Source organism: Lacerta agilis, chromosome 16 (genome assembly GCF_009819535.1).
Source record: "Lacerta agilis isolate rLacAgi1 chromosome 16, rLacAgi1.pri, whole genome shotgun sequence".
NCBI lineage: Eukaryota > Metazoa > Chordata > Lepidosauria > Squamata > Lacertidae > Lacerta > Lacerta agilis.
Genome location: NC_046327.1, coordinates 25,376,146 through 25,437,161, shown reverse-complemented (window position 1 = coordinate 25,437,161; position 61,016 = coordinate 25,376,146). Strand labels below are relative to the sequence as shown.

General features: G+C 46.5%; 2 protein-coding genes across 3 annotated transcripts; both read right to left on the bottom strand.

Moving 5' to 3' along the window:
• Positions 1–24,191: 24,191 nt before the first annotated feature.
• On the bottom strand, positions 24,192–49,734 carry ENO2 (enolase 2). 2 transcript variants are annotated; one of them, XM_033173104.1, is made up of 12 exons: positions 49,505–49,734; positions 40,462–40,563; positions 37,564–37,659; positions 37,278–37,336; positions 34,599–34,668; positions 33,645–33,778; positions 32,126–32,348; positions 29,627–29,824; positions 28,585–28,786; positions 28,362–28,470; positions 27,617–27,675; positions 24,192–25,188 (listed from the first exon to the last, which is right to left on the bottom strand). In XM_033173104.1, the coding sequence occupies exons 2-12, from the start codon at positions 40,544–40,546 to the stop codon at positions 25,119–25,121; spliced, it is 1,305 nt and encodes a 434-aa protein (XP_033028995.1). In that variant the 5' UTR covers positions 40,547–40,563; positions 49,505–49,734; the 3' UTR covers positions 24,192–25,118. The 2 variants fall into 2 exon arrangements, with proteins under 2 accessions (XP_033028995.1, XP_033028996.1); XM_033173105.1 differs by lacking the exons at positions 37,278–37,336; positions 40,462–40,563; positions 49,505–49,734.
• Positions 49,735–49,827: 93 nt separating this feature from the next.
• Positions 49,828–56,937, bottom strand: LRRC23 (leucine rich repeat containing 23). Its single transcript, XM_033173106.1, has 7 exons — positions 56,806–56,937; positions 55,660–55,772; positions 55,220–55,473; positions 54,718–54,848; positions 53,718–53,854; positions 52,603–52,870; positions 49,828–50,154 (listed from the first exon to the last, which is right to left on the bottom strand). The coding sequence occupies exons 1-7, from the start codon at positions 56,929–56,931 to the stop codon at positions 50,113–50,115; spliced, it is 1,071 nt and encodes a 356-aa protein (XP_033028997.1). The 5' UTR covers positions 56,932–56,937; the 3' UTR covers positions 49,828–50,112.
• Positions 56,938–61,016: the final 4,079 nt, after the last annotated feature.

Below are 61,016 nucleotides of genomic sequence, written 5' to 3'. Positions count from 1 at the left end.
GGGACAACAGGGACTTTTGGTGGGGAGGAATTGCACTTTCCTTCAAATATTTACCCAATTGCACTCTTAGGGACTCCACTCTGGATTTGTGTGGGGTTAAGCCAGGCTTCCTCAACCTCGGCCCTCCAGATGTTTTGGACCTACAACTCCCATGATCCCTAGCTAGCAGGACCAGTGGTCAGGGATGATGGGAATTGTAGTCTCAAAACATGTGGAGGGCCAAGGTTGAGGAAGCCTGTTCTTGAGCATTGGACCCACTATTCGTCTTGTCCGCTAAATCCACCAGAGCCTGTCTTTGCATGCAGGGGAAGTCCCTAACTCACCAAGGGTTTGAGATCCATCAGGTAACCTCACCTGGTTTAGCTGGCCAGTTGAAGTTGTTTCCCGGGGTGTGGCCACAGGTGAGAGCTGAGTGCAGGGTGGGACCAAAGTGGACAAACAACCAGGAGGAACACAGTGTGTCCTCCATCAGAGGTACTGTTGTTTGTTGTTCAGTCGTGACCCCATGGATCAGAGCACGCCAGGCACCCCTATCCTCCACTGCCTCCCGCAGTTTGGCCAAACTCATGCCAGTCACTTCGAGAACACTGTCCAACCATCTCATCCTCTGTCGTCCCCTTCTCCTTGTGCCCTCCATCTTTCCCAACATCAGGGTCTTTTCTAGGGAGTCTTCTCTTCTCATGAGGTGGCCAAAGTACTGGAGCCTCAACTTCAGGGTCTTTCCTTCCAGGGAGCACTCAGAGCTGATTTCTTTAAGGATGGATAAGTTTGATCTTTTTGCAGTCCATGGGACTCTCAAGAGTCTCCTCCAGCACCATAATTCAAAAGCATCAATTCTTCGGCGATCAGTCTTCTTGATGGTCCAGCTCTCACTTCCATACATTACTACTGGGAAAACCATAGCTTTAACTATACGGACCTTTGTCGGCAAGGTGATGTCTCTGCTTTTTAAGATGCTGTCTAGGTTTGTCATTGCTTTCCTCCCAAGAAGCAGGCGTCTTTTAATTTCGTGACTGCTGTCACTGTCTGCAGTGATCATGGAGCCCAAGAAAGTAAAATCTCCCACTGCCTCCATTTCTTCCCCTTCTATTTGCCAGGAGGTGATGGGACCAGTGGCCATGATCTTAGTTTTTTTGATGTTGAGCTTCAGACCACATTTTGTGCTCTCCTCTTTCACCCTCATTAAAAGGTGCTCCTTCATGGATCACTGCCTTGTCGTGGCGAAGGGGCTTGAATAACTCAGGGAAGCTATGAGCTATGCCATGCAGGGCCACCCAAGATGGACAGGTCATAGTGGAGAGTTTAGACTAAACGTGATACACCTGGAGCAGGAACTGGCAAGCCACTCCAGTACCCCTGCCAAGAAAACTCCATGGACAAAGATCAAAGGTACTACCCCTCCCCTAACACACAACTCCCATTATCCCTGATCAACGATCATGCCAGCTGAGGCTAATGGGAGTTGTCATCCAACAAAATCTGGATGGCCTCATGCTGGCAACCCCAGATTTAAATAATAATAATAATAATAATAATAATAATAAGTAGTAGTAGTAGTAGTAGTAGTAGTAGTAGTTTAATTTTACTTAATTTTAGAATGGTACAAAATACACAGGTGTTGCGCCACTCATCTCTACCAATGTTGCATGGCGGCAGGTCCAAGAGGTAGCCATGAAACTTGTTCAGTCATATTCTACCTGGTAGTCACACAAAAAGTGACAGCAGGGAGAAAGACAGCATTTCTCCAGGAACTGCATGTTAATGTAGTATTCCCATAACAAAAGCACTTCCTGGAGGGGAAATGTCAGGCACTCCCCACCCCTAAAATACACATAAATAACAATTTCACATTTTTTGTTCAGGAAAAAAGGAGACATATGGGAAAAAAACCCTAAGAAATCATGGAGGAGGAGGAGATGCAACTTTTCTAGGCAGGACATAAACAAAATGGACTGGCTGAAGGAAAGTCGCAGGACTGTAATTCATCATAAGAGCCAGAGAAGGAAGATTTAAAATCCCTGGGGCCTAGGAAACAAGGAACCTTGGAATATTATTATTAATTATTTGATTTTTTGTCACCTAATTTCAAAATGTTTCTAGGCAACTTGCATGCACAACTAAAAGCAACCATTAAGTTTAATACCCAGACACAGCCATTAGTCGGCATCTAGTTGGCCAGGAACCATTTTTGAGTTGGAGCTTGGTTGCTACAAGAGCACTACCACATGCATAAAATAACCAGTTTTAAAATTAAGAAGTGGTTCCCAATTGCATCTTTTGGCTAAAGGTGGCTTCCAGACTGATGACTGACTGACCGACTAAATTATGTCACTTCCATTTGCTTCATAGTTAAGCCAGGTCTACAAATGTAGCCGATTTTGAATTCTCCCTTACAGTACATTAAAAAGCTCCCTGAAAGTTGAAACAGCAGGAAACAAGGCTAGACTTAGAAACGTTCACCTAATTTGCCAAGTTAAAATCGTGCCACTGAACTAAAAATGGCATTTCACACCTGCAGTCTGAAGTGGTACAGTTAACCTCAGGATTCTTAACACCTCATTCTGCTCCTTCTATAGGCCAAACCTGAATCTGTCCCTCCAAACGGTATGGGATTTTCTAATCCAGGCAAGGGGAAGCAGAGTGACCTGCCATATGCTGTTGGACTATAACTCCCATCATGCTTGTCCGCTGGCTGATGGGAGTTGGAGTCCAACAACATTTTACATTGTGATTTTATGCCCTGAGAACTGTGGGTATAGGGCAGTATTCAAATTCAATAAAAAATAATATTTGGACAAGTCACAGGTTCCCCACCACCTTTCCACACATTATTCAAAGGTAGAGTGGTGGGCCGATATGGTAGAATTCTGACTTGCGCCATTTCAAAATAAAGGTGACTGGGCCGTATTTTGAATCCTTCCCTGTATGAAAATTTCCCTGCATATAGTAGTACCCAAACAGAAAAAAACATGATGGTGCATTCAAAACTATAACCTCCTGCCTTCACCGTTTTTTTCCATGTATAAGACTGGGTTTCCCCCCTTAAAAATGATGTCCAAGATTTGGGGACGTCTTATACACGGATAGATCTCTCCCCAAAATAGGGAGCGTCTTATACATGGGGGCATCTTATAGACAGAAAAATACACCTATTCAGAATTCTGCCACCTCAGCATGCCATGTCCTTCAGCTCCTTAGAATCATAGAATTGTAGATCTGGAAGGGACCACGAGGGTCATTAGCTCAACCCCCTGCAATGCAGGAATATGTTGCCCGATACGGGGCTCAAATCCACACCCTTGAAGTTAAGAGTGTCATGGGTGTCCCTGCAGTGTGGCTTCTACATATGCTGCTACGTAGGTCTGAGGGGTATCCATACACAGGGCCGGTGCTAGGGTTTTTTGCGCCCTAGGCGAGATCACCTTCTGGCGCGCGCCCCCAGCCAATCCCTAGCACCGGCCCTGCGGAGAAGCCCGATTTCGGGCTGCTCCCCTTCCCCCGCAATTCTGCCGCTGGCAGAGGGGGCAGAGAAGCCCGATTTAGGGCTGCTCCCCTTCCCCCGCAATTCTGCCGCTGGCGGAGCGGCACCAGGCGGGGGCAGGCTGGCCAGCGCCCCCTCCATTTTGGCGCCCTAGGCAACTGCCTAGTTCGCCTAAATGGACGCGCTGGCCCTGTTCATACATGAACTCCACATGTGCTGAGAGGGCTGTACAGGTTAGTCCCCCACCCCACTGCTGCCACACCTGCTATCCATGTGTTTACCAAGTATGAGAAGAAGAGATATGATAGCCATCTTCAAATATCTGAAGGGCTGTCCCATGGAAGACGGAGCAAGATTGTTTTCTCCTGCTCTGGTTTCAAGTTACAAGAAAGGAAATTCCAACTAAACATTGGGAAGAACTTTCTGACAGTGGGAGCTGTTTGGCAGTGGAGCAGCCCCCCTTGGGAGCTCGTGGAATTGGAGGTTGAATGGCCATATGTCATGGATGCTTTAGCTGAGATTCCTGCATTGCAAGGGGGTTGGACTAGATGACTCCTGGGGTCCCTTCCAACTCTATGATTCTATATGCACACAGCAACCCTCTTGTGGAGCTGTTTTATTCACACACATCCATATGCATGTAAGGGCACTTCACATGGCTGGAGGGGGGAATGGCTGGCAGGTGGGAGTGGGACTAGTTCAGGGGTCAGCAACCTTTTTCAGCCGTGGGCCAGTCCACTGTCCCTCAGAACATGTGGTAGGCTGGACTCTCTCTCTCTCTCTCTCTCTCTCTCTATATATATATATATATATATATATATAGGGGATGAACAAATTCCTATGCCCCACAAATAACCCAGATGCATTTTAAATAAAAGCACCCATTCTACTCATGTTAAAACACACTGATTCCCGGGACGTCCGCGGGCCAGATTGAGAAGGCGATTGGGCTGCATCCAGCCCCCGGGCCTTAGGTTGCCTACCCCTGGGCTAGTCCATGTGGCTTCCTCACAGTCGTCTGGCTCTGGAGCTGCATGAGCACTGTACACATGAACCGGTTTCATGCCATTTCAACAGGCATGGATTCCCCGCAAAGAATCCTGGGAATTGTAGTTTGTTAAGGGGCTGAGAGTTGTTGGGAGACTCCGATTTCTCTCAGAGAGCTACAGCTCTGGAAGTGATTTAACAGTCAGTCCCTTTTCCCAAGGAACTTTGGGAATTGTAGCCCTGTGAGGAGAACAGAGGTTATTGATTATACCTGAAAACAATTTAAAAAAAAACAAAAACAACCCTCATATATTTTGCCATAAATCATGTCTGAATTCTCACTGTTTTTTATGGTTGATTGTTTTAATATACTGTACTTTGCATACATTACATTCATAATGTTCATTTCGTTAAGTTTAGAGCACTGCATTAATGTTGAAAGTGCTTTATGGTATTTATTTCATTTCTACAACAGCCTTAGGTGATAAGATTATTAATATACCCATTTTACAAATGAAAGTTGAGATTGCCCTCCTCAGTCTAAGGCCAATACTCTGCCAACTACACCACTTTTCACAGCATGTGGTTAAGCCACTAAAATGCTTCACTTGATGTGACCATGACTAATCACGTACTTCGTGGTTGAAATTCTAGCTTCTGAAATACTTAGAAATGAACAAACTGTGAAGTAATGAAATGCAGATTGCAAAACTCTGGGCCGAGATGAAACTTCTTCTGATCAGAACTCGCATTACACGTTTGTGAAATTCACTGAACATGAACACTGTGTTCGTACCAGTTGCTTTGCAATAAAAATGAGAAACATCGCAAATCAAATCTTTGTCTTAACTTGCCATGTGTGCTACAAGGAGAGTTTGATAACAACGTTTAGCATGTCTATAGCCCTGTAGACTGGTGTTCTAAGTGCTTCTCATATGTTTTTATTAAATCATACAACAGCCCTGTAAAGTAGGTCAGTATTATTCTCATCCCCATATTTTAGATGAAACAGAGATACAGTACTGACTTCTGAGGTAAGTTTACAACAGGACATTTGGACGGTGGACTGCCTAGTTTTTACATCATGCGTCACAGTGAACAATAAACCACTTAATTTAATGGAATTTACTCCTAGTCCCGAGTAAATGCTTTTGGAAATATAGCCTTAGCCACTCTGCTATGCTAGTTCTATGTGAGCTAACCCAGTTTTTAGATGGAGGCCATATAATACTGTAATAGTACCAGTTGCCAGGGCTTTTTTCGGGGGGGACGGGGACGCAGGGGTACGCATACCCCTAAATATTTTGTGCATCTAAGTTTGGCATCATTGAGGGGCAGTATTTCAATATGAGTAGGAAAATCAGAGTACCCATAAACATTTTTTAAGGGAAAAAAGCACTGCCAGTTGCCATTTTGAGTGTTCAATGTACATTTTCTCAGTGTTTATGCTTCATATTCATATAGTGCTTTCAAAGCACTTCACAGTTGTGATCCACAGCAAACCTGTAAGACAAATCAATATTACCATTCCCCATATTGCAGGTAGGGAAACTGCGGCTGAGGAAAAAACCGTTTGTGTTCGTAGTGCCAGTGGGTTGGGGAGGAGCCCAAAACAACAGTAGCTGCCTGCCTACGATCCCCTTGTGGGTTTATGGCTGAGGCTTGGGTGGGAACTTCCCAAGTCGTAACTCATGTGCACGCAGCCTGGTTCAACGCATGGTTACTACTCAAAACTAAGCCGTCCTTTCAGCTATGCTCTGCTCCCAAGATGGCACATGCCTCAGCATGTTCGCTAGTCACACTGAGTTCGACGCCACTTTGCACATCACTGTGCGGCACAAACTGTCAAATGATGTCAGCAGCCGAGCCAAATCTCTCCCTCACCCCAATACTGTAGTTGATACGCAGCATCCATGTGGTTTGGGGGCAAAAGGTTCTCGGGGTGCATAGAGCAAAATCCTAGTGGTCGGGGTCCCTTCACCCCCCCCCCCATGAAATATGTGAGGGGGTTCCCCCCCAAAAAGTTGATAGGCATTGCCATTCAAATGCTGTGTGCATAGGGGCCAACTCATTGGCGCTGTGGGATGCGGGTGGCGCTGTGGGTTAAACCAGAGGCTAGGGCTTGCCGATCAGAAGGTTGGCGGTTCGAATCCCCGCAACGGGGTGAACTCCTGTTGCTCGGTCCCTGCTCCTGCCAACCTAGCAGTTCAAAAGCACGTCAAAGTGCAAGTAGATAAATAGGTACCACTCCGGTGGGAAGGTAAACGGCGTTTCCATGTGCTGCTCTAGTTCGCCAGAAGCGGCTTAGTCATGCTGGCCACATGACCTGGAAGCTGTACGCCGGCTCCCTCGACCAGTAAAGCAAGACGAGCGCCGCAACCCCAGAGTTGGACACAACTGGAACTAATGGTCAGGGGTCCCTTTACCTTAACCTAGGCGCTGAGGTCCCTTTGCTCCCCATAAAATAATTAAGGGGGTTGCCCCACCCCCAAAATTGATAGGCATTTACATTCAAATGGCGTGCACCACAACCAGTGATTGATTGTGCAGGATGGGGCATAGGTAAAGGTAAAGGGACCCCTGACCATCAGGTCCAGTCGTGTCCGACTCTGGGGTTGTGGCGCTCATCTCACTCTATAGGCCGAGGGAGCCGGCGTTTGTCCGCAGACAGCTTCCGGGTCATGTGGCCGGCATGACTAAGCCGCTTCTGGCGAACCAGAGCAGCGCACGGAAACGCCGTTTACCTTCCCGCTGGAGCGGTCCCTATTTATCTACTTGCACTTTCACGTGCTTTCGAACTGCTAGGTGGGCAGGAGCTGGGACCGAGCAACAGGAGCTCACCCCATGGCAGGGATTCAAACCGCCGACCTTCTGATCAGCAAGCCCTAGACTCCGTGGTTTAACCCACAGCACCACCTGGGTCCCTAGGATGGGGCATACCCCCCTCCCCCCCAAAATTTTGTTTACTCAAGTTTGCATCCCTTTGGGCTATCTGTTTCCCTAGTTGTGGGTGAGAGTAAGCAAGAGAGAGAGAGAGTGGTGCTTCAAGCCCCCTTGGTTGTGGGGTGAGCCAGGCCCAGCCTTGTTTTTTCATGGGGGGAGGGGAGAGTGCCCCCTACTGAACCCTCTGCGCCATTGCCTACGTCGCGGCGCGCGCTCTTTCCGCGCCTTGACAAACCCCCGCGAGCGCTCGCCGGCGCAACTCTTCTTCCCGCGGATGCGGGTCAGGACTCTACGCCTGGTCTTTGCTTTCGCCGGCCTGCAACTAATCAACATGCAGAGCCTTGCCTGAAGGATTACACAAACCGCACACACTTCAATTGCTTTCTCCTTCTCTCTCTCTCTCTCTCTCTCTCCCCCCCCCCCAACTTCGCCTCTCTCCATCTTCCCCTCCTGGAGCCTGTCCCATCCCTCCCCCCCCCGCCTTTTTCCCAGTTACCAGGCAACGGCACAAAGGGAGAGAACTAGTGCGGAGGCCAAGAGAGGGCCCTGAGCCCTTTGCAAGAATGGAGGGGAATGCGAGGCAACCCAATCAGAGCCTCTGTACCTGGGAAGCAAGCGAGGCATAATGGAGAGCGAGAGCCATTGAAAGGCGGAGGGGGAGGCGGGAGGGGGGGGCCGGCCGGCAGGGAAAGAGGAACACACAGCGATCATGTTCTACAAAGGGCAGGCAGGGCAAGGGACCGAAATGCAGCAGAAAAATAACGAGGAAGCAAGCATCCGCCGCCGCCGCCGCCGCCGCCGCAGCCTCCTCCTCCTCCTCAAGCTGGGGTGAAGATAACAAATGTGACATTCAAGGCGCGAGCTGGGCTTATGGAAAGATGGCTGGCAGTGCGATTGAGGTTCCCTTAATTCTTTTCTTCCTTTTTCGCCTTGGAACAAGCCTGAAAATTGCCACATGGAATTTATCTACAGCTCTGCCCCCCCCGCCCCCCAAAAAAGGAAAGGGGGGAGGTTTCCAGAAGAAGAAAAACAACAACGTTTAGCTATAGTCATGGTACTTCCACAGCCAACAACTCCCATGTGTTTCTTACACCCCCATCTTTTCATCGTATATTTTTGCATTTAAAAGAATGCCCAAGGCCCCTTTAAACAATGTTATTGAGTAGCTACAAGGGCATCCAAGTATGTGCAGAGCGCTTTTTACCTTGCCACTGAGCAACTACAGCAGTTTGCCGATATCTTTCTGAGAACCAAGAAGCAGGCCTCTTTCCCAGGCTGATGACAGGGATCCTGTGGCATCACCCTCTTTTTAAACATAATACTGTTGCCTCTTCCCTTGGCAGCCTTCTGGGACACACAGACTCAATAAATATCACTGAAGTGTTATAGTTTACGGTTGTATCCTCATTCTACCACTAAGCCTTATCTTGGTCAGGGGGGCTTTAGCTCGATGGTGGAGAGCATTAGAAGCTCCCAGGTTCAATCCTTTGCATCACCAGTTAGGGTTAGGGTTGTACCTTACCCTGCAGATGTAAGGCAGTGTAAACAATAACAGCGCAAGGCAAATTTCCTCTCTTCCTATGCAGTAACTGGCCTTAAACCCAATTTTCACCACTGGTTACAGGTCATCAGAATATATTACATTGCACAGCTGTTATTTTTTAAAATGTCCATTGATGCATTTTTCTTCCAAGCTCTGGAGCCCAGGGTCTGTTCTCTTCCAAGCCTGTGCTAGCCTCAGAGGTTTGTCACAGGTTATGAATGCACATGTGAATGTAAGAGGAAGGAAAAAGTTGTAGCGTTGTCCACTGCCTTGTTCTGGTCAATGAGGCCAATCGAAACGCTCTTCCTGCACTTTAAAGCATGAATATCTCTTATGGGCCCAATCTTCCAGGAAACTTTCCTTTGCAAGACCTATTGAAATTAATGGGAGCCCACATTTCAATGGACCCTGTGCAGGAAAATTTCCTGGCTGATAGGAGTGCCTCTCTCTTAGTATGAAGGTCTATTCCAGATGATAAACAACCCATACTACAATGTTCATATTAGTCACAATCCAGCTCCAAGTATGATATCCCATCCATGTAAGAGCACGAGAATAGCTCTGTTGGAGCAAACCAAAGGTCCATCTAGTTTCTCACAATGGCTAACCAGATGTCTATGGGAAGCCTCCAAGCAGGACTCGAGTGCAGCATCTGTCTCCCCACTGATGTTCTCCAGCAAGTGGCATTCAGAGGCATACTTTCTCCAACTGTGGAGGTAGAACAGGGCAGGGGCATCACAGATAGCAGGCCCTGAGAGTTTTACCCCTTTGCAAGTCCATGCTCTTGAGGTGTGTTGCGGTGTGCATGAGAGAACAGTTGCTGCTTAGGTAATAGCCTAATAAAAGTTTAAAAACTAATAAGAGGTAGACAGAAAGGAAGTTGGGTATCTTGTGACCAGTGACATCACAGAAGCTATTCATTGGTTGCCCATAATATTTGCGTGCACACATCTCCGTGTAATGATTGGAGCAGTGGTTCTCAAACTTTTTTCTCTGGGCTACACTTTCAGAATAAAATTTTACTTGTGCCACACCACATTTTTTTTATACAGAAGAAAAACACCAAGTTTCCTTCTGAACGTAGAAATGCTCACTTTATAACATAGAACACAACTATCATCATGGGACATACAGAAAGTATAAAGTAATGCTTTACATAAGAATACATAAGAACATGAATCATTCCCAAAATATAATGATAAACTGGTCACTTACATATGTATGTATGCAAACTCAATGAGAAGTGAGAGCTCATTTTTGCCAGGTAGCCTCAATTACTGTGTATGAAGTCTAATTTGAGACAAACTCTCATCTCCTCATCGGAGCAAAGAAGCTTTTCTGTTTTCTGATCTTTCATATTTCATAGAATCATAGAATTGTAGAGTTGGAAAGGACCCTTGGGGTCATCTAGTCCAGCCCCCTGCAATGCAGGAATATGCAGCTGCCCCAAATGGGGATTGATTTGTCAAGAGTTGAAAATCCCTGTTCACAACAATATGTCATGGAGAACTGTAGCCAATGCTTTCGAAGAGAGGCGTGGATACTGTTTCTGGTTGTATATCCAACAAAAAAAATATTTTGAAACTATACTATGCTAAAATGTTTAAATGTGGCTTTTTTTTAGTGTCCTTGAATCTTCCCACCACATTTGCTATTCTCTAAAGCCACACCCTTTGAGAACTACAGGGTTAGAGTGTTGGACTAGGACCTGGGAGTGGCTGGGGAAACCCAGCCAGATGGGCAGGGTATAAATTATTATTATTATTATTATTATTATTATTATTATTATTATTATTATTATTATATCCCCACTTGGCCATGAGGCTCACTGATTTTGGGCTAGTCACTGCCTCTCAGCCAAACCTACCTCACACAATTGCTGTAGAGATTAACTGAATTCTTTCTCCAAGGTGAAATGTGGGATCTAAAAGCAATGAAATTACGGTATTATCATCGTCATCGTCGTCATCATCCCACACATCAATTATAAAAGCAATGTGCTGTGTTGGCTACAGTGTGAAAACATGGTTGTGCAAGTGACATAAGCAACTATATATATTTTTTGAAGTGGATAAAATTACTTCTAGCCATCAGCTTCCCTAGCAATGGTAGCTCCTCCAAACCCAGAAAGCGTAACGACAGAAGTCGCCTGTTTGAACAGGGAGTTGTACTAAAATAGAGACGGTAGACCCCATCTGTTGCTGTCAAGGCTAACCTGATACATTCTGATGTTTGAGGCAGGCTATCCAAGTGGCACTCTGCTCCACAGTCAAAAAGAAATTGGAATAACTTACAAGAATGCTGCCTTTAAACAACATCCACAATTTGTCACAGATTTTGTGAGGCAGTCACCTCACGGCACTTTGTGGTTGCCATTTCTCCCATGTTAAGCCCTTGTCAGCAACCTGTTTGTACACCTAGCAACCAATTACATCTCACGGTGAAGAAAGCCTGACATGTTTAACAGGTCAGGAAGCACAGGGTCAAGAATGAATGCTTGTGGAAAAGCAAATATTAATACAAAACTTGAGACTAGTGCTAGACATTACTGTGTGGTGGCTTGTGTACCTCTCTGTCCTTGTGCTGTTTTGTTTTTCCGTGTTCTTTTTAAAAACAAAAACTTGTCGGTAGAGTTTGTTACTTTAGAATTAAAATGATTTTTCAAAAATAAAAAATATCGCCAAACTTAGTTAAGCAACAACCAAATACACCCACTCTATAAAATCACCCACCCTTTTGCTAGTCCACTATAATTTGCAATCTTATTGTTCCCAGCAAGCCAATGCACCAGTGTAACGTTGGCACAACTTAGTCAAGATTCTCCGTAATCTCAGTGCAAAAATTAAGGAGAAAACAATGGAACAACCGAAAGCATAGAACAAAGCAACCCAACCCGTGTCCTTGTCTACTGAACCACAGCAGCAGATAAGAAGCAGATATATTATAGAGTCCTGCTGACCCTCCAAAGTTTCATCCAGGACCACAGAGGTTGTATAAGAACACAGGGACTCTATTTACATGGCTATAAAGGCTATCATGGCTCAGGACCTCAATACCTTAAGGACTGCCTCTCCCCATATTGAACCGACCCTGTGCTTGTCACCTGAGGCCTTTCTCTGTGTCCTCCATCCCAGAGAGGTTTGGATGGTGGCAATATGAGAATGGGCCAGAGAGATTCGCCTGGCACCTTCATTGTACATTTTAGGCTCCAGACAAAAACGTTCCTCTTCAACCAGGCCTTTGGCTGATTAATATTCTACAGCCTTTTAAATGTGTCTGTGGGAAATGTTTTTTATCCTGTGTTTTATTCTGTGAACCGCCCTGAGATCTTCTTATGAATATAATATCACTTATAATATCACTGTAATATTATGCTGGTAAATGGGCCAGGTGAGAGGTTTGAGGGAGCAGAGGATTTGGGGTAAACCCATTCTTCCTGTCAGCACCCTATTTGGGGACTGCCACCCATGGAGTTAAGATGGAGTCAGGTGCCCTGCCAGATTATCCCTGATGTCATTCCAGGGTAGGGGGATTGACAGTGCATCCTAAAGCCCCGTGGCCAACATATCTGACTGAGGTAAAAAATTGTGCCCAAATTCCCTTTCCAAGGGCAGCCCCATAAACTTTCTGACTATTGTTACCTGAGAGGTTTTGTTTGTTTGTTTTTGTTTACCGTACTTTTTAACCTGTCATGTTCGATACCCCTTCGAAACCAGTTCAAGCCATTTGGAAATGAAGAGAAGGTTCTTATTTTTTGAGTTGGTTTAATCACAAGAGGGGAACAGTCAGTATGGCCCACATTACTTAAACATTCTAACAGGCATTTTTAGATGACAAAGTTCTGATACTTATCTATGTATGTGTGTGTGTGTTTGTACATATAACACACACCCTGCGCCAAGGTTATCCAAACTTTGCACAAAAACTTAATCCCACAATATTTATAAATTAGGCAAATTAAGCAAATTTTCATATTTGTTATCATGCATAATTTATTCTGCTTCTCCTAGCTATAGGGAGGCATGAGCTATGCAGGGCACTGAAACCTCTTCTCCATCTCTCTCTCTCTCTCTCTCTCTCTCTCTCTCTCTCTCTCTCTCTCTCACACACACACACACACACACACACACACACACTACCGCTGAGCCTTTCTTCACAGCCGCAAGGACTATCTAGCAGGGATGGGGAACCTGCAGCTCTCCAGATATTGTTGTACTCTGTCTCCCAACACCCCCAACCAAAAAGGCCCATAGTCAAAGGATGACAGGAGTTGTTATCCAACAACATCTGGAAAACCGCAGGTTCTCTACCCTTAAACAAATGAAAACAGGGGTTCTTGTACCCTGTCCTGCATCTGGTGCCTTTTCTGTGCTTGCACAGAATTGCAGAATAAATAAGAGAGCTGGCCATAAACACAACACCATCAAGATACATACTAAATATAATAATTTTTTAAGAAGCTACTGTTGGAGCACACAGTTGACAGTGGATAAAATGAAGTGGGGAGGGACATTTCAGCTTTCCTGCCCAAACACAAATTTAAAAGTCTTAAAGGGGAGAAGCTACCCTTTGGGGAAAGGAATCAGAAGTAGAAAAACAACAAGCAGAGAAAACGCTTCGACTCCACACACTTACACACACGTTTCCTGCTTGGCAGGGGGTTAGACTGGATGGCCCTTGTGGTCTCTTCCAACTCTATGATTCTATGATTCTATGTCTCCACTATCAGGTCATGCCATATGGAAGTGACTTACAAAACAGAAAAGGAGGTTTTGGACTACAGTTAGGAACATAAGAGACCTGCTGCATGAGATCAAGGGCCTATATACACCAGCTTTTTCCTTTCTTAATAAATAATAATAATAATAAATGTTTATTTATACCCCGCCCTTCCCGATTTAAAAACGGGGCTCAGGGCGGCTAACAACAAATATAAAACATTGATTAAAAATGACTTTAAAAACAGCTTAAAAACAGCATAAAATACAACATAAATGTAGCATCCATGTCAATAAAATTTTAAAAAAAATCAGGGTCATTTTTGGGGGGAGAAAATCCAGTTCAGTAAACATCAAGTGATCACCAGGGGTAACTGGCCAAGTTGATCCTGCTAGGGCCAGCAAGGAGACCAGGGAAGAGTTCAAATCATAGCTGTCAACTTTTCCCTTTTTTAAAGGGAAATTCCCTTATTCCGAACAGGATTCCTCGCAAGAAAAGGGAAAAGTTGACAGCTATGGTTTAAATGTGGGGTCCCAGAAGGGTTTCTTCATTGGAAAAGGGAAGGGAAAAGGGAATGGAGGATCAGGCTACCGTATTTTCTGGCGTATAAGACGACTGGGCGTATAAGACAACCCCCAACTTTTCCAGTTAAAATATAGAGTTTGAGATATACTTGACCGCAGATTCTGCACCCGGCGTATAAGACGACCCCCGTCTTTTGAGAATATTTTCCTGGATTAAAAAGTAGTATTATATGCCAGAATATACAGTAATTCAAATTGAAGTCAGTAAGCAACAGAAGTAGGACATACGTCTCATAGACATGGTAATTTGTTTCGAGCACATTGACTAAAGTGAGGATTAGCAAATCTTGATGTGCTTGCAGGGCAAAAAAAAACTAAAAAAAAAACTGGGTGCAATAGAATGACAAGTTCTGCCGTGCAAACAAGCCCCATTGAATCAGATGGCACTGCTCTTTACGCAGGTCCCATTCAATCTGATGGTATTTGGGCAGGTCTTGTGCCCTTGATGTAACTGAAACGCACGAGTCCCGTACTCCTTCACCGACGTGGCTTGGTCCAATATACAAGGCGTCACCGATCAATTTAGCTGCTCTCCAACAGGCAGTGTGAAGAGGCGATGTTCGCTGGATAGATTGTCTAGTAAAATCATTATCTTCTCTGCCCACAGGACACACATTGTACTTCAAAATCACATTGCCAACGGGAAGTCGTCCAGTTCAGCTAATCATCTACAAGGGCATTTCCCCCAATGCAGTCGAAGAAGGAATGTCAGAGCAACTTACGCCCAAGAGATACGTGTGGCAGCAAATGTTCAGAGTCCAGTTCTACTACCAGTCCTGAGGCCAATCTCTATCCTGCCAGATGCTGCTTTCTGTGGGGCTGATAGACCCTGAACAGGACTCAAGCCTTTAAAAACCTGATGTGGTGTAACATTTATATTATGCTGGCACAGCTCTCCCCTTCTGAGTAATGTCATAATGTGGCAGTTCTTAACGTCTGGTGGAGCTAATTCTTTACCTTCAAGCTTTGTACTCAAGCCTATGAGGTACAGGTGAATACTCAAAAGATTTCTGAGCCTTCGGATTTTCCGTAATAGTCCCTTCCCTCCAAGGAAAGGCTAAAGCATTAGGGCCTTTTCAATTTAGAAAAGAAAAGATGACTGAGGACGAGGAACATGTGTCTATGAAATGATAAATGGCCAGGGGCTGCCCCACTACTCACTCTGCTCCCTAAACCCCTGCCATTCACACTGCATTAACCATCCAGAGATTCCCCTTCCTGCCGCTTGTGTAGGTGGGTTCCCACGAGGCAAGGCACTGTGATAACAGCAAGAACCTTTATTGAACTACATCACTGGGAAATGGGCAAAGCAACTGCTTATATACATTCCTGAAAGCCCGGGCCACTCCCAACGTGATTGGCTGCCTAAACTTCCAAGCTGCGAATCACAGCTCAGAGTTCAAGGGCCAATGGCAGAGGCCCAAATCCTGATATGTTCTGTGATTGGACATCATGTATCGAATCAGAACACAGGAGCTCAGATTCCTTAGTCCAAACTCAAGCTCAGGCAAACACAAACCACTGAATACATAACAGCGCGCAACGGCTAAGCTTGCTTTTCATCCTCCCAGACCCCTTTCTGAAACCACCTCTCTCTTCTGTTCTGCTGCCCTGCTTTGCACCCCCATGCCCATGTCTCCTTCTCCCCCCCCCCCAACACCTTTTGTGCAACCCTCCCTTGCACACAAACCACCCTCCATGGTAACCTGCATCTGGGGCCGGCTCACCCATGAGGCAAGGTGAGGCAACTGCCTCAAGTGGCAGGATCCATAGGGGCAGCAGATCCTGCCTCCAAGAAATGCATCACCTGCTGCTTCTGCGGCGGCACACTCCTTGAAGTCCAGATCTGCCTTTCCACCTTGTTCCTGATGCAGATCTTCACTCACTCCTCCTTCCCTGTGTGTGTGTGTGTCATTTTGTGGTTCGCCTCAGGTAACAAAATGTCTTGGGCTGGCCCTGCCTGCATCTTCCTCCTCCCACACAGCGCAACTGCGAAGCACCCATTTCACTTTCCACCCAGCTATGAAGCCACCAATCTTTCCTGTTCTGCAGAAGCTCTCATGCCCCTGCTTTCATCTTCAACCACATTCCCATGCCTCCTGCTTCCTCTCTTTTTGCAAACCCCTCCTCCTGCTTATTGTTCTCAACTCTCCTTTGCACACTAACCAGCCACATTTCCAGGCCTCCTCCCATTCTGCACCCCCCTTTGTACACACACACACACACCATGCTCTTAAGAGCAAGCTTGTCAGTTAGCACGTTCATTCAGAGAAGGTAAAGTCACTCTGTTGAATCTGGAACTTCATGCTGAAGGCAACATAATGTATTGTGTGAAGGGTCTGTAGAACATTTGAGGGCTCCACATCCTTTATCTCTCTCCCATGAGGCCGCTGAGGAATAGGAGAGAGAGACTAGTGAGTACAGCGAGAAGGGAGTGACACAAACAGGAAAAAGTAGCTCCTGTAAACAACAGCAGAGGTTTGAAAAAAAGCACACTGAGAAGCACATTGATACACTGATATATTACAATGTCTGAAATCAGGATGGAGCTATGTACAGGCACTGACTGGCTTCACGGTTTTGCCTGCATCATGATTTTTGCATCACACACACACACACACAAATTCATAATTTATTGCCAGGTCAAAAATTATGAAACCAATACTATGATATGGATTTGAAACTAATTTTGGATGATATATCACCCAGCCCTAGAACTCATCACGATTCACTATAGTCAAAAATTATGAAACCAGTATCACAATATAGACTTCAAACCAGTTTTTGGACGATATATTGATATATCACCCAGCCCTAATAGGTCCACGACTGAAGATAAGCAGATCTGACAGGCAGATCTATCAGGACGGCACTCTCGTTCATCTCAGTGGAGTGTGTGCATGAGAAGCTCCTGGTGAGTTATATTTGTGTGTCAGGGGGCCGACTTGCCCCCTACAATGACGGAGCCCGGCGTCGCATGACATCATATGCACTTAATGTGCAATTGGGGGGGGGCACGAACCAGGTGACCCCTGAAGAGATCCCCATTGCACCCTGGCAGCAGCAGGGGCTGGAGGGCACAGAGAGCCAAGATCACCTTCTGGGCCCCAACCAGTGCTCTGCCGGTGGCTGTGGGGGATGGGGAATGCGGAGGGCATGTTTGCAAGTGGGAGGCTGATCTGTTTGGAGGGCCCTCAATATGGGGGGGGGATTGGCCCCCTGCCCACAAATATTGAGTGGGCCGAAGCCCCTTCTGCCCCCTATAGTTGGCGTCCCTGGTGTGTGGTGGTGGTGGTGGTGGGCAAAAAATTGGGCAAAAAATATCAGCCACCCCGCCGTGCAGCATGTCCTCCAGATTCTTTGTGATGTCCTTTCCTGAAATTATGGCTTCCTACCACCTTTCATCCTCGTACTGCTGCAACTTTAGAACAGAACACCTTATCTGGTTCTTCTGATATCAACTGCCATACCTCACAGGGAACATGGCTAGCAAGCCAATGTGGCTCACCGCACATTTAATCATTTATTTATTTTTACATTTGCTCCCGTTCAATTTTCATGTTGCTCTTACTATTTATCTATTATATTTGCATCCCGCAAGGCACTTAACAGCTGTAAATGGGGTAGATCTCTGTCTGCCTTTGAAAACTGAGAAGGAGAAAATTAAGGAGGAAAGCCCTGTGAGTTCCATTGAGCTCAGAGACAGCGGCTCTCCGAAAAGCCACTCTGTAAGCTAAAGCTCTGTAAGCTGGCATTTGAACTGCCATTGCCCTGTTCTATCCACTATTTCACACTTGTTATCTGTACAAAAACACGTGTGATAGCGTGAGGACCAAATCTAGGAAGACTACAACGTTTAAGAAATTTGCTTTCAGGAGTTCATGTTCAAAATGACTCATTTGCCAGAGGTTTGGAGGGAATAGCTGTGGAAAGATGGAAGGGTGTCTCCCTGATTTCCCTGCTAAGGGAAATTCATCATGTCTGTACCAGTAATTCTTGTGTCCTTACAAACCACCTCTACGTATTTGGCAAGACTGATTTAGATGACAAGCAATGAATGGGGATAAGCATCCCATACAAACACACTCTGCCATCATACGAACACAATATAAATGTAACGCATTAGTCTAGCGTCCTGCAAATATAAATGCATTTGATCGTTGACCTCAGCATACATTGGATGCTCTTTCTTATGATAGCACATGCCGCAGTAAGACCGCATCATATGCACATCAACTTGAGAAAGCCGTTTCCCGTTCCTGGGGAGATGACGTTGCAGGCTGGGAGCAAGCCCTCCCCACGTGCAAGGGGCGGGCTTGCCCCAGCGCCATTGGATGGTCCTCGGCCATGTCATCCCTAGGCCGTCCAATCCGGACGGTCCAGGGGCGTGGCATGGGCTATTTAAACCGCCGAGGTCAAGGACTCGCCCCTGTTTTCTCCCTGCTCGGTCAGTTCTCCTGCCCTCCTGCCCTTAGGTTAGCTCTTTATTTCTTGACCTTGCTATGGTTCTCGGTTGGTCGCCTTGGTTGTCCAAGGGGCCTGGTGGGAATTTCTTCCCACTTGGCAAATTGGCACGGGCCATTTGGTTTTTCGCCTACCTCTAGCAAATCGTTACAACTTTGTAAGGTTTGGCGGTTGGGCATTGGAGTATTAGGTTGAAGGGGAGAGGAGGTAGTGGCCATCACCTACCCCTCCTATTTCAAGGGGATTCCATTATAGGAATCGGGGGGGGGGGTCTCTGTCCGAAGCTCCAGACGGGGGCAGGCTAGGGCCATGGCACGATCCCTAGCGAGGTAACCCTGGGGGAGTTCCTAGTTGATGTGCATCAGCAGTGCTCCCCCTACTGGTGGTTAACCCTTCCAAGACTCCTGCAGACAGGCAGGAGTCAGATATAGTCATGTGGTTTCGAATGCCCTAAGCCAATACCACTCATATTCTGTAACCAAAAAAGTTGTGGCCCTTTTCGCCCATTAACCTAAAATACTACTTCATGTGTCTTTATTCCACTTCCCGGGAGGGTCTGGGACCTTGCCACGCAACTTAATTCCAAGCAAACATGCGTACAGTTTGGCTGTACGTGTGATAGGCTGGAAGCAGCCAATAATGTTTAAGAGAGCTGAAACCGATTTGAAAGACGGACTGGCCCCGGTTCTGTGCGGACGCGTTGATTTCACCCCAACCGCCATCTGCAGGCAAACAGGTTCTGCAATGGGTTCATTGCAAAGGGGAAATCTGCAAAACCTGTTTGCCAAATACAAACATTGGCTGAGTGTGCCCATTAATCCCTCTTTCAAACCACTCTCTGAAAAAAACTGTCACTTTCCAAACTGTTAGTTTTCAAAGGCTAGAGGCAGACAGCAGTTTGAAAGAGGGGTTGCCACTCCTGGTGTGTGTATACTCTCACCACTTCTGATGATCCACTCTGATCAAATATGCTTTGCAGGTCTTGGATTGTTCAGGGTTGCCATATGCCTGGGATTTCCTGGACACATATGTGGAATACTGCAGTCGGAAATCATTAAAATGTCCGTGCATATGGCAACCCATATCAGCAATGCCGTTTTTGCCATTTTCCCATAAAAATAGCTGGGAAACGGCCTTTTTGTTGTTGTTGCAATTTTGTTTAAAAACGCTCAACTTTTCTGTCCGGATTTTCACTGTTTGAAATTTGGCAACACTAGGAACCTTAAAACCTGCAAAACCTGTTTAACCGGAGTGATAGGGGCAGGGCTGTATTTTTTTAAAAAAATTATGCATGTACCTCATAGAAAAGGAAGTCTCCTTCAAAGCGCTTTAAACACTCATAAAATATAGTTGTCTCCCTTTAACTGCTTTGTGCTGTTAGAGTCTCTGCTGGAAAGACAATTGCATGCAACAGAAGTTTACAGCAGGATATACAAAAATGGCAAGACATTTTTTCTGTAAGATTATGCATCCCTTTGCCACTGTAGTTCACTTTCACTTTCTTCCAAACTACTACCAGCTTTCACTCATCTGCTGGTCTTTTAAGTTTGATCACGCAGGCCCAAAATGCTAGGAATCCAGTCTAGGTCAAACATCCCCATTTCCTCCCTTCAGGTTTGTAAATTACAAAGCAAATAATTTATTAACTCTTTCACCTTTTTTATTATATGGTTAAGCCCCTGTCCTGACATGCCTCTGCCCTCTAGTGGAACGCACAGGGCCAAATGCATTCTGCAGTTCCATCCTCTTATTTCCTTACCTGTTGAAGGGATCACATTTTGAAGAGAGGAGTCTGAGACAGGAAATAAAATGGAGTTTTATGCAATGGTCTCTGAACTACAGTTCCCAGAATGCTCTTTGTTATTATCCTTTGTGAAGTTGCCTATAGTCCTGCCTTAGTCCAAGGATGAGAGTCCATAGTGGCTCTCGGTTCAGGACTCTGTGGAGCCATTTGATTCCTGGAACTCAGGACCTGGAGCATGTGAAAGAATAGCAATCTTTAAAAAATAAATAAATCTTGCAAATTTCACACTACGGGTCCTATTACAGTAGGAATTAAATTGATGGCTGCTTACCCTCTGCTGGTGTACATCCAACATCCCTCTTCCACAGCAAGCCAGAATAACCACATGAGCATCTCCCTTCATTACACATTGCTGCAGATTATTCTCCAGCGGCTTTACATACCCATTCAGCAACATTTACATTAGCCTTCTGGATATAGGGTGCTTCCAGACAGGGGCTTAATTTGCAAATGGATTGCTGAGATGCCACAACTGGGACAAGGGCCACAGATTTATTTTACTTCGTGGGATTTCTTCTGGAAAGGCTAAATCTTGAATAAAATTGGAGGTGTTGGTGGCAGGATATGGGCAGGACTGGTGCTAGGGCTTCTTGCACCCTAGGCAAACCACCTTCTGGCGCCCCCCGCCAAAGCCTGCTTTAGCGGGAGGTGGGGGTGGTGGAGAGGCAAGCAGCAGTTTCTCCGCTGTAGCAGAGAAGCTGCTGCTCGCCTGTCCCGCCGCCCGTCCCCCGCCAAAGCCTGCTTTAGCGGGAGCCAGGGGGGTGGTGTAGGGGGCAAGCAGCACCTCTCCACTACAGCGGAGAAGCTGCTGCTAGCCCGTCCCACCCAAGCCTGGCCAGCGCCCCCTCCATTTTGGCGCCCTAGGCAATTGCCTAGTTCGCCTAAATGGGCGTGCCGGCCCTGGATATGGGTTGCATAGCCTCCAACATTTCTCCAATGAATATAGAGATGTCCTGTTTATTAATAATAATAATAATAATAATAATAATAATAATAATAATAATAATAATTATATCCTGCCCATCTGACTGGGCTGCTCCAGCCACCGAGGCATCCAACATATATAAAAACATAATAAAGCATAAAAAAAACTTCCCCATACAGGGCTGCCTTGATGTCTTCTAAAAGTTGTATAGTTACTAATCTCCTTGGCTTGGGGGGGAGGGTTTGCACAACTCCATCCCCTCCAACATTTCTCCAGTGAAAATGGGGGTGTCCTAAGGAAAAGAGGGACATTCCAGGATCAAATCAGAAACCTTCTGTGAATCCGGGACTGTCCCTGGAAAATAGGGACACCTGGAGGGTCTGCTCTCTCGTGGTCGAAAGTCATTTATTTCTGTATTGGGAATAAATCGCTCTTCTCTCCGAGAAAACAGAGCTTAATTTGAGACAGGTTTAACTAGGGGCGTAGCCACAAAACCCATTTTCAATGCCAGGGCTTGGCCAAGAACCTCGTATTTTGAGTCTGAGACCTCACCGTGTAAGCAACCCAGGGCTCTGCGTCTTATTTTTTGGACACAATGTGGAAATGTTGGCCCCTTTATGATTGGCAAAAAGTATAAGGCAGCTGAATTGGTCGGACCAGGCATAAATACATAAAGCGTGACTTTCTTCACTTGCTTGGTCAATATGGCAGAATATCCTGTCTCCTGCAGCCCAACTGTAGGGCTCTACCTGCCCGAAGATCAGCGATCGGAGGCCAGAGGTGGCCAGATGTAATTCCTTTCACACAGGCAGCTGGTGATGTAAAAGCTGAGCATTCGCTGCTTGCTCAATGCTGTGCCTGTGGCTCCAAATCAAACTAGGATGACCAATCGATACAGCCCTAGCGTACTGGAGACACCATTTTATGTCCCCAGCACCTTGCATGCGCACAATTCCTGATGTCGCAGAGGATCTACACATCCATTTTTGTTGGTAGTTTGGGATGAATACATTCTATATATCGATATGGGGAAGGAGGAGGTGTCTAAATTGCAAGATTTGTAATAATCAGGGGAGGTATATTTGTGTGAGAGGTTTGAAATATATTATAATATCATAGATGCTTTTTTTATATTAAAAAAAGCTATTTTGTGGCATTTATCACCAATAAATAAAATATATCACGGTATGTTCCCTGCAACAGATCCATGATAAGTCAGTGGATAATGCGTTGGCTGTGGTTGGAATTGGCTGAAAATAAATCTCTCCCCTCCAGTTAATGAATGACTTATTAAATTCAGTACTTCATCACCTTGTCTCGGTTGCTGTCCCTATTTCCAAAATATCAATCACTGTTAATGTTGGGGTGGGCGGAACAGAATTAGTTGTTGTTTTTAAAGCAAATTCAGAAAATGAGAAGGATTTTCTTAGAAACTCCTCTAACACCGTGCAGTTGATTGCAGCTCTATAAAACAGGCAGGGTTGTGGTTGGTAGAATTATGGGATGGGAAGGCCAGGGGCCACACAGTGCAGCAGAAATGGACCCTTTCTCCTTGGTGTCTATCTTCTTTCTCTTTACCAGGGACTCAGCTACATTAGTCAAGAAACAAGTGTTTTGAATGCGTTATAAACATGCAACACCAGATGGTGCCAGAGAGCAAAATAAAAGTCCAAGCGATTTTTCATAGTGGTCCCCCCTTTTGTTATAATGATTTAATTTCTGACTTATTTATAGTGGTTTTTTCCTGTGTGTAGATCCACCTCAGGTCTCAGGGTTTGAGCAGCAACTTCTGGCATTAGCCTCCTTTTTAGGCTCTCCAGGGGAAGGAATAAAATCTGAGAGTAAAAGACCAGAGTCAAGTGGGCAGAATATTTTCTCCTTGGCATGATGAGAATTGCTGCTTGTTCTGCCTGCTCCCCCTCCCCTCAAATAATAATATCTGGCCCCGTCCCTGAAGCATCCATCTACTCTTGACTAGTGAGGTGTGCTATGGTCTGTACTATGCTCTACTCAGGCCAGAAGCGGCTCACTAGGTGTGGATGCTGGTACCCCAGCTTCCTGGCAGGTGGGTTGCTGCTGCTTGCCAGGAGAGAGAGGAGCGAGACGCCAGGGAGGTCAGCGGGGTGCGAATACCCTGTGAGGAGTGACAGATTGAGTCCGCTGGTGCCTTTGCACCATGCCAACTTCCTTATCTTCTTCCAGTAAGCAAAAGCAACCGCCCTAACTGGAAGTCAGCATAGCAGCTGCCCCACCCAGGGAAGCCTCCTCTCTGATCCAACAATCCAGCCTCTGAATGGTCAGGCGCTATCTTTCAGACTTAAGTCTGAGGAGAAGAAGAAGAAGAAGAAGAAGAAGAAGAAGAAGAAGAAGAAGAAGAAGAAGAAGAAGAAGAAGAAGAAGAACTTGGATTTGATATCTCGCTTTATCACTACCCGAAGGAGTCTCAAAGCGGCTAACGTTCTCCTTTCCCTTCCTCCCCCACAACAAACACTCTGTGAGGTGAGTGGGGCTGAGAGACTTCAAAGAAATGTGACTAGCCCAAATTCACCCAGCAGCTGCATGTGGAGGAGTGGAGACGCGAACCCGGTTCACCAGATTACGAGTCTACCGCTCTTAACCACTACACCACACTGGCTCTCAGCACACCTGCAAATCCGAGACTCCTCCCCTTGCACAGAGCTCGTCCACTTTTCATCTTCCAGAAGAGAAACCACAAAGACACTGAGGCAGAGGCACGATGCTCAGGTGTGAAACAGAATTTAATTTTGAGGGTTGGTCTGTTGGTTGATTTTCTCATGTGTCTCGGGGTGGGGAGGTTCTCCGCTTGCTCAGTTGAGGGTGAAACTTCTGGAGGTCGACGCAGAAGTGATAGGAGAGCAAGGTGGGGAACAGGTGATGGGGAAAGGAGCGCCGTGTGACCGAACAACCAGAAAGAGAGAAAGAGAGAGCGGTCTGAGCAGGATGCTGATCACAACAACACGCCCACAATGCACTGACCCACAACACCCCACAAAGCATGGCATAAGGACCCGGTGTATTGCAGCAGCACAAGTTGCCTTTGTGTCGCCCGAAAACACAAACCAAAAGAAGTTTCAGATCAGTCGCAGGTGTAGGTATGGCACCACGCAGACAAACACACCCACACACACACACTGCCCGAAACAAAACAAAAAAAAAGAATACTTGGAAGGCTGGCAGGGACAGGCTAGAACATACAGAAACCTGCTGTTGACAGTAAGCGCTACGAAGGTTTTTAACACAATCATAATCCAGGAGTAAAACACAGACTCCCAGCGGCAACAAAGGAGGGGGAACATAGGGCTAACTTCAGCCACGCACGTCCTCGCCACACATCCTGGCAAACACGCTCACAGCACTTTACACCGGGGTGCAAAGATGATTCAAGCAGGCCCAGAGAGAAGACACTGCGCGCAACACACACATACAAAGCTGGCTTGGAGCACCACCCTGCGACGGGCAGAGGGAAGCTTCATTCTCGACACGTCTTGCGGGGGGGGGGGCGACTCCAGTGAGAGGCCAGAGGAGGTAGCTGGAATGGGGACAGGAGACAGAGGAGCCGGGGAAATGGAGGGTGTGGTGTAAAGGGGCACTCAGAGTCTGTGCACTGGGAAGTCAGCAGGCAAGCCAGAGTGTGCCGAGGGCAGGGCTTATAGGACGCTCGGGTTACGGAAGTTGTGCCCGGCAAAGTGGGCTTCGTCGCCAAGTTCTTCCTCAATCCTGTGGAAGGCAGAGAGAAAGGCAGGCCATTATATTCACACCACAGACCAGGGGCGTAGCTAGGTAAATTGGTACCTGGGGGCAAAACAAATTGTCACCCCCCCCCCAAGGCATGGGAAGGTCAGGTGGTACCCGGTGCGGAAAATTTCTTGTCAACCCCCGATTGACCCTCCCTCCCCGCAAAAATGGTTTTACATTATTTCATATTTTCTTACAAAGGAATAATAACAAGTAATAATAATAATAAACTTTTATTTATATCCCGCCCTCCCCGTCCAAAGTCGGGCTCAGGGTGGCTAACACCAGATACATAACATTGGCATAAAATCAAACAATAATTAAATTACCTCCTAAAAACATCTCAAAATCAAATTAAAGTCTAATTAGATGGCTTTCCGCAGGGTTAGGGTTGGGAGCAACAGTAAGTGTTCTCTGAACTGAAATTTCAGCCTTCATGACATAGGAAAACAGCCAAGTGAACAGCTATTTTGGTGGAGGAGGGTCAAGATATTAACTGATATGCATGAAATTTCATATATAGCTATATAATCCCTAGTATAGTAAGATAAGACCTTCGGAGCAGGCATTTAAAAAAAAATTCAAAAAAAAAAATCAAAATTGTTTTTCAAAAAAAAATTTTTTTGGCCTATTTGTCACCCCCTCCATTATGGAAACCGGGGCGGCCCGCCCCCCCCCCCTTGCTACGCCCCTGCCACAGGCCCTGCTTCACAGAGCAGACGTATCTAAACCAGAGGCGGTTAGGTTCTGCTGGAATTAAAGCACAGAAGTCAATTACGTTAAAAAACAAACAAACCCCGCTGTACAAGCTACAGGTCGGGAAGGCCCCAGTTAGAATCCGTCTTTTTCCACGAAGTCACTTGTTGGCCTTTGGCAAGCTCCTATTCTCTCAACTTCATCCGAGATGTGGGAATAACACTTGGTTGTCGTAGGGATTACTCAGTGCTTTTCTTCAAGAAAAGGTGCCAGTACTCAACATGAAGTTGTTACGGTCAGGGGCGCCAGCTGGGGGGGCGGGGGGAGGAACCTTGGGCCCTCGAAAGAAATTCCAAGTAGGGGGCCAGGCCCCCTTCCTATCCCCCATGCTGTGTGTGCACACACCGTGCAACATTGGCCACGTCACTCGCGCACGACAAGTCAGCATGTTTGCCGGCATGCATGTGTGACGTGAGCACATCGCGCATTGCTGGCTCCCTGAAAGGCGGGGGCAAGCCGGCCCACCTAGTTACAGTAAGTGCCACACTTTTAACCAGTGCTTTTCTTCTAGAAAAAGCGGTGCTGGGACTGCACACCCTTCAGCACCCCCAGAAGAAGAAAAAAGCACTGGTATTGCTAGAACAATGTATGGGAGTGTTTTGGTAACGTTTCATGGTTTGATGGAACAGAACTACATCTGTGTCTGGCAATGTTAATCTAATCTAGATAAACCCTCATGCCATTTTGATGACAAAGGCATGCGCTGCTTTTTCAAATACTGTGTGTGGAGAACTTTGCTTAGACTCCTCGGAGAATAATGGAAGACTAAGATGCTCAACGTTCTTGTTCAGGACCATGGACAACAAAACCCTTTTATGGACAGCTTTGGGGAGCCCATGCCTTACAGCAGGTATCTTCATCCTTTTCAGACCCAGCACCCACTTTTAACCCAAGCAAGCATTTGGGGACCCCATTCTTAATCTTCTACCAGTGTCTTAGAAACCAATGCTAGGGGCAGTTTAGTGATTTTTTCTGATTTAGATGGAGAAAGGCAAGGCATCCTTATACAGTCGTATACCTCAGAAGTCAACCAGGATCCGTTCCGGAACTCCGTTCAACTTCCAAAAGGTTCTGAAACCAAGACGCGGCTTCCGATTGGCTGCAAGGAGCTCCTGCAGCCAATCAGAAGCCGCGGAAGCTGCACCAGACGTTTGGGTTCCAAAGAACGTTTGCAAACCTGAACACTCATTTTAAAATACATATATTTTAAATGTATTTTAATGTTTGGTGGAAGCCGCCCAGAGTGGCTGGGGAGACCCAGCCAGATGGGCGGGGTACAAATAAATTATTATTATTATTATTATTATTATTATTATTATTATTATTATTATTATTATTCTGGGTTTGCGGCGTTCAGGAGCCAAAATGTTCAACTCGCAAGGCATTCGGCTTCCAAGGTAAGACTGTATAAACTGACAGTGTGTCCCTCAATTTCCTGTGGCATTGCATGATAGAAGCTGAAAGAGATCTTAGACTTGCATGCTGTTCCATCATTGTGTGTGTGATGGTCCACTTACACTCAAGTCTTCCCTAAGCTCTGCAATGGTGATTAGCTCCCCAAAGCTGCCTGCCTGCATTCGCTCATTGCACAGAGGCCGACTCCTGCTGTAATGCGAACTGATAATATGCCAGCATTCCCTCCATTGTTTCTTACCTCATTAACTGATTGTATTTCGCCAGTCGCTCGGACCTGCATGGTGCTCCCGTCTTTATCTGCAAAAGTCAATGTCAATGCAACAATATTTTATGGAGGGTCCACACCAGCATTACAAATGGGAACAGGCGCATCATGAGCAAAGGCATGAGTGCATAGTGGATATTTTAAATTGGCTTTTGCCTGTGCAGTTCGGCAACTCTTTACTTCTGGTAAATGAGCTGCCACAGCCGCTAGAGGACTGTGAAAATTTGTGTTCCAGTCTTTTTAGACTCGTCTAATCATGTACTATCTGAAACCAAAGGGGTACGTTGGTTGCCAGATATGAAATATATTGGGATTACAGTGGCACCTTGGTTCTCGAACTTATTCTGTTCCGGGAGTCTGTTTGACTTCTGAAATGTTCGAAAACCAAGGCACAGCTTCCAATTGGCTGCAGGAGCTTCCTGCACTCAAGCAGAAGCTGTGTCGGATGTTTGGCTTCCGAAAAACGTTCGCAAACCGGGACACTTACTTCCGGGTTTGCAGCGTTGGGAACCGATTTGTTTGACAACTAAGCCGTTCGAGAACCAAGATACCACTGTATTTTCAACTCTCCTGCCCCACTATTCTGCAATGGGACACTTGAGTTACCTCTGGCTGTAGAAAGAGATTATGTCTCTACGCTGACATGGTTGCTCCATCCTTTACCTCTTTCTTCTCCAGAAAACACCCAGTACACGTTTTCTCCCCACCCAGAACTTACCTGGCCAGTACAGAGTCCCACCACCAGGTCCGCAATGAAGGTGTCTTCAGTCTCCCCTGATCGGTGACTCACCATCACCCCCCAGCCATTTTCCTGGGCCAGTTTACAGCTGTGGAGAGAGACAACGAACTCAGTGGATTTGCCTCAGTCCCAAAAGGTCTAACGTTCTTGGAAGGGAACGCGACCGGGCACTTGTGGAACAGAGCGGTTTAGCTGGACTCACGCTTGGATGGCCTCGGTGACTGATCCAATCTGGTTGACTTTCAGCAGGAGGCAATTGCAGGCCTTGTCTTCCACAGCTCGCTCGATGCGTTTGGGGTTGGTCACGGTCAGGTCGTCCCCCACAATCTGAATCCCAACGTTCGCTGTGAACTTGGACCAGGCCTCCCAGTCATCCTGATCAAAAGGATCCTCGATCGACACCACTGCAGAGGGAAGGGGGAAACGAGAGTACAGTGGTACCCTGGTTCTCAAACTTAATCTATTGCGGAAGTCCGTCCAAAACCAAAGATCCAGTTACAGGTAGGTCTGTGTTGGTCTGCCATAGTCAAAACAAAATAAAAAATAAAAAATCCTTCCAGTAGCACCTTAGAGACCAACTAAGTTTGTTCTTGGTATGAGCTTTTGTGTGCATGCACACTTCTTCAGATACACTCAGTGTATCTGAAGAAGTGTGCATGCACACAAAAGCTCATACCAAGAACAAGCTAAATTGGTCTTTAAGGTGCTACTGGAACAAAACCAAAGCATTCCAAAACCAAGGTGCGTTTTCCCATAGAAAGTAATGCAAAGTGGATTAATCCATTCCAGACTTTAAAAAACAACCCCTAAAACATCAATTTAACATGACTTTTACTATCTAACAAGAGCATTGATCCATAAAATGAAAGCAATAAAGGACATACTTGCAGTCATGCAATCAATCAATCAATCAATCAGTAGCTGAACTGGGTTCCACACAGTCACAAAAACAAAACAAAAAGAGCCGCAAAAACAAAAACGCAAAATAAATAGCAAAAGCAGGCAGACCTCAGCGTAACACTCAAAACGGAGCACGTTCCGCTTCTGAAAAAAGTTTGCAAACCGGAACACTTACTTCCGGGTTTGCAGTGTTTGGGTTCCAAGTTGTTTGAGTACCAAGGCGTTTGAGAACCAAGCTACCATTGTATTGCAGCAACCCATTGCTCCTGTTCCCATTCGGCAAAGAGCAAAAACTTCCACAATCTGGTGCCCTGGTACTGAGGCCTTAGGCACGGTGGACTCACCTGGGTAATCCCTTACAAAGCTTTGGTACAGGTCACCCAGCTCATCAGCGGAGATGTAGCGGCTGGGGTCATCGGGGGATTTGAAGTCCAAGTCATATTTTCCGTCTCTGTAGAATTCCGATGCGGCCACATCCATGCCGATCACAATCTTGTCAGTGTAGCCAGCTTTCTCAATGGCTTCCTTAAGGAGTTCCAGAGCTGAGAGGTAGGAAAGGAGATTTCACAAGCATCTGCCATGTTTGAAAACTATCTTTTAAGGCTCTTCAGCTTCCAGACCAATTCGTGCAGAGGCCTGTTTATCAAGCATGTACCCTAATATATTTGCACAGAGGTTAGACAACAATGCCAGCTAGTGGTTGTTACCCTGCACTTTCTTGAGCAGTTTTCCATCACACTTTCCTTATTGGACATTTGGCAATGTGGAAAGCGATAGGATATTTGCCCTAGAAGTTGCGGGATAATCACAAAAGTGTGTGTGAATAAACAGCTAATCTGGAAGTATTTAACAGGATTGAAGTGGTTTGTGTTAAGTGGTTTACCTAAAGTATGCATAAAAATACCAATAAAATCAGATGTTAGAAGCAGGTTTGAAGCAAATGTGCACAGTGAAGCCTTAGGACCAAACGACACATTGCATTAAACATAAATTTAACTGTTATGCTGCACACTGAATGATCTCTGCTGCTGCACTTCTGGCAATACATTTATAGCAGCTCAGCTCGCTCTGAGGAGTTCAGGAAACACATTCTGTACCAGCTGAACTGTCTTCAGGAGTAGTCCCCCGTATACTGTATTGCTATCCTTTAATCTGGATGTCACTATGGCATGGTGAACATAGCAGCCAAGTGCCATGGCAAAGACTCTGCAGACTTCCAGCATATGACAACACACAATCAAGAGACTACTAAACCACATAATATTGAATGCACAGACAAGGGACAAGGAAAGTGGTGGTGTGGCCCTGTCGGTGGGGAACAGAAGTAGCAAATTATGGAGCCATTAACAAGAGAGTGAGGAATCACTTCCTTTGCTATGCCTGTTGTGAAAAACTCCCTTTTCTGATAAGGCAGCTTAGAGCCTTTTCAGCATCTCACCAATCCCTCACAGGTGGGACCCAGGTGGCGCTGTGGATTAAACCACAGAGTCTAGGGCTTGCAGATCAAAAGGTCGGCAGTTCGAATCCCTGCGACGGGTTGAGCTCCCATTGTTCAGTCCCAGCTCCTGCCCACCTAGCAGTTCAAAAGCACGTCAAAGTGCAAGTAGATAAATAGGGACCGCTCCAGCAGGAAGGTAAACGGCATTTCTGTGCGCTGCTCTGGTTCGCCAGAAAGCGGCTTTGTCATGCTGGCCACATGACCCGGAAGCTGTCTGCGGACAAATGCCAGCTCCCTTGGCCTATAGAGTGAGATGAGGGCTGCAACCCCAGAGTCGGACACGACTGGACCTAATGGTCAGAGGTCCCTTTACCTTTATCTTTAATCCTTCACAGAGAGGTGAACATCCTCAGGCCTAGGCCTTGGGCTAGACAGTGCTCCCCCCCAAAAAAAATAAAAATAGGTGCTCACCATGAAATTGTTACAGTTAAATCACTGGGGCAACCCAGTGCCGGTTTGACAACAGCCACATTCACCACTTGCGGAGGTGCTAAAAACTATGGCAAACTGTCTCACTAGCTGGTTTGGGGTCAACTTCTGGTTCTGGAGCAAGTCAAATAAATGCGCCCCCCACCTCCCTTGTTCTTAGATTCAGGCAGGTGTCTAGGGCAGCTCGGAAAGGCCCAGTGTGGCTGGGGCAATGCTGCCAGATGGGTGGGGGTATAATAATAATAATAATAATTATTATTATTATTATTATTATTATTATTATTATTATTATTGGCGTTCCTATTTTCATTGGAGAAATGTTGGAAGCTACACAGTGCCTATGCCAAACCTCTGTTGTCAATAAAATTGTGGCCTGATTTGATCCTCAAGGATAGCCTCTTTCCATAGGAACCTACCCGGACCCTGAGATCATCTTCTGAGGCCCTCCTTGTGTGCCTCCTCCTCGAGAGGCCGGGAGGGTGGCAACACAAGAACGGGCCTTCTCTGCAATGGCTCCCTGTCTGTAGAATGCTCTCCTCAGGGAAGTTTGCCTGGTGCCTTCATTATACACCTTTAGGTGCCAAGCAAAAACGTTCCTTTTTAACCAGGCCTTTGGTTGATCTGATTTACATCCTATGCCCTTTTAAAATGTGTTTTTTTGTGTATGTGTGTGTGTGTGGAGGGGAGTATTGGGTTGCTGTTTTTTATTTTTATTAGGTATTTTGTGATTTTATATCTTGATTTTATTCTGCGAACTGCCCTGAGACCCCCTGGGTATAGGGTGGCATATAAATCCAATTAATAATAATCATAATCATAATCCCATTCAAGCTGTGTTGTGTCATTCAATACTACTCAGTGGGAGAGGTGCAGGGAGTGCAGAGCCTGGAATTCTACACTCTGTTCTTGTTCTCACCTTCACTGTTCTCCAGGATGTTAGGGGCAAAGCCTCCTTCGTCGCCCACATTGGTGGCGTCTTTGCCATACTTGTCCTTGATCACACCCTTGAGATTGTGATAGACCTCGGCACCAATGCGCATGGCATCCCGGAAGCTCTCAGCCCCAACAGGCAAGATCATGAACTCCTGCATGGCCAGCTTGTTCCCAGCGTGGGAGCCCCCATTGATCACGTTGAAGGCCTGGGAGAGTTTGGGAAGAAGAAAGATGTGGAAACTCACTTAGAGGACTCCTACACTGTCAATTTACGTGGGCCTTAACTGTCATGGCTTCCCACAAAATGCCCTGGAAGCCGAGGTTCCATGAGGGTCCTGAGAAGGTCTTGTTAGCAACCCAAAGATTTTACATGGAACCAATCCCAAGGCTGCATTCCGATGTGAGGTTTATTGCATTCACTTTACTGGCTATTCTGCTAGCGCTTCCAACCTGATTTCCAACATTCCTTTTACACCTGTTGTGTTATAGGACTTTGGCTTTTTGAGGGATATTGCATCATGTCGTGTTATTTCAAAAGGCGGAAAAGAACCATATGCCGGGATAATGCCCCAAGTTTCATCCTGTAAATGGCAGTGACATTCCAAGCAAAACTTGCACAGTTTCCAAGTTATTGGGGTTGCAGATTGATTCCCGCCCCCCGCCCCCCGGAAACAACTGAAATGGAAATGAGTACTAAACTTCTGCTAGCTTCTACCCGATTTCCAGAAGTAGATAGAGAAAATGAAAAATTTCTTGTTTTTTTTCATACTCTGAGCTACTTAATGGGTTAATGATTATCTAACTGATTGTTGTTCTCTGTTAGCTAACATGTGAATGTTGTAACCTTAGATCATGTGAGAGGTATTGGGTTGCAAATCTCCCTTTTTGAAAGGGAGTTGCCTTTAGAATTTCTCTCCCAAATGCCATGGAGTGAGGATGTAAATGAAGCTCTCCTGAAGGGAGAGTACACAGCCAATGGAGGCTGGAATGCAGGCTGTGGAAAGAGAAAACAAAATAAAAATTTCTTTCCAGTAGCACCTTAGAGACCAACTAAGTTTGTTCTTGGTATGAGAGAGAAAGAGACCTTTGCTTATAGGTCTGTTCGGATTATTTCATATTTTGCAAGATGCTGAGCCCATACAAGACATTGTATGGATATTTTGGTTGTATCTTTGATGCTTATGTTTTGTTCTGAAGAGTTCTGCCAATAAAAGTTTAAATTCTTATTTTTATGGGACTGGACAATGATTCATTTCCAAAAGGGGTTAGTTCTTATGCTTCCAGTCACTTCAAACTGCACAAAAATAATATCTACAACAATGCAGAGCTGAAGCAAGGTTACACTTGCAGCGTGGCGATAAAGGGTATGCAGAGAACTGAGGTAGGTGTGACCTCTCTTCTCCTAGTAAGGGATTTCCATTTCCTTGCATATATGGTTACTCTACAGCCTCCGACATCCCCTTGGGTTCTCCTTGTGAAATCGGGAGTGATTAAATGCTTACCGGTACTGGCAGAATGAGATCTGAATTTCCGGCCAGGTCAGCAATGTGTCGGTACAGGGGAATGTCCTTCTCCGCAGCCGCCGCTTTGCACACAGCCAGGGAGACACCCAGAATGGCATTGGCTCCAAACTTGGCTGCGAACATCGTAAAAATTAGGTAAGCACCATCAATGGCCCATTGCTCAGGACAATTCAACAAAGCAATATAGGTTCCCTGTCCCCAAAGATCGTACAATCAACTTTCCAGCCCCGTAGCACCTGCTACTAGTCTAGCCCTGGATTCCTTGTGTTATAGATTTGGGGGTGTTGGTGGCTAAACACTATAAAATAGTAGGATTTCGATTAATTGAGATATGGATGAAAGTACAAGCTGCAGAATTGTTGCAGACAAAGAATCCCTGGGCTGGCTTATGCAATTGGCAAATCTGTTAACATGACAATAGGGGCTGGGTGGGCCATCCGAGAGGAATCCTATGGCTTGGGGAGACAGATGGTGCCAAGGTGATGGGGGGCGTGTTTGCAGTGACAGGAAAAGAGTTTTTGAGCAAGGGGGGCTGGGAAGAAGAAGGAAGACTGGGATCCATCTTGGGCAGGCTGGCTGGGAATGATGCCTTGGACTCCACTGGCTGCACTGCTGTGGGGGAGAACTCTCTCTCTAAATGACCATACTGTAAGATCTGGATCCCCTCCATGCAGACTAACATTGTAAATAGGTGAATAAACCACATTTCTTAAAACTACAAACAGTCTCTGCCATGTCTCAATTCTCTAAAGGAACACAGGTGAGTGCCTGGAACCCCATGGGATCTTGCAGAGAGTGGGGGTGACACACGACCTTTTTTTAACACTTCCATACCTCAGCTAGTGCCTTTTAATCTTGCTCCTGGCTGCTCTCCCAACTTGCCCCTCTGGCCCCCTCCCACAAGACTTTTTGTTATGAATAGAGAGGCATTACATTTATTCTCTGTCCCGTCCATCTCCAGCATGAGGCTGTCAATCTTCTCTTGCTCCACGACTGAAAGGCCCTGCAGAAAGAAAACATCTCTCAAATTGGAAGTCTGAATAAAAGGCTGTCTAGAGGTCTTCTAGACACTTAGGGCAGGTCCACACCATACATTTAAAGCACATCTAACAAACATTTGAAGCACATGACTTCCTCCCAAAGCATACTGGGAATTGTAGTTTGTTAAGACTGCTGGGAATCGCCTGCTCTGTGAGGGAGAAACTACAGCCCCCAGGATTCTTTGGGGGAAGATATGTGCTTTAAATGTATGGTGAAGATGTGATCCTACCTAGCGCTACAAATCATTGCTCTTCGGCTGCAAGCTATAGACAGAATTGCAGCTGATCATCTACAGGTACCCTTCAATTCTGTCCATTTCTCACTGGTGAACTCTTCTCCTGTCATTTAGAAGTGAGGGTGTCTCATCACCATTTTGGCACCCAGTTTTATTTATGCTTGCGTTGTTGGTTGGGTTTTTAAAAATAATTCATGAAGTAGCACATTTACAAAAATTAAAAAGGGGTCTTGAAGCACAGGGCAAGATGACTGCGGCTAATCTGACTTCTGAGTAATTGTGGTAACCAACAGGGCTGTAAGTCCCACATACCCTCCGGCATTTCTCTGATGAAAATAGGAACATCCGCTTTTCTTTAGGACGTCCCTATTTTCTCCAGAGAAATGTTGGAGGGTATGGAGTTATGTGACCCCCCGAGCCAAGGAGAACCTTTAGAAGACATCTGAAGTTAGTCCTGTAAAGGGAAGTTTTTAAATGCTTTATTATGTTCTCATATATTTTGGAAGCCTCAGTGGCTGGGGCAGCCTAATCAAATGGGCAGGGTATAAATAATGAAATAATTAATTATTATTAATTATTATTATTATTATTATTATTATTATTATTATTATTATTATTATTATTATTACTATTATTACTTCTGACTTTCCCTTAGGATGTCCCTATTTTCAATGGAGGGTATGGCATTATGTGACCCCCAAGCCAAAGAGATAAGTAACTATACAACTTTTAGAAGACATCTGACGGCAGCCCTGTCTAGGGAAGCTTTTTAATGTTTAATGTTTTATTGTGTTTTTATATATGTTGGAAACTGCCCAGTGGCTGGGGCAACCCACTAAGACATGTGGTGTATAAATAAAAATGATAACAACAACAACAAAACAACAACAACAACTGTTATTATTACTACTACTACTACTGCTACTACTACATGTTACTGCTACTGCTACTACTGTTATGGAATAGGCAGTCCCTACTTTCACTGTAGAAACGTTGGAGGGTATACTAGTCATATTCGCAACCTGCCTAGAAAACTTGATTTTCCCCTGCTTGTTTGTAGTGCTTTTCTATTCTCACAACTGGGGGCGGGGGTTGGAGGGGAGAGTGTCAACAATGGAGGGTTGTAGTCCTACAGGATTGCAGCTGGAATCTACATAAATTTGCTCAGGTGTAAGCAGTAGAAGGCTGGAGGATGGCAACCGTACAGGATTACAGCCAGAACCTACACTGCTGTTTTCGATGTAATCTACTAATTAAATAGATAATTGAAGTGTGTGGTTTGAGGGAACCTAATTCCAGGAAGCAAGCAATTAATTAAAGCGGCGAGCCAGTAAATCAGGGGAACGGACTTGCGGTGCCGGGCACAAAACGGCTCTGAAACTGGAAACACACAGCAGGCAACACGGCAGGGGTGAGGAACCTGGGTCTCCCCATCCTTCTCAGATTTTATTGGACTCAATTTCCCATCAGCCTTAGGAAGTCATAACTCCTCCCATTGCACCAAAGACTTTGTACTGCTATTGGGCTTTTCTCTTCCTTAATGGATTTTTCACAGTGAGAAAAAAAATGGTGAAAGGGTGGCCAAAGGCAGGAGGGTTGCAACATTGTCTGGACTGCCCATAAAATGCATGAAGGAGGCATGGCGCCAGCAGATTAAAAGCCCTCTCTAGAATGTATCTACAATGTTCTTGATCAGCGTTACCCAAACTTAGGTCTCCAGCTGTTTTTGGACTACAATTCCCATCATCCCTGACCACTAGTTTTGCTAGCTAGGGATGATGAGAGCTGTAGTCCAAAAACAGCTGGAGACCCAAGTTTGGCCTCTTCTGGTTATTGCGTCAATGCTGTATCAGGACTCAGCTATACAGCTACAAATAAAACATTTTAAGTGTGTTTTAAGTGCAATATACAATGACACTAAATGACAATGGTGAGCCTTATGGAAATTTCAACTTATTTTAAAAAAATGTTTTTTAAAAAAAAGCATTTTCATAACGGTTTTTATATGTGTGTAGATTCCATCTTGTGCCTCCTTCAGGTTTCTGGAAAGCTGTTGTCCGTACACAGGATTGGTGCTGTCACTGCTCTCTACAAAGGCCTCCGGAGGAAAAGATATTCCTCCATCATTGACAATGCACACACAGACACACACACACTCCCTCACTCACATGCATGCACACAGAGAGATAGTATGTTGAGCATCCAGAAAACAAAGCAGGTTGAAATGAAGGGACAGATAGAGATTGAGAGAGGGAGGGAGGGAGAGAGAGAGGGAGAGAATGAAAGACTCGCAAGTTGAACCGCTGAGAAAAAGAAGAGCGAACAGGGATCCTTACACAGCTCACGAGAGCAGGGGCAATGGTGCTGTTGATGTGATCCACCGCCTGCAGGACCCCTACAGAAGGAAAAAGACACAGAGAGTGTCAGAGGCAGAAGGAAACAGAGGCAGAGAAAGGAAGGCACACAACAAGGCCACACACTCTTCACTGTGCAATTTCACTGGCTGACACCTGCTGTTTCGGCCAGCCCAAAAGCAGAAAAACACACACAGAGAGAAAGAGAGGGAGGACTCTGGAATTGTCGCTTGCCAGTTCTACGGGCAGAAGCTTGGAATACCCCTACCTTTCCCAAGGAATCTGGATTTATCGTTGTCACGCAGCTCTAGAGCTTCGTAGATGCCGGTGGAAGCGCCACTGGGAACAGCTGCCCGAAACATCCCTAGGGAGGAGTGAAAATCAAGGTGGAAAACTTTAAGGGGAGCAGCCATCAACGTCACCTAAGCCCACAACTCTTCTCTGATGAAACATCTGCCTTGTCATTTTAAGGAAGTCACCTTAAAACTCTTTTCTTTAAAAACAATGAAAAACATGCAGCTGGTGTTTTCTAACCAAACGCTCCATAAGAAGTCCACTTACTTCCCCTTTCGACTGTTTATGACCAATGAATCCAAAGACTAATTTAATTTAATTAACACTGTTAGGTTAAATCGCTTTAAGTCTATCAAAGTACCTGTTTTCAATTTTTTGCTTAAAACCATGAGTTAAGATTACCCTTCAGAATGCACATATAGGTAGGGCTGCCTGACATCCGGGATTTCCCAGACATATCTGGGATTCTTCTGTCGAAAACAGTTGTCTGGGAGGAATTTTCAGAAACCGGCAAAAATGTCTGGGGAAACCCAGGCTTATGGCAACCCACGTCGGAAGTGTTCAAAAACCTCTCTCTCTTTTTTTGGAATTTTGCTCGACAACTTTTGTGTCCAGATTTTCACTTTTTGAAATATGGCAACCCTAATTTAGACCCACTAAAAACTTATTATTATTATTATTAAAGGTTTCTGGCTTTGGCCTGGCCTAAACTTCTCTGCATAACTATTGAAATCCTTGTCGGCTGTGTATGTGTGATGAGATCTGTTGCCAACTGTGAGGCTGCTCCAGCAGTGGTCTCTATCCACCTTGTGTGCAGTGCAGGTAAGTCGAAAATCAGAGCGGGATGATGCAGCATCCTATCAGAATCTGTGTACACGCAATACTTTTGAAGCACTTTCGCAGCACATCCTTTCCCGCAAAGGGTTCTGGTCACTGTAGTTTATCCCTCATAGTTACAGTTCCCAGCAACCCATAGCAAACCCATAATAATGAGAGGGAAAGGATGTGCTTTGAATGTGCTTTAAAGGAATGGCGCATAACACAGCTTTAGAGTGCCTCTTGATCAGGCATAGGCAAACTCGGCCCTCCAGATATTTTGGTACTACAACTCCCATCATCCTTGACCCACTGGTCCTGTTAGCTAGGGATGATGGGAGTTGTAGTCCCAAAACATCTGGAGGGCAGAGTTTGCCTATGCCTGCTCTTGATGCTATAAAGCAGGATACAATATCCACAGAGTCCTATAATTGGAAGGGACCATGAGGGCCCTCTGCAATGCAGGAATATTTTCCCCAACAAACCCTGAGATTAAAAGTCTCATGCTGCACCAACTGAGCTATATTCTAAATTAAAACAGAGATTTTGTACCTGGAGTAATGCAATTCTCCTCCCTGAGAGCACACGCATTGCTATTGTGTCTAGTGATTGCAATAGTGTCGAAGGCATCTAATGGACGCCATGACTAGGACCATGAAACACAGGCCCTCCAAATGCCCCTGTTTTCCAGGGACAGTTCCAGATTTACAGAAGCCTTCCCAGTTTCTGATTTGATCCCAGAATCAGATCCTGCTTTCCCATAGGATGTCCCTATTTTCAGTGGAGGGTATGGAGTTATGCGACCCCCCAAGCCAAGAAGATAAGTAACTATACAACCTTTATAAGACATCGGAAGGCAGCCCTGCATAGGGAAGCTTTTTAATGTTTCATGTTTTATTATGGTTTTTTATATGTTGGAAGCCATCCAAAGTGGCTGGGTAATAATAATAATAATAATAATAATAATAATAATAATAATAATAATAATAATAATGGAATAGGACGTCCCTGTTTTCATCAGAGAAATGTTGGAGGGTGTGGTACCCACCATTTAATTATTTTCATAGTTCGCTGCTGTGGCGTTTGCCCAGCTGCAAACAGCTATTTCACTGCAGCAAGGCTATCCCCCTTGCAGGAAACTAGACCCAGCATTAATTATATGAGCACCAAGAGTGTGTTAGTTTTTCGTTACGTAAATTGAAAATTTGGGGAAGGCAAAGGGGCTGTGCAGGTGGGGTGGCAACATTTAACCATTTCTCTCCGAGGCTGCTGTTTGCATTACAGTGGAAGCCTACACTGGCACCAACGGACGCTTCCCTGAAATGCAAACAGCAGCTTCAGGGCAGCAATTTCTGCTAGACCTCATACACAGGCAGGGAAACAGCTTGGCTTCTACCTCACCCCCCTGGGTCAAGGGTGGCGGAGTAAATAGCAAAAGCTGTCCACAGACCAATGTGGAAATTGCCTGCCCCCTTGATTCTGCCTTCCCAGGCACAGATTTTACTCCTGAGAATCTGAGCGGACACCTGGTGTGCCTCACCGTTTGCAGTTAAGTATGTATTTATGCCAATTAAAGCGTTTTTATTTTATTGTCTCTCAGACACCTAACACAGCAAGTGCTGCAGCAATGGAAACAGGTCTGGTAGCTGTTCTTCATGGGCTAAATACTCAGTACCTCTACCCTGAGGCCTGTGGAAAGGTGTGTGTGAGAGACGGGAGAACGAAACCCATGCACTGCTCTTTGCTTTTTAAAAAGCCAGCGCAGCGGGAGTCTGAATATGTCTCATTTCTCTGCCTTTCCCAACCATCTCCTGCTCCAAAAGTGGGAATGCATCACAGAGCACGGCTAAAATTAGATGCTTTTGCTCTGTGGTGACTTTGCCAGGGAGAGGGAGAGGCACAGCTCCAGCCTCAGGCCACCTCCGCTTGGCGCCTCCTGCCCTTTCCGGCTCACTGCCTTGGGACTGAGCTAATCCGTTAGCAGCACGATGCCCTGGACTGCGGCTGAGATGCCAGCTGCCTCCTGCAGTTTGCTGCCCCTCCAGCCAATACATACCTTTAGCTGTGTACAAATCCACCTCCACGGTTGGATTCCCACGAGAGTCCAGGATCTCCCGAGCGTGAATCTTCTCAATAGACATGGCGGAGCTGGTCTTTCCTGGAGGAGAACAAAGAGAGAGGAAAATGGGACCTGGATTTTGGTTCCAATGCCCTTGCTGCTCCATGATCTCTTACACCACCTTCAGTTGCATCAAAGGGCCACTTGGCCTCAGTATGGAATGAACGGCATGATAAGCTTCAAGAGGGTTTGGAGAAAGAACAGCATGTTTAATAATGATAATGATAAATTTATTTTCAAATGTTACACTACATATCAAATATTCTTTATACATTTAATATTGTTATCAATTTCCTCCCCCCCTTTCTGCAGTTACCTAAGTTATCTCTTCTTTTTTCTGCCTCTCCAGCATGAAGAAGAAGAAGGAGGAGGAGGAGGAGGAGGAGGAGGAGGAGGAGTTTGGATTTGATATCCCGCTTTATCACTACCCGAAGGAGTCTCAAAGCGGCTAACATTCTCCTTTTCCCTTCCTCCCCCACAACAAACACTTTGTGAGGTGAGTGGGGCTGAGAGACTTCAAAGAAGTGTGACTAGCCCAAGGTCACCCAGCAGCTGCATGTGGAGGAGTGGAGACACGAACCCGGTTCACCAGATTACGTGTCTACTGCTCTTAACCACTACACCACACTGGCTCCCAATTATGGCCTAATTATAATTAATCTCTTATACTCCGAAGTTTAATTTCACCATCTGCTTGTGTTTAAGTCAGTCCTTACAATAGTTCTTTAAATATTCAATAAATGATCCCCACTCTTGTTTAAGAATTCTCTCTTCTTGATTTCTTAATCTTCCAATATGGTTCGCCATTTCTGCATACTCCAGTAACTTTTGTTGCCAGTCCTTTGTTTGGGGCTAATTTCCACTTTTGGGCGAACACCATTTGAGCTGCCATGGTTGCATACATAAATAACTTTTTCTGATCTTTAGGTATTTCAGATTCAATTATTCCTAAAAGAAAGGCTTCTGGTTTCTTAACAAAGGTCACTTTAAACATTTAATTATTTGTACCCAGCCCATCAGACTGGGTTGCTCCAGCCACTCTGGGCAGCTTCCAACATATATAAAAATATTTTAAAAATTAAACATTAAAAAGCTTCCCTATACAGGGCTGCCTTCAGATGTCTTCTAAAGGTTATATAGTTTTGGGACACAGATGGCGCTATGGTCTAAACCACTGGACCTCTTGGGCTTGCCAATCGGAAGGTTGGTGGTTTGAATTGCCCGATGGGGTGAGCTCCCGTTGCTCTGTCCCAGCTCCTGCCAACCTAGCAGTTCAAAAGCATCCCAGTGCAAGTAGGTAAATAGGTACCACTGCGGCAGGAAGGTAAACGGCATTTCCGTGCGCTCTGATTTCCGTCACAGTGTCTTGTTGCTCCAGAAGTGGTTTAGTCATGTTGGCCACTTGACCCAGAAAGCTGTCTGTGGACAAACGCCGGCTCCCTTGGCCTGAAAGTGAGATGAGCACCACAACTCCATAGTCGTCTTTGACTGGACTTAACCGTCCAGGGGTCCTTTACCTTTTTACCATATAGTTTAGGGTTACTCATCTCCTTGACATCTGATGGAAGGGCGTTCCACAGGGAGGGCGCCACTGCCAAGAAGTCCCTCTGCCTGGTTCCCTGTAGCTTCACTTCTCGCTGTGAGGAAACTGGTTTGCTTCCTCTTCTCCATGCTTTTCGTTGTCCCACCACCAATCCCCTGGCTGTGAGCCTTCTTCCCCTGAGGGTTCCCTCCGGGGTTCCCCAGCTGGTTCCTCTCACCACTCCTCTGCATCCAACCTGTCCATGACAAATAGGAACTCAGCTCACAGCTTGTTTCTTCCAGACGAACCATGAGAGGTAAACCAAGAACAAACCTGGGATACACTTGGTGGTTTATCTGAAGTCTGAGCTCAAATGTAACACTAAACCAAACCATGGCTTGGCTCCAGGCAGTGTGGCAACAGGAACTGTGGAGGAGTGAAGCGATTATGATTTTTCCTCTGAGTATTCACACACTCATGTATCATCATCATCATCATCAATATCACTATCATTGTTATTATTTATTTGATTTATATGCCACCCTTCATCGTAAGATCTCAGCGCAGTTCACAGAATAAAACACAGGATAAAAACAATTAAAATGAAGGCAAAGCAATAATCTCCCCTTCCCACATCTAAAGGGCTGTAGAATATTAATCTGCCAAAGGTCTGGTTTAGCATTTCGTGTGAACTCAGCCATTCTGAATGCAGATATTTGCATACAACTCTGCTTCACGTAGCTCTGTCCTGAACGAAAGGATCCTGGAGGTAGGTGGTGCAATTCTGCACAGTGTCTTTGGTGAGACGTGTTGGTCTTGCAGCCGACATACAAATGAGTCAGCCGAGTCAAGCAGATTACAGTCACTGTCTTTACCACCTCTTCTAGAAAATGATAAACCAGCACCCTCTGTTCTGGAAGACCTGCCTCTAATTCGTGATATTTGTGAATTGTGCATTCTGCACTTCCTTAGTACCTTCAGTTCATATGTTCCAGTCTGAGTCTCTGGCCCTAAAGTGAGATGCTGAGGCTGAGTCCCTGCGAACCAGGGCACAAATGAAGGCCTAGCTCCCTCTGACAGAGCGCAGCGCACAGGACTCCTGCTTTAAGGTGTGGTACAGCGCAGGTGGCGCTGTGGTCTTAACCACAGAGCCTAGGGCTTACTGATCAGAAGGTTGGCGGTTCGAATCCCCACAATGGGGTGAGCTCCCATTGCTGGGTCCCAGCTCCTGCCAACCTAGCAGTTCAAAAGCACGTCAAAGTGCAAGTAGATAAATAGGTATCACACTGGCGGGAAGGTAAATGGTGGCTTAGTCATGCTGGCCACATGACCTGGAAGCTGTATGCCGGCTCCCTCGGCCAGTGAAGCGAGATGAGTGCCGCAACCCCAGAGTCATCTGCGACTGGACCTAACGGTCAGGGGTCCCTTTACTCTTTACAGATTCTGCAGCACAGATGCTTTCTCTCCGACAGAAAAGGAGCATGCCCTTTGCAAAGAAAATCCTTCTTAGGGGGGAAAGGAACTCACTGTGCATTTGCCAAGGGAAGGCCAAGGAGTCCAAATGGGCTTGTGAATGAAAAGGGACAATGCAAGAGACACACAACTTGCCCCATGCTCTCAGTGTCCCAATTTTACAGGGACAGTCCCAGAATTACAGAAGCCATCCTGGTTTCTGATTTGATCTGGGAATGTCCTGGTTTTCCTTTCCCCTCCCCTCCACATCTCAGAGAACAATTAGAAGTGGTGGGTGGGTGCAAAAACAGAGTCCTGTTTATACTGAAAATAAAATCCCTGTACCAAATGAAGGAAATGGTGAAGCTGGCATATGAAGCCCTTCCTATAATTTTGAAGGAAAAGGTTACCAATCCGCCTCAATTTATTTAATTGCAGTGCTTCAGCAGCACTCCAAATGCATGGAGTGTTTATTCCTTAATTGTAAATGGAGCCTTACATGTTCTACTCAGAAGTAAGTCCCACTGTATTCAATGGAACCGACTCCCAGGTAACTGGTTAAAGATGGTGCAACCTTAAACTGCAATCCTAAGCATTTTTACTCAGAAGTAAGTCTCACTGAGTTCAATAGGATTTACTCTTTGGTACGTTCCTGATCATTCTCACACTTTCTCTCATCGTTATCATTATTCCCTGACAAGGACTCAAGGCGGCATACCACCAACATTTTATTTCATTCCATTTATCTGTCAAAGATGTACATGATCCCTTCCCTCGCTCATTATTATTTTTTTACAACAATCCTGTGAGGTAAGTTCAGAGGAGAGGTTGCAATTGGCTCAAGGTGACAGATGTAGATGTGTACATGACGTCTATGTGTGTGGAAATATCAAATGCGGGAGAAGCTTCCTGATGTAGAATAGGATGTCCCTATTTTCGTCTGAAAATGTTGGGAGGGTGTGCAAGCCCTGGCCTATGCTGCAGGGTTCAGCCCCACAGCGGTTTAAGTCAGAAACCTGAGCTATGAGCTCTGCTCTAGATCCAAGTGCCTTTCATGGAGGCAACATGCTCCCACAAAAGCAGGCCACGTGGACCAACTCAACATTCTCCTTCCTCATCTCCGCTGTCCAGTTTCCTCTGACCAGAAGCTTACAGTGGAATTACATTCCTCCACAATGAAATATCATTGCCAGAGAGCTGACATAGGTTCTGCAAACATTTATACCTTTGAAGTACATTTGAAGCACATTCTTTGTCTCAAAGAATTCTGGGCCTTGTAGTTTACCTCTCACAGAGCTCCAGTTCCCAACTACCCAGAACAAACTACAGGGCCCAGAATTCTTTGAGGGCTGTGCGTGCCTTGAATGTGCTTTCAATGTATAGCATGCACACAAAATAGTTGCAAAGTGTTTGAGCTGCGAGGCTGGAAATCTTCAGCTCAGATCTCACCTCAGGTACAAACTGATGCGCAAGTCTCTTATCCCCCTCTGGCTGTAACATGGGGGGGGGAATAATCCTGACCTTCCCTTTTGGGTTATTGTCAGATTACTGAGGTAACATATGTCATCTTTTGCCAACCTGGCACGCTCCAGATGTTTTTGAGGTGAGTCGACATAAAAACACCGGATGAGTTTTGAGGAGAGCCAAAAGCGCTTAGGCGAGACTAGAGAAGTTCCCACACATCCTCTCCTGATTGTTGCCTGTTCACATTTGCCTTCATGCTGATTTCCCCGGGGGATCTGCGTTGGTGTCTGAAGTGTATTCTCTCCACGAACAACAGCATAGGATTCAGTGCCTCCCATGCTAGGAGAGGCAAGCTGAGTAATCTGACCTTGAGCCTATGAAATCACTGATACCCAACAGATCTGTGCTATTCCGGAAGGCTTGGGAAGAAGACCGCAGGTTCCATCTGCCCGAGATGGAAGGTAAATGAAATTCAAGAAGCTGGTCTTGGGCCTGAAAGCAGCAAGATCATAGAGGAAGCAAAGCAGAGCTGGTGAATTTTCCTTTGCTCTGCACTAATAGGGGTGATACAAGGCATCAGAAAAAGACCTAACTTGCAGTTGTGCTTTCAAGACAGCACACCCTTCAACAATGACTGATGTAGTGCACACCCATTTATTACCTTTATACCCTGCTTCGCAGCAAAGTTTGGTTTCCAAAGCGGCTCACAATAAAAATAATGAATGCCCACAGCACAATCCCTTATTACAACCACTCTTTGAAATTAGGGTGGCCGTGTCCCAGTACATAGGACGACCCTCTAGTTGAAGGCATCCTCTGTTTGAAGGGTTGCCTGGTCCAAGCCCAGTTTAAAAATAAAGAACTTATTCCCACATTGCAGCGGTTTGGACTAGATGACCCTTGGGGGTTTCTTCCATCTCCATGATTCTATGATAACCATAAGAAGGAAGAACAGGGGGTCTGAAGTTGCCCACCAGTAGTTAGTACCTGAACGGACACAGGACACTTCATCAGTTTCCTCCACAGGGTTGAGGTGCATTTTATTTTTATTTAAATTATAGTATATTATTTCTAAATTTTCCTTTATACACATTAGCATATGCACATGTTTGTCCTTGGTAATGCATTCCCTCCTTTTTGTGATTTGCAAGTGGTCGTCCTATCTGAAATCGACTGCATGTACAATAGGCTGTGTGTGTACATATTTGCCGGAGCAAGTTGCAAGAGATCCTCTTTGGTTGCAAAGGTGTGATACGGATGTCGTCCCCGATTGTGCCTCTGTTGTGAGGAATCCAGCATTCAGACGGCAATGGAAGTTGCTGGTGAAAGACTAGCACCTCCATCACCACTAAGAATTCATCTGAAGTGCTTGTGCATCTGTCATGGGAATGACTGAAGAGCATGTATGTATTCTATGCTAAAATAATTATGAAGCCAGGTAATCCAAATTCAATGCAAAGAAAACAACAACTGGATTCTGTGACTTGCATAAATTCTGCAGATGGAGCAAACTGCAGAATTTCTTATTTGGCAAAAGTACACTATTCTGCAATGTTTATTATTTGGTACATATTGTTCTGGTTTTGCTAATCACTAGAAAGGGCGAGGAGCTAAGGCACTGAAGCCTTGGCCCCTGACAAATAGACATCTTATTTCTCAACGATCTTGGCTCCTGAAATTCACCAAAGCTTTTCCCGCTATACTTCCAAACAGCCCTCCATAAGGGCTAGAAAGCTGCTATCTTAAAAATGGAGGAAGCTGAATTCTGTGCCCACTCCCATATCCTGCAATTTTCTGCATTCATGGAATAAGTAGGATGCATAATATCACGGATGACAAAAGACACACTCTGTCCCGTCCTGGCTTGTGTAATTTTAACAGGATGGGACATTGGATAGTGTTATTAAGCTACATCCAATGTGTGGACTTCTCCACTATACAGCATAATTCCCCAATGGGTTGGCCACTTAAGGCTGCAATTTTAGACACACTTACCTAGGCTTTTGGCCCCGTTTATTATTAAAGAAAAAGAAAAAAAGATGATGCACATCCCGCAAGCACAAATTAAAACAAAGAAAGATTGGGTCATGTGAAGGCATTTTCCTGCGGGAGGTTTATTTGTAACTGTTTACTTACCACTTTTACATCTCACTCTGCCTGCCAGGGAACTCCGGCAGCAAATATTTGCCACATGTACAGTGCAACACTATACAGAGAAGGCCAATTCATTTCAATGTGACTTACTCTCAGGTACGTCCTCCCATGTACTGAGGTTCTTACCACCTCCATGTCATCCGTTGCGATTGGTGTGCTTAGGTACAGGATTGGTGCTTGAGCAACGGCACAGGCAAACTCAGGGAGGTGCCCTTTTTGCTGACCAAAATTATTGTGTTCGGGCTCTTTCTCAAAGGATCTCATCGAGTGCTGTGTAATTCTGAAGCAGACCCCCTTCCAGACTTGCTTAGCATCAGCCATATCACTGTGACAGGTGTCTTCAGACCATTTTCACATCTGTCATCTTCTCTAGGCTACTGGCCCCAAGGGAAGAGACAAAGTCCTCAGGAGAGCAAGTGGTTTGCCCACTGGTTTTGGCAAATTTTAATATCTGAGTTGTGTCTACTTGTTAGCTTGCAGAGGTGCCACTGTGCATGGCTAATGCACAAATGCCATGGGAACATGTGATGGAGGAGGTGCAGAGGAATCCTGCCACCCTTAGCCCCCCCCCCCGCACACACACACCAAGCAAGGACTCCTTTCTAGGATCAGTTATCAGTTGACTTGTTTCCTTACTCACTTCCCGCCTTATTCGTTGTTGCTAAGCTCTTTTTGCCAGAAACAGCTACAACCTGGAAAGAAGAATCTTTAGAAGAATGGCAACAGCACGTTGACCTGATATTGTGCCAGGAGGAGATTTATGGACACCCCTCCACCTGCATTGTGTGTGACGCAAAGGGCAGACTATGAACAGGGGGGGGGGGCAGGAAGGAGAAGGCCGCAAACACCACAGTAGGTGGCGGGAGAGAGAAGAGATGGATCCTGATACAGCGCAGGAAAGAGAAGAAGAGAAAAGGTGCAATGCATAGCACTGCTAAGGGTTTAGTCTCCTCTGCACTGCTAAAACCTGCAAAAAAATGCAGATAACCACGCCAGGAAAAGCCTCTGGTGCCTGGGAATTTCAGCCAACAAGGCAGGGATTCTCCGGCACCTACGCAGGTCTGTATTCCCCTCCCACCATATTCTGCAGCACCTTCTGGGTCGGTATTTCCCGCCGTCAGCTGCTCCAACAGCTGCTCTGCACTCCGAAACGGCTTGCCCAGTCTGTGCAGATGCCACAGGCACTCTCAGTGGGGTGCAAGGACCCAGGATCATGGAAACGTCCTTGCCCCAGTTTCAAGAGGAACTTCTCCCCCCCCCCCCTGCATGTGTTTGTGTGCACAGATGTACTGAGGACTTTCCCGGGCATCAATATTTCTGCAGCAGAGCCCAAACTGTCAGCAATCCAGCCCAAATAAATTCCCGGCGGCTCATCTGTGCTTTTGCTGGCTTTGCCTTTTGATTCATTCCGGTTCGGACAGAGCTTAGACAAAGCCATTGGCTGTGTGCCTGATCTGTTCTCCCCCCACCCCCCAGTCCTTTTCCAAGGGTCTTGGGTTCAGAATAGGAAGGACTTTTGCAGGCTGCCCCCCCCCACACTATTGAACCATTCCTACTCATCCTTCCGTGTCTCTCTCTCTCTCTCTTTCCTGCCCCCCCTCCTTTCACAACTATTTTCCAAGCTAGAAGTGGGGGGGGGGAGCAGAGAGCCAAAAGCACTGTCCTCTAAGGAGGTCAGGGCCAGATAAGCAGGGATAAGGGTTGGGGCGGGAGAGGCAGAACTGGGAACCCAGAGGAAGCCATTGGTACCAAGAATATACAAGCTGCTGTGAGATGGTGCAGTGAGGGCTTCGCTTCCCTGGTTCCCATCGCTTCCCCTTCCGTATTAACTGGAGCCCAGGAATCCACCTTATGATGACTTTTGGCTCCTTGGGCAGCGCTGCTTGGCATAGCTGCAACCTTGCCACACAATTATTGGGTGATGGTGATGGAGTGCGGAGGGGGGGGGAGAGAGAAAGAAGCACAGCTTTATCCCTGGGGTGGCAAAGTCCTGTGCTTGCCAGACTCCCTTGCCATCCCAGCAAAGGCAGACTTAATAATAGCACCCTCCTTATCAGATGCCTCCAGCACAACAACCCACCAAGAGGGGCACTGGCAGGAGTCGGGGCAAGAAAAATCTCAAAAGCCCATGAGCGAAGGCTGGAGGATGGGGAGAAGCAGAATCAATTCTTGGGATGGTGGTGGGATAGTCAGCAGACCCCTCCAACATTTTTCTGATGGAAATAGGGACGTCCTAAGGAAAGGCAGGGTCAAATACAGGCTTCTGTAAATCCAGAACTGTCCCTGGAAAATAGGGACCCTTGGAGGGTCTGAGATAGTATTTTGAGATGTGGAGGGATAGGGGTTTCGCCTTGCGGGAGGAGGAGGAGGAGAGGGGAAGCCACTTACCTTCCTAAGGCAGAAGCAGGAAGGCTGGCCAAGGCAGCAGCACACTAAGCAGAGATGGATGGCGAGAGGAAAGATACAGGATGCGAAGGGGAGCAGCTCTGTCCTCTGAGGCAGTGGCAGGAAGAGCAAAAGCAGCAACAGTGGGATGGAGCCGCCCCTGATAGGGCCTGGGCGGGAGCATGTGACCCAGAGCTGGGATGAGTCAGGATTTCAAGGGAGCTTTGCAAACAGCACGTAGAGGATGGAGAGAGAGGGGGAAGGAGGGAGGGAGGGGCGGCAGTGCTGCAGGGATGGGATGCCAAAAACAACACACTCAGCCCGGCTCCGTCAGACTTCTTTTCCTGCCCTCCTTTTTTTAATCCACAGTCACATGCATCAAATCACATCCCATTCAAAGCACAGAGACGCTCCTCTGTCTCTCGGCACCTTTCTGTTACTGCGCGCCAGGGAAGCAGCACTCCTTGGGTCGGCGCTGCACAGCGCAGGAAGGAGGCTTTGCAAGGCGGGCTGCAGCTCCTGCTCCACTCCGCGAGCCAGCTGGCAGCAGCTGAGCTCCGAAAAAAAGCGGCTCTGGGCAAACGCCCTGTCTGGGGACTGGCACTCTTGTGTCATTCTGGCACATCCTCCTCCTGAGCGAGGTCATCCGTTTCCTGGAAGGAAAAGGGGAGGGGGCGGAGTGGATAGGAAGAAGAGAGGGAAATTAGCTGATTTCCGGATGGAGGGTCTTTCAGGCGGCAGGCGGGCTGATTTGGCATACACGACATCCGCAAGACACACAAGGAGAGGGCTAATCCCACCCGCTTCTTGAGAGCCCAGATACTAAGATCAGAAGAAGTGCATAATCCACAGAGAGGGTCTTCTGTGCTGACTCTGTTGAAATGGATGGGAATGTGTAGCACGGCACCCAGCAATTCTGATGCCGCTCGTGTAAAACTTCTCACTGGATGATTATGCACTATTAGAGCATCAAGTCTAACAACTTTAGTGCAAAATTTCTCCTTTCCCTCCAACTGCCTTTTGCTTTCATCTCTTTTATTAGCGGTCAGCTACTCATAGAACTATAGAGTTGGAAAGGGCCAGGAGGGTTATCAAAACCGGCCCCCTGCAATGCAGAAATCTTTTGGCCAGTGTGGGACTCAAACCCACAATCCTGACATTAAGAGTCTTATGCTCTACCAACTGAGCTAGCCTTGTGCTTCTGTCTGTCTGTCTGTCTGTCTGTCTGTGTCTTTATAGCATCTAGTGGATATTAGAAGCTTTATAACTAACAAATGGTGGTGATCTGATACACACACACACACACACACACACACACACACTCTTCTGCAGGTATGGCTTTCTTCATTTTTGGATTATCCATACGATCACACAATTAAAAGCACAGAATGCTGACATTTACAGCTTGCTTCCAGATGGGAGCTCAGTATTGCAAAGAGTAGGGGCTAAACTAGGCTTTATTTCACCCAGGTCAAAGACACCCTGCATGCATTTGCCTACACACACATGGAGCTTCAATGGCTCCCCTTGGGGGTTTCACCTGGGGTAAAAAACCTGGTTGCCCCCCTCCCCCATAGCTACAGTACTGCAAAGGGGTTGCAAATGGGCCATTGGCAGGAGTTATTTTTAATTTATTGTATTTTCTCCAGAAAGGGCAGATACAGATCAAATTGGGGGAGGGGGGAAACGGGCTGGTACTTCAACACCAATTATGTTGTGTGGATGCTGCAAACACTTGAATGCATGAGGAGCACCAGTCCTACAACAAAGTACCCATCTGGAAGCATTCCTTAGAAAGAAGGAATTCAGTTCCTGCTTCAAAAGTTTTCCCCACCCATGCCCAACAGACACTGTTGCTCCCCGTTCAGTGTCCTGTTCTAGCAGGCAGCCTGTTATCTTGTCTGTGACAGGCACCATGGTCACATGCTGTGGGATTATTGAAAGCCGTGTTTCTCAGCCTTTTTCTTTTTAATAACAAACAAACCCATAACCGCCTTTAAGCTAACGTAAAAACCCCATACCCTCTTTTCGAACCTGGCTCCCCTAATTATTTTATTTGAATTTTCAAATGGATTGAGATTTCATGACTTTGAATGTGTTGCACTTATATTGCACATATTTTTGTGAAACACTCGTGCACCCCCCCCAACTGAGATCTTTGGGGGGGTGCCCCTCGGTTGAGAAATGCTGATGTGAAAAAAAATGCTTCATTCATTCTCTCCTTCGCTCGGAGTCCTGACAGCTGAAGAGTTAAGAACAGCTGCCGAACGAGGTTAGCATGCTAACGGTGGACACCCGGGCCTATGAGAGGCTTAACACATACTCACAGCATCTTTACTTTCCATGTTATGCTTTCATCCTCCTAATAATGTTCACTTGCTAACCTGAAACATCTCAAGGTATTTTGCCCAGAAGATCGGCCTATGGCATTCTGATTCCAACAGTGACCAGCCAGATGCCTCTGGGAGCTCAACAACCAGGGCAGGAAGAAGGCTATGACTTGTGGTTTGCGCCAAGCACTTTGAATGGCGTGGGTGTCAATGGCTGCCGTTTTCTGTACCTTTCCCAGCTCTGAGATATCCATCTGGAGGTGCGAGGACCACAACTCTGTGCAGTATTCTAACGGTGGCCACGCCATAGATTTGAAAAAATGGCATTAAGACTTCTTGTTTCATTTCCAACCCCTTTCCCCAATATAATGTGCTGTGCCGAATTCATTTTAACATTTTTGTTGAGCAAGACCTCCAGGTCAGCTTTGAACAGAGCATCTAGCATGCATGCGATTGGATCCCGCCCAGAGATAGCGACAACGCAGGGAGTGATCTAAGGCTGAAAGATTCCAGATTGCAGGCTTTTCTCTTCTTAAGTGGGGATCCACAATATTCGTACCGTTCCTGCCCCCATGCTCAAATTATGGGGAGAAACAAGTAAATGAAATCCACACACTCCTTTCTACCCCCTCCATTATAGCCAAATTTTATCACTTTAAAAAACAGCAGGGAAAGAGGCTGTGTCACAAAAGGGAGGAGAGTATGGCTCTCTGTGGCTCCTGACAATTTGAGCGTTAGTTGCCCCTCCTGCCACCCCCCTTTGTGTCTCACTTCCATCTCCATCTCCTTCTCTCTCTCTTTCTCTCTCTCTAGTTCCAGCTCTTCTTCCCGGCGCCTCTGTCGTAGCTCCTCAGCATCCGTCCGTTCATCCTCTTCAAAGAAATCCTTGTCGAGGCGCTCAAGGCGTGGAAGGATCACCAGCACTTCCACTCGGTAGTCCCCCTCCTCCGAGCAAGGATTGTCTAGCAAGACCAGGGCTCGTAACATGGGCAGCACCAGCAGCTTCGACACTTCCTGGAGCTGTGCAATCCCATTCCCCCTGCAGCAGAATGAAGAAGTTAGCAGGGGCGGGGACTTCCAGGTCCTCCTGTTTAAAATGTTCCCTCTGTGCGCCAGTTTGGCTCTCTGATGCCAGAGGTTTCCCTTAACAGCCAATGCCATAGCTAAAGTACCTTCTATGCACAAGGCAGTCTTCCTGTGTTGTACATACATAGACATACATAGAAATGGCACCAGAGTGAGGCGAGAATGGCAGGAGCCTTTGAAGCATGGATAGGCCACTATATGGCCTCTGGGACCATATAACACTGCTCCTAAAAGATCTATACTGGCTTCCAGTATGTCTCCGAGCACAATTCAAAGCTCCTTCCGTGCCCTGCCCCTTCGAGGGCACGCCCTACGTACCCAACCTGGGCACTATTTAGATACGCTCCGCTCCTGCTCACTGCAAGAAGTGAGATTACAGGAAACCAGGCAGAGGGCCTTCTCGGTAGTGGCACCCAGGGCCATCTCGTCTGTGCTCAGGATTGCTAGCTACAGCTATCTACTTTCACAGATTTCTTATTTTCTCATTCCAACCACTCCTGCTCAGATTTGGTGGCCAAATATGGTTCAACACCTCACTAATAACACTGTACAGCAGAAGTTGTTTGGCTCCAATTCCCATCAGTCTCATTGGCATGGCCAATGGTCAGAGATGATGGCAGTTATAGTCCAATATCTGGTGGACAGGTTAACCACCCCTATTTACAACAAATACTTCAAGGAGCTAAGAACCAGTATCAAGAGTAAACTTGGCTCAGATACCACTCTCTGCCTCCTGTGCCATTTCCCCTCTATTTCTAAGAGGCCCTGGTGGAAATTCTGTACTACAGGAAATAACTCACCGTAGGTTGAGATATTGGAGAGACCTCAAGCTTGCTGAGAAGCCATCCAGTGTTTCAATCTGATTGTCGCGCAGATGCAGAGTTGTGAGCTGCCCCAGGTCCTCCAGGCCCTCTATTACGGTAATGGCATTCTGGGCCTGGGGGGGGGGGGAAGATGTTTCAAATGTAAGAGAAAGACAACATAGTAAAAGGTAAAAGTAAGGTAAAGGACCCCTGGACAGTTTAGTCCAGTCAAAGGCGACCATGGGGTTGCGGAACTCATCTCACTTTCAGGCCGAGGGAGCCGGCGTTTGTCCACAGAAAGTTTACTGGATCATGTGGCCAGCATGGCTAAACCGCTTCTGGTGCAAAGGAACACTGTGATGGAAACCAGAGCGCACGGAAACGCCGTTTACCTTCCCGCTACAGCGGTACCTATTTATCTACTTGCACTGGCGTGCTTTCGAGCTGCTAGGTTGGCAGGAGCTGGGACAGAGCAATGGGAGCTCATTCATTTCGTCACAGGGATTCAAACCACCAACCTTTTGATAGGCAAGCCCAAGAGGCTCAGTGGTTTCCAGGCACAGGCAGACTCGGCCCTCCAGATGTTTTGAGACTACAATTCCCATCATTCCCGACCACTGGTCCTGTTAGCTAGGGATGATGGGAGTTGTAGTCCCAAAACATCTGGAGGGCTGAGTTTGCCTATGCCTGGTTTAGACCACAGCGCCACCCACGTCCTTAGACATAGTACATCCATATACCCAGCAAGGGTAAGCAGACCTTATAACTAGTAACCTGTCGAAATCCAATAGATTTGGGGGCATATCTATACTACAAAACTCTGTTGCTCTGTTGCAGCGTGAAACACAGCATAACTACATGTGACATTAACTGCATGCATACAATTAACAGGCCACATGAATCCTGAGTAGCCCTGAGGTTGGTGATACTGAAAACACGTTTGCTCAGGCATTTGGGGTTCGTCGTTAACGAAGCTGTTACCAGTAAGTTCTCTTACCAGGTACAGAGTTTTGAGCTTGGGCAAACAGAATCCAGCTGTAGACTTTAGGCCATTTCCTCGCAATTCGATTGTCTGCAGATTTGACAGCTTGTCTGGATCCAGTCCTGTTATCGCCTCGATCTCATTACCTGGGTGACGGAATAATTAGACTGTGATGAAAGGGATTCATTCCCCCAGGAGATTACAGAATATGAGTTTTTTCATCAAGGGCTAGAGGGACTCTCTTGAGCATGGGTAGGCAAACTAAGGCCCAGGGGCCGGATCTGGCCCAATCTACTTCTAAATCCGGCCCGCAGATGGTCCGGGAATCAGTATGTTTTTACATGAGTAGAATGTGTCCTTTTATTGAAAATGCATCTCTGGGTTATTTGTGGAGCATAGGAATTTGTTCACACACACCCCAAATATAGTCCATCCCCCCACAAGGTCTGAGGGACAGTGGACCAGCCCCCTGCTGAAAAAGTTTGCTGAACCCTGCTCTTGAGTGTTGCACACCTACTTTTCAGGTTGAGACTGACTAGCCGTGGGTGGCCAATGCCATTGCTGTCCTTGATGTGATTGCTAGCAAAGCTGGCATGCTGCAGGTATATCAGCTCATCCAGGCCGGCACTAGTTAGCCGATTGCCATCCACTTTCAGCCACAGCAGATGTGTGAGTCCTGACAATGGGGACAGGTCTCGGAGCAGATTTTCGGACAGGTCTACATAACGTAAGTGGATGAAGCCTTGAATGAGGTTGATGTCTGTCAGTTCCCTACCACAGGAAGAGGGCAGAAAGCAATGATATTTACCAGTGCTAGCTTTCCAGTGTGCTTGTCCCAAACTGCTCAATTTTTCCAGGAATCTTGGACAAGGAAATTATCCCATTCCCGAGCAGCTGCACCCATTGGAAGGGAGGAGAAATGGGGGGGGGGCAGGTTAGTCATGCCTGTGCACTCACTTTTCTTTGACCTCTAATTTCACAAATGCATGAGCCAGGCCATTGCCAGTTTTACATAACATCGAAAGTCCTTCCTTCATGTGCTCCTCGGTGAGAGGGTTTGAGACTGGGTGCTGGGGGGGGGGGGAAGCACAGCAAGAAAAAAAGGCATCAGATAAAATTAAATTTGTCAAGCGGCAAAGATTTCTGCTGAATCTTTAAATTTGCCTCTGAATCAGGAAGATCAGGCAATGGCGACTTATCCCTCAACCCCACAAATGTTACACACACTGTGCCTTCTCACCTGTGTTACACCTGGAATTCTGTTCACTACAGAAGGCAGGTTAGGGGGCCACACCAAAAGACCGGAATGGGGTCAGAGGTGATCCAAGACATTGCTGCTCTGGCCCCCCATTTAGTGGCAAAATTAAATGGCAGCTGCAATCTGAGTTGCAGTCTGGCAACCTTAGATAAAATTGGGGTCCATGATCCTTTATAGAGATGACCATGGGGCACCCAGAAAGTATGAAACAATGCAGCTACGTTACATAAGAACATGAACCATTCCCAAAATATAATAACCAATGAGCCTCTTGCATAAGTACTTTACATATGTATATAAACTCAATGAGAGGTGTGAGCTTGCTTTTGGTGGGTAATCTCATTTATATGAGGTCTAATTTGAGGCAAACAGACTCCCCATCTCCTCATCAGCCTTTGCTCTCACTCTCATTTTGAAAAGATATCTATTCACATTCTGTAAATTAAAAAAATATTATTTTGATGCTATACTATGCTACACTATGCTGATATGTTTCTTTGATTGTCCTTGAATCTTCCGGCAATGGCGGCAGACAAGAAACAGACCCATCTTCGAGTTTTTGCCTTTCTCCGCTATGGAAGTCAACAGGGAAGAAATTTCTTCTGCCACTCAGGTGTCACCCAAGACTCCATCCCATTCTGCTGGCGATACCTTATTTTAATACCCATGGACCAAGCAAGGCTTCCCCCAAATCCTATCACTCCTCAGCCATCAGAACTCACGTACAGGATTTCACCCTTCATCTCTTCCACTGGCATGAAAGAGCCTAACTTTGGGTTGAATTGTGTCCTGACTCCTGCATTTCTGAACATAAAAGCAAAACAAAAAAATCACCAATCTGTTACCTCTTCCTCCTCCTCCTCTGGCGCTTCCTTCTCATCCTCCCCTTCCCCCTCGTCTCCACCTTTCTCTTCAGCATCATCCTTCTGATCTTCAACGTCATCTTCATCATCTGGCTCCTCATCTGACATTTTCAAAGTCTGGTACAATGAAACAAACTAAATGTGGTTTTTCAGCCACTGGCTAGAGAGAGAGAGAGAGATTGTCCCCTCTTTCCCATGGAACACGAGCCTAGCCCGTGTGCTACTGGTGGAAGAAATATCCATTCATCTCAACCCAGATCCATGCATCCCACCAGGATCTCATCACATCCTTGGTAGTGGTAGGAAGCACATTTTAGGGAAAAGCAGGGGTTGTCAACGTTTTGGGGCCCATGGTCCCATTTGCAAACTACTTGTGGGCACCACACACAAACACCACAGCCAAGCACACACTGCTACCAGTTCTATCAGCAATGGCAGAAAGCGTGTTTCAAGTCTAATTTCAGCAGCATAGGCAAGGCCTCATCAGGCACATGCTTGTCCATGAGCTTGTTGCAGGCATCCATCTGTCTTGAGAAACAGTGGAGTGAGCCTCTGGGGGTGAAGTCAAACTAAAGTGACCTCCCTGGGGCACAAGCCTGAGCAGTGGGGATGGAGGTCCTGGGCTGCCCAGACTTCAAGACCCACTTCTCGACCTCGCTGATGGGGTCCAAAAGAAAGCAGACCAATATGTCTGGCACCAGCTTGACTCCAGGAGTTGCCAAAAGGAGGCATACAATGTGCCATCCAAGTGTCTTAGGGACTGCAAATTTGTGTAGGGATTACTCCTTAGCCTTTTTTTCTTTTCTCCTGAAGATGTACCACAAGGCAGGGGAGGTGTAGGACCAGAGTTTTCCTTCTCCTAGATGGGCTACCATCCCTGGTGGACGAGCCCCATCTGCCCCTCACTTTCCTATACAGTACATACAGAAACCACCTTCTTGACCGTTGAACCCACTATTGGTCTCATCCACTCAGTTCACCGGATCCTGTCGTCACATGTAGGGGACGACTCCACCTCGCTGAGGGTTTGAGAGCCATTGGCTACCCTCATCTGCTTTAGCTGGCCAGTCAAAGCCGTTCCTGGAGTGTGACTGCTGTCACATGCCGACAGTGTTTAGAAGAGTGCAGGGTGGGGACCAAAGGTGGCCAAAGGACCCCAGAAGGAGCACAACGTGTCCTCCACTAGAGGCACTACCCCCCCAACACCCCATACACCCCTGGGTACCACACAGGTAACCCCTGCTGTATTTCAACTGGTCCTTGATTTAAGTTCTGGAGTCTGGACACTTGAGGTCTTTTTCTTTCTTTTCTTTTTTTACCCTTGCTGTCTAGCTAATGCCATCTGGCCTGGATCCCCCAACTGGCCTGGTCACAATGATACCTCAGAAATGTATCTATCAGAGTAAGGTTGCCCAACAATTTTGGGAAAACTAAAAATATATATGTGGCAATCTATATATCAGAGGGCAACAAGGATTGTCAAAATGATGGAACCCGTCCCCCCCCCCTCCCCGGTTGTGGAGCCAGGTGCAAAAGACTAAAATGCAGGGCAAAAAGCAGCAAAGACCAAGCACAATGATGCGATCCTGCCATGTTTTAAACAGCGCTAAGGCAAACGGTTGTGGGCTGAGGCGCTCAGCCACCTGCTCGCCCTTAAAAGGGGGAGAAATTTCACAGATGTAACTTGTCACGGTGCTGAGAGAAGCGGTGCCTGCTCCACTTGCCCCCTTCGCTATTGCCCTCCGGAGCAAATGATGAACCTCGGACCCTGCGATTCCCCCCCCCCCACCCGCTCCCCAAACCAGCCAAGCCACAGACCCCTCCGCCCAAAGTAACTCTCCCCAATCAATACAAAGACCCTTCTTCTCCCTTTGTGTGAGGAGAGGACCCAGGATGGGGAAGAAAGAAGAGCAACGACAGCTACCCACGCTCAAGTTCCGAGCTGCTGCTGCTGCTGCTGCTGCTGGAGTTTTGGCCGAGGCGAGAAGGCAGGCGAGGTGTTTCCGTTGCTACGGGCCCTGGACGCCGTTGCCAGAAGCCTCTGCTCCCCGGGCAACCGCGACCTGTTTGACGGGTGGTTGTCGTCGTCGCCCAGTGCGGAGGGGTCGGGACTGGAACGAGGCGGGCGCGGGCGCTGATTGGCTGAGGGAGCGGCATGATTTGCATGATGAGGCGCGGGGGAGGGAGGGCCCGGGAAACCTCACCTCTTCGTTGTTGTTGTTGTTCAGTCGTTCAGTCGTGTCCGACTCTTCGTGACCCCATGAACCAGAGCACGCCAGGCACCCCTATCCTCCACTGCCTCCCGCAGTTTGGCCAAACTCATGTTAGTAGCTTCGAGAACACTGTCCAACCATCTCATCCTCTGTCGTCCCCTTCTCCTTGCACTCTCCATCTTTCCCAACATCAGAGTCTTTTCCAGTGTGTCATGTCTTCTCTTCTCATGAGGTGGCCAAAGTATTGGAGCCTCAGCTTCAAAGACAACAGGCATCTTGCTTACAAAGGCCTAATGCCCATGTGTCATCCACCTGCATTCTTCGTTCCTTCCAGGGCTGGCCCACCCATAAGGTAACGGTTGTTGTTGTTGTTCAGTCGTTCAGTCGTGTCCGACTCTTCGTGACCCCATGGACCAGAGCACGCCAGGCATGCCTATCTTTCACTGCCTCCCGCAGTTTGGCCAAACTCATGCTAGTCGCTTCGAGAACTGTCCAACCATCTCGTCCTCTGTCGTGCCCTCAATCTTTCCCAACATCAGGGTCTTTTCTAGGGAGTCTTCTCTTCTCATGAGGTGGCCAAAGTACTGGAGCCTCAACTTCAGGATCTGTCCTTCTAGTGAGCACTCAGGGCTGATTTCTTTAAGGATGGATAAGTTTGATCTTTTTTGCAGTCCATGGGACTCTCGTCTCCTCCAGCACATAAATTCAAACCTCACCTCTAGGCTGCGTTAAAGCAACAGGCGGTGACTTAGGGACCTCTGAGCGCATGGGGGGGCGGGGATGAGGGACCGCCAGGTTCAAAGGAGATGAATAGCCATTGCGTTTCTTGTGCGTACCTTTCCAGCTGCAGCAGAATTGTCCCAATCTGAGTTTTCTGTGTTTCCTTTCCTTCTCTTCCGACCCCAAGGGGAACTTTTTCCTCCCCGGCCCATGCACACACAACCACATGCGTATTTACTGCATTCATTTTATGAAGTGGGCACGAAACCTTAAACTGCAATACATTTAAAACAAAAAAACCAAAAACCTGCTACATGACTTCGCTGCAGAAAAATGAAAGGGCTTTTACTCTTGCAAGCTGTGTGCGTTTCCGAAGATGACTCCTGCACATCTTCGTAAGTGACCTGCACCTGCTACAAATTTTCCAATAGGCTTCTTTTCCTCCCTGTTTCTTTCCCCACTTCCTGTGCCTGTAAGGACAATTTCGTTTTGAATCTTAATATAGCAGTTTTGTGCATTATCTCTTCTACACAAAACAGCTGTTTTAAGAACAAAAACAAGCCAGCGACCTGTAACCTTTCCTGTCAGCTGGTGGAAGCAAAATGGAAGCAGGAGGTGTGGCGATAAGATGGCACCACAGAACATCACCAGAACCCACCCGCTCAAAGCTCTCCAGAGCCTCCACACAGGTGGAGAACAAGAAATTTTATACTGGAATCTCTTCCCCATGTGGCCAAAAGACTGAGGACTCAGCTATACAGCTGCAAATATAACGTTTTGTGTTTTAAGTGCATTATACAAATGTGACACTACATGGTGATGGCAAATTCAATACAGTATATTTTTCAAAACTTCTTTTAATAAGTATTTTCACAGTGGATTTTTTGATATGCGTCTAGATTCCGCCTGATACGGATACATTGGAAAGAGGAGAGTATGGCTCCATTTAATCAACAGATTGGAGGTATGACTACACTTGCAACTGATGAATAGATAGATGTAGATTTTGCATGGACAATTGTAATGATATCATAGAATCATAGAATCATAGAGTTGGAAGAGACCACAAGGGCCATCCAGTCCAACCCCCTGCCAAGCGGGAAACACCATCAAAGCATTCCTGACAGATGGCTGTCAAGCCTCTGCTTAAAGACCTCCAAAGAAGGAGACTCCACCACACTCCTTGGTAGCAAATTCCACTGCTGAACAGCTCTCACTGTCAGGAAGTTCTTCCTAATGTTTAGGTGGAATCTTCTTTCT

What these genes read in the sequence shown, in the direction of transcription:
- ENO2 (XM_033173104.1), bottom strand. Translation starts at nt 40,546, where the DNA reads ATGTCTATTGAGAAGATTCACGCTCGGGAGATCCTGGACTCTCGTGGG. An exon ending in ATCCAGATTCCTTGGGAAAG is followed by an intron (nt 37,337 to 37,563) that starts GTAGGGGTATTC and finishes TTCCTTCTGTAG; the next exon opens with GGGTCCTGCAGGCGGTGGAT. An exon ending in ATCTCATTCTGCCAGTACCG is followed by an intron (nt 32,349 to 33,644) that starts GTAAGCATTTAA and finishes AAACTCTCCCAG; the next exon opens with GCCTTCAACGTGATCAATGG.
- LRRC23 (XM_033173106.1), bottom strand. Translation starts at nt 56,931, where the DNA reads ATGTCAGATGAGGAGCCAGATGATGAAGATGACGTTGAAGATCAGAAG. An exon ending in CAGAGGAGGAGGAGGAAGAG is followed by an intron (nt 55,773 to 56,805) that starts GTAACAGATTGG and finishes CCCCCCCCCCAG; the next exon opens with CACCCAGTCTCAAACCCTCT. An exon ending in CTCCAATATCTCAACCTACG is followed by an intron (nt 52,871 to 53,717) that starts GTGAGTTATTTC and finishes ATTCTGCTGCAG; the next exon opens with GGGGAATGGGATTGCACAGC.